This window comes from Hordeum vulgare, chromosome 5H (genome assembly GCF_904849725.1).
Source record: "Hordeum vulgare subsp. vulgare chromosome 5H, MorexV3_pseudomolecules_assembly, whole genome shotgun sequence".
In the NCBI taxonomy this organism is placed as follows: Eukaryota; Viridiplantae; Streptophyta; class Magnoliopsida; order Poales; family Poaceae; genus Hordeum; species Hordeum vulgare.
The window spans coordinates 457,599,143-457,670,827 of NC_058522.1; the positions used below are offsets into that span (position 1 = coordinate 457,599,143).

General features: G+C 44.5%; 4 protein-coding genes across 4 annotated transcripts; 1 reads left to right on the forward strand and 3 right to left on the reverse strand.

Moving 5' to 3' along the window:
- Positions 1-12,580: 12,580 nt before the first annotated feature.
- Positions 12,581-16,805, reverse strand: LOC123398556 (beta-1,3-galactosyltransferase 7-like). The gene is made up of 11 exons (XM_045093014.1): positions 16,273-16,805; positions 16,006-16,105; positions 15,549-15,607; positions 15,266-15,453; positions 14,788-14,851; positions 14,115-14,187; positions 13,811-13,931; positions 13,615-13,702; positions 13,395-13,520; positions 13,195-13,304; positions 12,581-13,105 (listed from the first exon to the last, which is right to left on the reverse strand). Exons 1-11 carry the CDS (start codon positions 16,770-16,772, stop codon positions 12,957-12,959), a joined length of 1,578 nt encoding a protein of 525 aa, XP_044948949.1. The 5' UTR covers positions 16,773-16,805; the 3' UTR covers positions 12,581-12,956.
- A 3,610-nt stretch (positions 16,806-20,415) lies between these two features.
- On the reverse strand, positions 20,416-23,776 carry LOC123398559 (transmembrane protein 50 homolog). The gene is made up of 4 exons (XM_045093017.1): positions 23,507-23,776; positions 23,310-23,409; positions 20,863-21,015; positions 20,416-20,780 (listed from the first exon to the last, which is right to left on the reverse strand). The coding sequence occupies exons 1-4, from the start codon at positions 23,640-23,642 to the stop codon at positions 20,744-20,746; spliced, it is 426 nt and encodes a 141-aa protein (XP_044948952.1). The 5' UTR covers positions 23,643-23,776; the 3' UTR covers positions 20,416-20,743.
- Positions 23,777-23,821: 45 nt separating this feature from the next.
- Positions 23,822-26,324, forward strand: LOC123398558 (transmembrane emp24 domain-containing protein p24delta3-like). Its single transcript, XM_045093016.1, has 4 exons — positions 23,822-24,155; positions 25,543-25,752; positions 25,841-25,917; positions 26,035-26,324. Exons 1-4 carry the CDS (start codon positions 23,955-23,957, stop codon positions 26,177-26,179), a joined length of 633 nt encoding a protein of 210 aa, XP_044948951.1. The 5' UTR covers positions 23,822-23,954; the 3' UTR covers positions 26,180-26,324.
- LOC123398557 (annexin D8-like) lies at positions 26,257-27,932 on the reverse strand. Its single transcript, XM_045093015.1, has 5 exons — positions 27,587-27,932; positions 27,272-27,499; positions 26,948-27,166; positions 26,792-26,881; positions 26,257-26,605 (listed from the first exon to the last, which is right to left on the reverse strand). The coding sequence occupies exons 1-5, from the start codon at positions 27,794-27,796 to the stop codon at positions 26,387-26,389; spliced, it is 966 nt and encodes a 321-aa protein (XP_044948950.1). The 5' UTR covers positions 27,797-27,932; the 3' UTR covers positions 26,257-26,386.
- Positions 27,933-71,685: the final 43,753 nt, after the last annotated feature.

Genomic DNA, 71,685 nt, shown 5'->3' on the forward strand with positions numbered 1-71,685 from the left:
TGTAAAGTTGATAATGATAGTCCCACATACTTGTGGCACTGCCGCCTTGGTCATATTGGTGTTAAGCGCATGAAGAAGCTCCATACTGATGGACTATTGGAGTCTCTTGCTTTGAATCATTTGACACATGCGAACCGTGCCTCATGGGCAAGATGACTAAGACTCCATTCTCAGGAATAATGGAGAGAGCGACCGACTTATTGGAAATAATACATACTGATGTGTGTGGTCCAATGAACGTTGAAGCTCGCGGTGGCTACCGTTATGTTCTCACTCTCACCAATGATTTGAGTAGGTGTGGGTATATCTACTTGATGAATCACAAATCTGAGACATTTGAAAAGTTCAAGGAATTTCAGAGTGAGGTTGAGAATCAACATGACAGGAAAATTAAGTGTCTACGATCTGATCATGGAGGAGAATATTTGAGTCACGAGTTTGGCACACACCTAAGGAAGTGTGGAATCGTTTCACAACTGACGCCGCCTGGCACACCGCAACGCAACGGAGTGTCTGAACGTCGTAATCGCACTTTATTAGATATGGTATGATCTATGATGTCTCTTACCGACTTACCGCTATCATTTTGGGGATACGCATTAGAAAATGCAGCATTCACTTTAAATAGGGCACTGTCTAAATCCGTTGAGACAACACCGTATGAACTATGGTTTGGCAAGAAACCTAAGCTGTCGTTTCTTAAAGTTTGGGGCTGCGATGCTTATGTGCAGAAACTTCAACCAGAGAAGCTCGAACCCAAAGCGGAGAAATGTGTATTCATAGGATACCCTAAGGAAACTATTGGGTATACCTTCTATCTTAGATCCAAAGGTAAAACCTTTGTTGCCAAGAACGGATCCTTTCTAGAGAAAGAGTTTCTCTCGAAAGAAGTAAGTGGGAGGAAAGTAGAACTTGATGAGGTAATTACACCCCCTCTCGAACCGGAGAGTAGCACAACGCGGGAAATTGTTCCTATGGCACCTACGCCAACTGAAGAGGAAGTTAATGATGATGATCATGAAGCTTCGGATCAAGTTGCCACTGAACCGCGAAGGTCCACAAGGGTACGCTCCGCACCAGAGTGGTACGGCAACCCTGTGATGGAAATCATGTTGTTAGACAACGGTGAACCTTCGAACTATGAAGAAGCAATGGCGGGCCCGGATTCCAACAAATGGCTTGAGGCTATGAAATCCGAGATAGGATCCATGTATGAGAAAAAAGTATGGACTTTGGTGGACTTGCCTGATGATCGGCGAGCCATAGAAAACAAATGGATCTTCAAGAAGAAGACTGATGCAAACAGCAATGTGACCGTTTATAAAGCTTGACTTGTCGCAAAGGGTTTTCGACAAATTCAAGGAGTTGACTACGAAGCGACTTTCTCTCCTGTAGCGAAGCTGAAGTCAGTCCGAATCATGTTAGCAATTGCCGCTTTTCATGATTATGAAATTTGGCAAATGGACGTCAAAACAGTGTTCCTTAACGGGAATCTTAAGGAAGAGTTGTATATGATGCAACCAGAAGGTTTTGTCAACCCTAAGGGTGCTAACAAAGTGTGCAAGCTCCAACGCTCCATCTATGGGCTGGTGCAAGCATACCGGAGTTGGAACATTCGCTTTAATGAGGTGATTAGAGTGTTTGGGTTCATACAGGTTTATGGAGAAGCCTGTCTGTACAAGAAAGTGAGTGGGAGCTCTGTATCTTTCCTCATACTGTATGTGGATGACATATTATTGATGGGGAATAATATAGAGATGTTGGAGAGCATAAAGGCCTATTTGAACAACAGTTTTTCGATGAAGGACCTTGGAGAAGCTGCATACATATTAGGCATCAAGATCTATAGAGATAGATCGAGACGCCTCATAGGTCTTTCGCAAAGTACATACCTTGACAAGATATTGAAGAAGTTCAATATGGAAAACTCAAAGAAGGGGTTCTTGCCAGTTTTGCAAGGTATGAGATTGAGTAAAACTTTGTCACCGACCACGGCAGCAGATAGAGAGAAGATGAGTATTGTCCCCTACGCTTCAGCTGTAGGCTCTCTAATGTATGCCATGCTGTGTACCAGACCTGATATAAACCTTGCAATAAGTTTGGTAGGGAGGTACCAAAGTGATCCCGGTATGGAACACTGGACAGCGGTCAAGAATATCCTTAAGTACCAGAAGAGGACTAAGGAGATGTTTCTCGTTTATGGAGGTGACGAAGAGCTCGTCGTAAAGGGTTACATCGATGCTAGCTTTGACACAGATCCGGATGACTCTAAGTCACAGACCAGATATGTGTATGTTTTGAATGGTGGGGCAGTGAGCTGGTGCAGCAGCAAGCAAGAAGTCGTGGCAGCATCTACATGTGAAGCGGAGTACATAGCTGCTTCATAAGCGTCTCATGAAGGAATTTGGATGAAGGAGCTCATCACCGACCTTGGAGTGGTTCCAAGCGCGTCGGGTCCAATGACACTCTTCTGTGATAACACTGGGGCCATTGCCATAGCCAAGGAGCCCAGGTTTCACCGGAAGACCAAGCACATCAAACGCCGCTACAACTCCATCCAGGACCATGTCTAGAGTGGAGTAATAGATATTTGTAAAGTACACACGGATCTGAATGTTGCAGACCCTTTGACTAAACCTCTTCCTCGAACAAAACATGATCAACACCATAATGCTATGGGTGTTCGATACATCACAATGTAACTAGATTATTGACTCTATTGCAAGTGGGAGACTGTTGGAAATATTCCCTAGAGGCAATAATAAAATGGTTATTATCATATTTCCTTGTTCATGATAATCGTCTATTGTTCATGCTATAATTGTATTAACAGGAAACAGTAATACATGTGTGAATAAATAGATCACAATGTGTCCCTAGCAAGCCTCTAGTTGGCTAGCTCGTTAATTAATAGATGATCATGGTTTCCTGATCATGGGAATTATATGTCATTGATAACGGGATCACATCATTGGGAGAATGATTTGATGGACAAGACCCAATCCTAAGCATAGCACTAGATCGTATTGTTTGTATGCTAAAGCTTTTCTAATGTCAAGTGTCTTTTCCTTCGACCGTGAGATTGTGCAACTCCCGGATACCGTAGGAGTGCTTTGGATGTATCAAACAATACAACGTAACTGGGTGACTATAAAGGTGCACTACGGGTACCTCCGAAAGTGTTTGTTGGGTTGGTACGAATCGAGATCGGGATTTGTCACTCCCTGTGACGGAGAGGTATCTCTGGGCCCACTCGGTAGAACATCATCATGAGCTCAATGTGACTAAGGAGTCAGTCACAGGATGGCGTGCTACGGAACGAGTAAAGAGACTTACCGGTAACGAGATTGAACAAGGTATAGGTATACCGACGATCGAATCTCGGACAAGTTCTATACCGACAGACAAAGGGAATTGTATACGGGATTAATTGAATCCTTGACATCGTGGTTCATTTCATGAGATCATCGTGGAACATGTGGGATCCACCATGGGTATCCAGATCCCGCTGATGGTTATTGGCCGGAGAGTGTCTCGGTCATGTCTGCATGATTCCTGAACCCGTAGGGTCTACACACTTAAGGTTCGATGACGCTAGGTTTATAGGGAATTATTATACGAGGTTACCAAAGGTTGTTCGGAGTCCCGGATGAGATCCCGGACATCACGAGGAGCTCCGGAATGGTCCGGAGGTAAAGATTGATATATAGGATGGATGGGTTTGGACGCCGAAAATGTTTCGGGCACCACCGGCAAAGTGCCGAGACCACCGAAATGGTTCCGGAGGCCCACCGGGAGGGGCCACAAGCCCCGGAGGGCTACGTGGCCAAGTGCGGGAGGGAACCAGCCCCTAGGTGGGCTGGTGTGCCCCCCACACCCAGCCCATGCACACCAAAGAGGGAGGGAGGGGAAACCCTAGGCGCTAGTGGGCCTAAGGCCCACCTAGGGGCCACCGTTACTATCACACTACTTTGCTACTGAAACTTTGCTGCAGATACTAAGTCTTTCAAGTGTGGTTGAATTGACAACTCAACTGCTAATACTCGAGAATATTCTTTGGCTTCCCCTTGTGTCGAATCAACAAATTTGGGTAGAATACTCTACCCTCGAAAACTGTTACGATCCCCTACACTTGTGGGTTATCAGAGGGCGAGGAGGAGGAAGGATAGGGTTGCACCGTCTAGGGAGGAGATGTTGTGTGCAGCCCTCCCAAAAATCTTGGTATATATAGGAGGGAGGGAGAGGGGCCGGTCATCCTAGGGTTTCCCCTAGGTGGTGAGGCAGCCCCTCAGATGGGAGGCAAGGGGCGCCAGCCAGGGCAAGGGTGCAGCAGCCCTAGGGGTGGCTTGCCACCCAAGGAAAGCCCCCAAGCCCAAGGGTTTTGGCCCACCTTGCCTCCTTGCGCCTTGGGCTGGGTGGTGGTGGCGCACCAGCCCACTTTGGGTTGGTTCCCATCCACCTTCAGGCCTAAATACCCTTTCGTGGCTGTAGGCCCTGATGTAGCACTTTATAGAGGCTAGTGTCCCGATCTTTCGGTCAGAGGATAACTATCGATTTTTTGTGGTACGACTTTGATGATCCAACTACAAACGTGCATGATGTTGCGCCTTAGCAATCGCTAAACCAACTCCAAGAGGTTATTAACCATGTCGGAGCACGATTAACCTTACCACGAAGGTCTCTTCTTGCAAGCAATCAAAGAACAAGCAAGAATATGATATTGCAATCTGAATATTGTGAATATATATGAAGTATTGATAAGGGTGGGGATCTGGAAGCGGTCTTCGCCTGGTCGTTAGACACAAACAAATTACACGAAGTTGCAATAGCTAACTTTTAACTAAACAAATCCCAAGCAAAAAGCTACTAGCTTGATCTAATTATATAGGAGCAAGGGGTAGAGGCCAAGGAGATGGGAGGACATCCCAAGGCAGCCTAAAACTAACCCTAGGTCGTACAAGGCCTATGGGCCCAAATAGAGATGGTGCAACACCTTTGGACTTGTTGTTTGACTCGGATTCTGGTGCAACGTTATATTGTTTGGTCGATATCTCCATGCTCCGGGCGAATTTAAAAGTGATTCCAATTGGGAATGAAAGCACATAAAATCTACTTTGCATCCCAAAAAGAATCACGCAATTTGGAGTCTTGATGAAAATTTTGAAGGCGGTTTGGTAAAGGTATGTCTGTGCAGTCCGAGTCTGAGTCCAGAACGTGAAAGACTTGGACTCTATCTTCTCTTGGGCTAAAAGTGACGTGAGAGAACTTCTTGAACAAAAACTAATTATTTTCTTTGACATGAGAGGACCTCTTGAATAGCATCCAACCATTTCCTCTTCCCTTGTCATCACACGTGATTCATACAAGTGTTCGGCCATTCTGCATTTAGGTGTAAAATAAAAATAGGTGAAGTAATTTTGTTCCGGATAACATAAATAAATTATTGAATGAGTTTTATTAGAAATCATATAAAATAAATACGCATATGCAATGATTGTGATAATATCAAAGGTAGTCATGTCCTCCTCATCCTCCCCTTTTTGAAAATAAAGTCGTCCTCGGCGCTGCTTAATCTGAAATTTGGCTAACAAAAGATTCAAGGTGTAAATGTTGTATATGTATATTTCATCCATTTTTACTTCCCTTGGTTTTTGCACATATGACACATGTATACATGAGTAACTTTCATATGTTATGAAATAAAAAGCCAAAATATTATCACAAGAAGTAGAAAGCATGAAAATTTTTGCAACTCAGCTTGCACATATGAGTGAAGTCCTTATTCATATCAAAAGATTGACAATGTTCATCATTAAACCATCCGAACATTGGTGAATACACTTTCATTGTTTCAAATTTACATGCTACAACATGCTTAAATAAACAAACATGCAACAAGTCATTTGACATAGAATCATCACCAAGATTAGAGGTCATATCAAAATGATTAAACACTGCCACAATTATTTTGAAAAATATTTGATGCAAATTTGATTTATTCTCTGATTCACATGGTTCTTTTTTATAAACAGTTAATTCAATCGGTTCACTCAACATTGTTGATATTGTACTTAGTTGATCACATGGCAAAGTCAAATCATGAAGATAGTCCTCCAAAATAGGTTGTGTGACCAAAGTAATGGGTAGCTCGTCACATGTTACATTGCAATTGACAAGGCAATCATCGTATTCATGTGGAGGTGGAAGATAAGTACCTTTATCATTACCTCTTATGATCAACTCAGATGATGTAGCCACTCTCGATGGTAACGTGTCACATGGTGAAGGTGATATAGCCCTCACAACAATTGATGTGGTTGTCATCGTACGCCCACTAGTTGAAGGAACAACCATATCAACTCTTGGAATAAGCACCTTGCACTCGTTCTACTTGTGGGCAACATGCCGTTTTATTTCCTGTTCAGCTTTGCAAGCAAGACGAAACAAATGATCCATAGGATAACACTTTTCATGAATTAGTATCTCCCTAATATGATGGCTTAATCCTCCCCAAAATCTATCCATAAAATCTTCTTCACTTTCTACTAATGAGGAATGCAACAAGGTTGTTTGTAAACCATCATAATATTTTGTTACGGTGTCACTACCTTGTTTTAAATGTTGTAACTTTTTAATCATGTCACGAGTATAATAAGCAGGAACGAATGTATGTCTCATGGCAAGTTTCAAATCATCCCAAGTATTAGGCATATAATCAGGGTGTAACCGATAATATCCACTCCACCAAACTGAATCATAGCCGGTGAAAGAACCAATCGCGGTCGTAACTTTCTTATGTTCAGCAAAATTATGGGAAGCAAATATATCATTTATTTCAAATTCCCATTCAATATATAAAGCAGGTCTAAAACGACCGTTAAATGATGGTATAGAAACATTAACCTAATCATGCGCATTTGGATCTCTATGCACCTCTCGTAACGGTTGTTTTGGTGGCACGTCTCCCACAATCGAAGAAGCCCATGGATTGACAACTCTGGATCCTGTCATGACTAGTAGAAAAAAACAAAATCCAAAAATATTGTTCCTATGAACTACTGGGAAGTGGTGGTGGTGGCGGTGGTGGTGGTGTGTCGCAAATCTGTCAAGTCAATCTCAAATTCTTACCAGTTCTTACCCAGCAGCAGGTGGTGATCGGCAACCTGTGTAGTCAAAACTCTCAAAGCTTGGATATAGAGATTGCCAGGTAGAGTCAAACACACGATATAGATGTATGTGGAGCTGGGAAGGCTTATATAATATATGGTAGCAAAAGATTAGTAATAATCAATTCACAGATGCAATGTTGAATAAACGCTCAACTACGGTACTGTGCAATGTTGAATAAACGCTCAACGACGGTACTGTGCTGGTCCTAGGCTAGACCGTACTAGAGACGCGAGCCTAGAACACTAACGGAGTCACATAAAAGTCCAAATAGCAGAAATAGATGATATCAAGTAGCTCTAAATAGGAAGATATAAGTGAAGATCACAATGACAGTAAACATAGTGATGATAAATGACCCCCAAGCAGGATAAACCAAAACTATCTCTAGAACTTCCCTCTTGAAAATATGATGTCAAATTTCTGATATTTTTTCTTAATAATGCTACTGACTCAAGCTTTCGAATACAAAAAGAATCACTCAATTGCGAGATCGTATGAGGACTCAAAAAATCAGAAACGGACCTGAAAAATATTGACAAACTGTGTTTTTGACGTTCGGAGGGCAAAAAGTCATATTTAGAAGCCGATTTGGAGGTGACAATAATGAACTATCTTGATGAACTATTCAGATGCGTCTCGTCGATAGCTCGAATTTGAGTACTCGCGGAGCCAAAATGGACGTCGTATGAGGAAGATACACCTGTTTTACTGAACAGTGCACAAAAGAGTTTCGATGCGAATTCACATATGGGATTGACTCTAGATAGATCCGAAAATTGTAATTTTTTTCTCTTCTCTTTTTCTTTCTCACTTTTTTACTTTTTTCTCTCTATTTTTCTCTCACTTTTTTTCTTTTTTTTTGCTCTCACTTTTTTTCTCTTCTCTCGAACAACCAATTAAAATGCAGATTGGATCAAACACAGCTGTGAATGACCTCAAGTATGATAATGACAATGAACAATTGAAGTACATGGTGAATATTGATGGATGGTGGTTGGCAACAACGGAAGGGATGACGGCGGCATGGTGGTGGTATATGGCAGCAGCGATGAGGATGGTACGGCTGCGGCATGACAACTTGTGAACAGAACTCGAAACTCTAAAAGACTAGAAGCTAAGACCAGCAACTTGACACGACGATGCAACCAATAATTCAACTATGCAAGCACTAAAAAGAAAATTGCAAAGGCTCAGACTGGCTTGGACAAAGGATGACTAGATCTAACTCTTTTTTCTGGGTTTTTCTGGGGAAATAGGTAATAAAAATAAATTTAATCTAGGGATAAATGAAAATTCTCATCGAGCAACCTGAAAATTGATACACTTTATAGACGCGAGTGTCCTGATCTTTCGGTGAGAGGATAACTATTGATTTTTGTTAGAGACGACTTTGACGACCCGACTACAAACATGCACGATGTTGCGCCTTAGCAATCGCTAAACCAACTTCAAAAGGTTATTGACCACGCCGGAGCACGATCAACCTGACCACGAAGGTCTCTTCCTGCAAGTAATCGAAGAACAAGCAAGAATATGATATTGCAATCTGAATATTGCGAATATAGATGAAGTATTGATAAGGGTGGGGATCCGAAAGCGGTCTTATTCTTGTCGTCGAACACAAATGAAGTACACGAAGTTGCAATGGCTAACTTTTAACTAAACAAATCACAAGCAAAAAAGCTACTAGCTTGATCTACTTATATAGGAGCAAGGGATGACGGCCAACGAGGTGGGAGGACATCCCAAGGCAGCCTAAAACTAATCCTAGGTCGTACAAGGCCTATGGGCCCAAATAGAGATGGTGCAACACCTTTGGACTTGTTGTTTGACTCGGATTCTGGTGCAACGTCATATTGTTTGGTCTAAATCTCCACGCTCCGGACGAATTTGGAGGTGATTCTAGTTGGGCCTGAAAGAACATAAAATCTAGTTTGCATCCCAAGAAGAATCACACAATTCGGAGTCCGGATGAAAAAGTTGAAGGCGTTTTGGTACAGGTATGTCTCTGCAGTCCGAATCTGAGTCCAGAACGTGAAAGACTTAGACTATATCTTTTCTTGGGCTAAAAGTGACATGAGGGAACTTCTTGAACAGCAACTAATTATTTCTTTTGACATGAGAGGACCTCTTGAATAGCATCCAACCATTTCCTCTTCCCTTGTCATCACACGTGATTCATACAAGTGTTCGGCCATTCTGCATTTAGGCGTAAAATAAAAACAGGTGAAGTATTTTTGTTCCGTATAACATAAATAAATTATTGAATGAGTTTTATCAAAAATCACCTCAAATAAATATGCATATGCAATAATTGTGATAATATCAAAGGTAGTCATGTCCTCATCACGCCCTTCCCGGTGGATCCCGGAACCCTTTCGGTGGTCCCGGTACATTACTGGTGTCGCCCGAAATAATTCCGTTGACCAAATCCTCACTTCCTATATATAATTCTTTACCTCCGGACCATTCCGGAACTCCTCGTGACGTCCGAGATCTCATCCGGGACTCCGATCAACCTTCGGTAACCACGTACACTATTTCCCTATAACCCTAACATCATCGAACCTTAAGTGTGTAGACCCTACGGGTTCGGGAGACATGCAGACATGACCGAGACATCTCTCCGGCCAATAACCAACAGCGGGGTCTGGATATCCATGTTGGTTCCCAAATGTTGCACGATGATCTCATCGGATGAACCACGATGCCAAGGATTCAATCAATCCCGTATGAATTCCCTTTTTCTACCAGTATGATACTTGTCCGAGATTCGATCGTCGGTATCCCTATACCTTGTTCAATCTCATTACCTACAAGTCTCTTTTACTCGTTCCTTAACACATCATCCCGTGGCTAACTCCTTAGTCACACTGAGCTCAATATGATGATGATTTACCGAGTGGGCCCAGAGATAGCTCTCCGTCACACGGAGTGACAAATCCCGGTCTCGATTCGTGAAACCCAACAGACACTTTCGGAGATACTCGTAGTGCACCTGTATAATCACCCAGTTACGTTGTGACGTTTGGTACACCCAAAGCACTCCTACGGTATCCGGGAGTTGCACAATCTCACGGTCTAAGAAAATGATATTTGACATTAGAAAAGCTTTAGCAGACGAACAACACGATCTAGTGTTATGCTTAGGATTGGGTCTTGTCCATCACATCATTCCCCAATGATGTGATCCCGTTATCAATGACATCCAATGTCCATGATCAAGAAACCATGATCATCTATTGATCAACGAGCTAGCCAACTAGAGGCTCACTGGGGACACATTGTAATCTATATATTCACACATGTATTGCGGTTTTCGGTTAATACAATTATAGCATGAACAATAGACAATTATCTTGAACTAGGAAATATAATAATAACCACTTTATTGTCGCCTCTGGGGCATATTTCCAATAATACATCCATAGGGCAGTGTGCCCCGAGCTATATGGAAACACGATCTCTGTCGGGAGATACCACAAGTAGGCCCTCGCGTGTTGTTCCACGGTCCACGCGCCGGCACCTTGCGGGCATCCGGACGGTTGTTAGCGTGCCAAATTAGTGCTATACCGGATGTTTGATTATCCATCATGCCATCGGCCTCGTTACGGATAGAGACAGGACAATCACCGATGAGGGCGACAACCCTCCCCGCCAGTTGCTCCTCTCCACTCGTCCAAGGAGACCTCGACCCTGGAGCACTAGGGCCATGATCATGCTGAAGTCCTCAAGGCTCACCGTCATCTCACCACATGGGATATCAAAACTGTGCATCTCGACCCGACAACGATAGAACAATGTTGTGAGAGCTGAGTGGCTGGGCGTCGACGGCGCACGCTTGAGTTGAAGCACAAATAACAACAGCCCGGCTCTCCTGAAGTACGGCTCAAAGCGGCAGTCGTATCGCATCTGGCAGGGTGACCCCTCATACGCAATGGTGGTAGTACCTGCGAATATTTAGATGAAAATAGTCAGTAACTTACTTTTTCAAAAGCCAAAATTGTGTTGCAAGAACTTGATCATGGTTATAACCATTCCATTCTTCATAAAACGTGCGCAATGACTCTTATCGAATGCAAGGTCAAACACGATGCACTTAGTGTCGATGTTCGGATCAAGAGTCCTCCTAAAACAATTGTCAATGCAAGTTAAATTTTTAACAAACAAATAAGTAACATATAGGATCCAAAATGAATGAAACATGTAATCCACACATCTATATGTATGCATCACATTTGTTCATCAACATTCATAAATAATCAAATTACAAGATGTGCTAGGATTAACCTATATTAAATTATTAACACATCAAACATATATCCACACATCCATTGTAACTGTATTTAGTTAAAAATGAATTGATATATGCATATCAAACTAAACAAATTCATCTTTCTAAATATATACATCCACACATATATGCACATGAATTCCTTTTAAATACAGTAATGCCACAATATGAATTACAGTTCATCCACACATTCATATATCCATCACATCCATACACACATCAATTCTAATTAAATTTAGTTACAAAAAAATAAAAATAATAAAAGATGACTAGGGTGCACCTATATCCCACACATCCAACAAATATCCATCCAATCATCAACACATCCATATATCAAAATTTCAAAAGTTCAAGATGAACTAGGGTTCACCTAGTGCCAAAAAACCCATCAAAACTAGAGCTATTTGACTAAAACTAATTGAAGGGATCGAAAGAGCTTACTTCTCTCTTCTTGGAGGCATTCCGATCCACAAGAATGCCGAAGAAACGGAGAAGATTGAAGGTGGGAGGTGAGGGGAGTGCGGAGAGGGGAGAGCCGTTGCCCCTCTCCGTTTCTCGGGCTGTAGGAGGAAGAAGGGGGCTGGCTTGGTGGGTGGGACCCACCAACCGGCCCCCTGCGGCCTTTAACTGTTCAACCCTACCGCCGATGATTGATGGTGATAGGGTATAATAGTCTACCGTCAAAGACCTCTACGGTACTTCCGCAAAAAAAAAAAGACCTCTACGGTAGGACTAAAGGCAGGGACAGTGGGCCGTCAAGGATACTGACATGGATAAATTCCCTACCCGTCAGGGGCCTCGACGGTAGGTTGTTTTACCATACCGCCATCGACCCCGGCGGTAGAAAAATGATCAGACCACGGATTGTTTTCATACCGGGGTCGTATCTTGCTTAAGTTTTTCAAAAAGATCAAAACACTGATTTTGACCCAAAAAGGCAGTCGTGATCTCATCTCCCGTGGAAGGAGGTTACGAAGATGCCAGCTTCCTTAACTCTGCCACACGCAGTACACAAAAGACAAAAGACAAAGGACGGCGCAGACGATGATCTGTTCGTTAGATACAAGGCCGGGCTTTGTTCAACTTCCAACTTCCTCAAGGATGATCACGTACTGGTACTCTGGTAGCAGACGAAATGAATCAATTAATTGAAAACAGTTATGTTTATGTACGGAGAAGATCAACATGTATACCCCCAAACAAGCCCCTGCATCCGTATATGACTATCACATCTATCTCTACAAGATACAAAAGAGAAAGAAAAAGAAAAGAATGAGGTGTGTCCGTCCGGTATTCTCCTCCTGTTTGTTCCTTCATACATTCATCACCAGATAATATGCGAAGTCATCCCTTCTCTTGTCATCATCTCCCACCCAACTGCGTTGCGGTCCGATTTCACGCTCGGGGAGCCTTCAGGCAGCTATGATCTGTACTGTTTACATCTATACCCGGACAGAACCTCTTGACTCTGAATACTTGTTAGGATCTCTCGTCAGAATGAGGCGCTCCAGATCGCGTCGTCTCCTTCGCCGCACCTCGCGTGCACGTCCTTGAGCCGCTCCACCGGGTTGCAGACCCCGCTGCACCTCCAGTCGAACGACGCGACGCAGGCATTCCCTGCCTGCGCCTTCCACTCGCAGTCTGAGATCAAAGCCGTTTCAGCAAGGAAAAATGTTAGTGCCAATCTTCAGAGATGGTGCATGGTGTGAAGAACAGCTGAAGGAACTGACCTGGTGGCGTTCCACAGCACATGTCCCTATCGTCGATGTGCTCCACGTCTAGCCCGATGAACCATGCTCCCAGCGATACGTCTTCGTTCGCAAATTTGTGCAGCAGAGGCCTGGGTGATACGCCGAAAGCAGGTATCAGCAGCAACTCATCATACGCAAATATATTGCCTGAATGAGCATCGTCTGTTTTCTAGACTTACTTGTTGACTGAGATGTAGGTGGCGAGGTCCTTTGAGATGGCGTATATTTGCCCGGTCGCATGGCGGAAGTACTTGTTCCCGTCTTCTCCGAACTTCCAGAACTCGGGCTCGTGGTATTTCGAACTTCTGAACAAGTTCGGTGATATTCAGAACTTGTAAAATAGGATGCATTGATACGTCGACTGTACTACTAGCTAGATGGTGTTTTCAGAAGGTTTACTTGTCGGAAAGAACCGGTCCAGACTTCATACAGCCAATGTAGACACGGGGTTTCAATTTCTGCCGCCCGAGGGTTGTGAGGAGCATTCCTGTACCACATACATCAGTTAGTTCTCTCCAGTATGATTGGGATTAAATTCAAAAACAAAATGATTGGGATTTCATAAGTATATTTATATGTATGTATAACATTATACCTAGGTTGACATGGACATCATCATCCACCTTGACATAAAAATCAGCATCCCATGAGGCCACAGCAGTGGAGAAGAATGTCTTCGTCTTTGCAGATAGCTTGTGGTAACCTTCAACATGGTCCTACACGCACGTATGGATGTCAGAATAAATAAATAAACCATCTAGAATTGTATCAGAATTAGCTTCAGTGTTGAACCGTTGACACCTCAAATCAATGATGTCAAAGAAGATTTGGTAGATGGTGGTTTTAACAGAAAGGGGGGAGAAACGATGCAATTCATTGTTTGGAGAGTAACACCATACCAGCCTAAGAAAGTCATGATGAATAGCATCTTCCACGTCTATAGCCTGATCAAGGGCACTGTTCGATGCCGGACTGTAAAGCATAAACAGATGTTACTGCATTTAAATCCATGCCACTAAGTGGTAAGACTTATGGAAATATATATAACACCCTCAGCCAAGGATTCCTAAAACTAAAAAAAAGGCTGTCCAGTATGGGCTCTTGTATGTGTGCACCTTATATTTCCTGTAAGAAATATACGTTTTACCAAGTTAAATAGTTGTGGGTGAGTATACTGCTTCTTTACCAAGTTATGACATACTCCCTCCGTAAAGAAACGCTCTTATATTTCTTTATGGAGGGGGTACATCATTGTGGATGAGCATACTGCTTCTTTACCAAGTTAAATGGTTCTGAAAAGATAGTAATACAATGTACTGAAGGTTGAGTGAAATCTGTTTTTTTGGAATTTGAGCAAGTGAGTAACTACAGAAATCTCTGAAAATCAAAACAGAACAAGAAACTGAGGCTTTATGGAATCCTTTTCTTGGCTAAAATATGTAAGCTTTCCATGGAGATGTTTACAATATATCTGTTGTATGTTACGGTTTTTCTTTCACGGAAGCTCATCTTATGATTTGTTCAACAAACAAGTTATAAAATACTTAAGCTTAGTGTCAGTAATAACCCTACCTATGCCCAATCATGAATCGGATGACGACTCCCTTTTCCTCTTCCAACTTCTTGAGTTTCTCGCCTGATAAATAACAACGAGACATATGTGGTGAAATAACTGTCAGCCAACTAAATGATCCACCCCACCCCAATCTAAATAGATCAACTCTTAGCAGAAAGTACACAGGCAACAAACAAAATGTATGACCTGAGGCAGCTATGATGATAAATAAACTATATGATTATTCAAGTTGCTATAATGATAAATAATCATATTTAATTGATTCTATTTGCTATGATGATGGATGATCCTATTTGATCCCTTGATTCTGTACTTGCACATTTGTCTGTAATTTCCTTGCTAGCTGCACACCATCACCCTAGTTGATTAAATACAGATCCCCCTGCATCGGTCCTGACTAAGAACAAGAAATCAAGCAGGCAACAGCTAGGCCAAAACAAGGGAAGCAATCAGGTAGCATTGCAAAGTATGAACCTTGAGGCATCCAGGTCTCCCTGACAGAATCCCGTCGCTTCTTGCTACTGAAGGCGGTGTTGATCCCGATCACCACAAAAGCCTTCTTCCTGTCCTGCATCACGCCATCCGCACTCTCAAGCAGCTCATGCTTGCTGCGCCGCGCTGCCAGCTCCATCTGTAGCGTGGCGATCGACTTGTCTAAATATCTAGACACAAAGTGATATAATCCCTATTAGTCCCCTAATAAAATATAAAAATGCAGAGAGTTTCAGAACAATTTTCAGGACTGATGTCAACTTACTGTATGGCCTCATGAGTCTTCGCGACTTCCCCCATCACGTCCCTGTCGTCAGATGGTTTCTGAAATAAATAAATAAAGGTGTCCACAGAATTACATATCAAAGGGGAAACTGAAGAAGATCAGGGTTTTCCTATCTAAATGTCCATTTTAATTCTGCAACTATTTCCTGTAAAAAAACTGATTTATTCATCTTATGCTGATAAACCTTTTTGTTCTTTTTTCCTGAAATAAATCAGGTGCCAAAAACAGACGGTCCCTATCAAAGTACCAACGGGTGTTTACAGTCGTTTCTGCATTGATAAAATAAATGATGCCAAAGTTTACAAACATGTAGTAGTATTAATACTTTTTTAAATGCAACCAAGCATAAGTTTCATCAACATAACAAGAGTAAGTAAATAGAAGAGCAGCAGGGGTAGTAATAAGGTTCATTGGTTAGTCAGCCGCCCTCGCGTACCGTCTTGGCAACAAAGTCTTCAGAAACGACCTGCAGCTCCTCTTCCTGCCGCCGCCGCTGCGCCACCACCGGGCTCTTCAGGTCCGGCATCGCTCCGAACCTGCGCCAGACCGTCGGGACAGAACAGAGCGGCGCCGTCAGCTACAGGCCTACAGAGCAACCGGCGAGCGGACGCATGCATCCAAGAAAGCGGCGAGCGCAAGGAGGACTCCGCCAGGAATCCGATCAAGTAAAAAGAAAAAACAATCTAGGGGGAGAGGGGCTGACCGGTCGGTGAAGAGCATGCCGAGGCCGAAGCTGCAGGCGCAGAGGAGCAGTATCGTCCTCGACAGCACCGGCCTCCTCTCCCCGGCGGCGGCGCCGCCGCTCTTGGCCTTCATCTTCTGTGCGTGGTACGTGATGTTATCGGCTGGAGCTGGCTGGTCCGGGGAACGCGTGGTGCGCTGCCTGTGCTTGTGCTGTGGCAGGAGCGAGGAGCCGAGGCCGGGCTTTATGAAGGTCCGAAGTAACCGAAGCCGCGGGGAGGGAAACACAAAGACGGAGAAGAAGACTAGTTTATTAACGGGTTCAGAAAGGAAAATGCTGCGTTCACAATGCTGGGCTGTGAACGGGGAGGGGTCAGAGGGCGGCGGCTGTTTTCCTTTTTTCTCAGAGACAGTGACAACGGGGAGGCGATTCTTACGTTCGTTTTTTTTTGCGGGGTTATTCTTACGTTCGTTTTGTTGGGGGGTAATCGGCGCCATCAACACCTGCAGCGCCGCAACCATCGAGTCAATTAATTCCGTGGACCGATAGGCATCTTTGGTTGCACCTGAAGTAAAAAATAACATGGATTTCCAGTACTTTCTTCATCACGGTTTTACAAGGCATGTTTGTAAAATCTCTAGGACCAAGGTAGACACCGATTAGTTGTGAGATGTGGCAGATATAAATGCTAATGCGCCTAACCAACTGAGAAAATACTAGTACTCCCTTTTTTTTTAGTCTGCATATAAGATTTGGTCAAAGTCAAGATATACAAAGTTTGACCAAATATATATATCAAAAGATATCAATATCTATAATACTAAATCTATATGCTATGAAAATTAATATTTATGGTGCATCTACTAATATTGATTCAATATTATAAATATTGATATTTTATTCTATAAATTTAGTCAAAGTTTATAAAGTTTGACTTTGACCAAATCTTATATGCGGACTAAAAAGAAACGGAGGGAGTACTAATGTTATCCGTAATGGAAGTATCATAACTAGTATCATGCATGCCAACTAATCAACTTTGATGAGGTGACATAGAATTAAATAAAGAAAGAGAGGGTTGAGTATCATATTATGATAATGTATCATATGAAATGATGTACTACTATGTGTCTTGCATGACAATGAACTACCCTATGATAGTAATATATGATACCATGCATTATGGATGTGGTATCATACACTAGTATCATATGCATGATACTAGTATATGATACTACCTATTACAACCATCCTAATGCGTGAGCAGCAAATTGGGAAGACGCATGCATGAGCAGTACTAGTATATGGTACTACCCATTACAACCATCCTAATGCGTGAGCAGCAAATTGGGAAGACGCATGCATGAGCAGTACTAGTACTAATTAATAAAAGTAATTTTTTTCGTGCCTTAAACCTTGTCTATTTTAAAAACCCATGTAAGTTTAATTGCTTTCGTGCCTTAAACCTTGTCTATTTTGAAAACGCAGTAATAGTACTAATTAATAATAGTAATTGATTTCGTGCCTTAAACCTTGTCTTCTAAACCGTGACGAAGGGAGTAGAAACTGAGTACGTCATTATTGTCATGGACAAAGGAAATGTTTTCAAGAGGTTAATTAGATCTCTTAGTGCAACTCCAGCTGAATTATACGAGTGTAGGAAAAATTTAGAAGGACTCGTTCATACGTGTTTTTTTATTGCGAATTATAAGTATTTATTCCATTGAAGTAAGTACATTTTAAATAAATAAATAAAATGAATGGATTAGAATTCTTTTAAATAAAGCAATTTAAAATGAATGAGGGCCTTCGAAAACGAGTCAAAATCGCCAACTTCAATACAGTATTTTGCAATTGCCCCGTGCCAGCCAGCCACCATAGCAAAAGATAGGCGTAAAACTAAACGCACGAATCGCCGGCGCGGTCGACCGGTCGTGTCGTGCGGCCATCCGTCCGTCCAGGAGGGGGCACGCCGCGTTGGCACCGAGGGCGTCACGTCGATGGCGGCCGCCCGCCGGACTTGCAGGGCGGTCCGTATCACGTTCGAGTTTGTGGGGTTGGGTGGGGTGGGGTGGGGTGGGGGGCACGCGACCACGCGAGGCCGTGTGGCGCCCGGCCGGTGCTCGTCCCCCGAGTCAACGCGGCATCCAGTTGCCAGTGCGTCCCCGCACATCACCACCACGGCCAGTCGCCGGCGACGGCGACGGCAAAGCGCCGTGCGTTTACTCGTCAAGCTAAAGCCTACACTTTCTTCTCTTTTTTTTCTCTCACCGCCTGGACTGCTCGTCATTGGCGTACGTTGTGCCAGGAAAAAGGATAGGACAGTTTGAGTTTGGGATCGCTGCTGACAGAGCCTTTCCACGTCGTTTTCGGGCGCTCTTTGCCGGAGACGCAAGTCGTGAAGCACAGACGGATGATCGGCGCTTCCAAGAGGCGACGTCGACGTGTACCGTCACGGTTCGGTTACTAACTTATTACTATATGCTCTGCGCTTTGGGGAAAGCGGTGAAGCTGGTCCGGTCCCACCGGCGGCTGCATGCCAGCAAAAGCAACGAGATGCCACGGCGCCGGTCCGATCGGTCTGATGGAGACGACGTCAACGGTGCCCTCGCCTCTCTTCTCGGCATATTTTAGGGCTTCACGTCGGACGTCGGAGAGGAGTGCACCGGGCGTCACGTCGCGGGCGCAGGGGCGGGGGTTGTGCAGGCGTTACGAGTTCGTGGAGGGGGGAGGAGGATGCGGCAGTCGCGCGATTGCGTATACGCGAGGGAGCACGTCGGCCGTGTGGCGCCCGTCACGCCGTCTGTCTATCTGGTCCCTGTCAGCGCGCCCCACAGGGCCGGTCGCCGGCGACGCCCACGCGACGGCGCGTTTGCTAGGCCATTCAGTCAAAGCATGCACGATCTCCGTTGTTAACGGGGAAAAAAAAAAGAGGGCCGAAAAATCCACAGCTACATACGGCGGATTGCTCGTGATGGCACTTACTCGTGGTGGCTTTTGCCCGGTAGTTTCGACTCCTCTTTCCTGGAGACGGGGAGTTGGTTAAGGAAGAAACAAATGCGGTTGGCAGTACCAAAGCGAACGCCATGTCCCGGTCCCAGAATCATGAGCTTTGGGGAAAGCGACCAAGCTGGATCCGATCACCAGGGCTGCAGCCTGCAGCACACGAGACGCCACGGACGGAACGGATCACCGAGCGAGGATGGAGCGGTCGATGCAGACGACACGTGGGTCCTCTCGCCTTCTCATTCTCCGCTATCCTCGGCATATTTTAGGCGGGGCCAGGGGTCAGCCGGCCGCGCGATCCCCAAGAGCTGCACGCGCAGCGCCGAGCCGTGGTCTGGTCTCCCTCGTCCGGCAGGCAGGGTGGGCGGCAGACAGGCCCCACGCAATCTAAGCAAATCTAATCTAAGCAAGGTGCCAGGCTAACTGGTCCGCAAGATCTACGGCTGTCCAAGGAGTCCGAAATGCAAATTTGTGAGAGAGTAGATTCATGAGAGACTCAGGCCTCTTTGGTTAGTAGAGTACGGTCTTTGTAGGAATTGTATAGGATATAGGATTTTCAAAGATTTTTTTCTTCCTGTGGAGCCTTCGGTTTATAGGAATTTATAGACCCTCTTTGTTCTAGACTCGATGAAAAGAAATTACTGCATACCCTTTGCATGAAATGACATATCTTCCCTTATAGAAACAAAGATGCATGTCAATGTCATCTCATTCATATGATTTTTCTATTCCTGTGATATCCCTATCCTATGAACCAAAGAAGGTTTAGAAGCCAACAGAGAAGAAAAAAAAACTTGATGAACTCACCCCAATCGACTGACAAATTTTGTTTACTGCTGTCCAATGAGTCCGAAATGCAAATCCACGAAAGAGTAGCACACACCACCTCACACTGACGTCACACGATCTTAAGTCCGTCTTCTACTCTATGAGCGAGAAGCCCATAGTAGAAAGAAAAGGGGAAAACTGGTGCACTCATCCCAATCGACTGACAAAATTTGTTTACGGGCACCAAAAGAATCAGCGTGCAACCGCATCTGGATTTAAGGGGCGACGCGATGCAATCCCCAACAAAGAACCCAGTGCGACATTAAGCTGGTCTACTGGCTTGCGATCACCAAGATAGAATCTGCTGGCAACCGCCCATCAGTCAGCTGCTTTAATGGAGTCAACTCATTTTTCATACTATGGAGGTTTGACAATAATAACGATTTGCTGCAGGCAGCTCGTGATCCAATCTCCAATCCTAGCCTCTCGAACCACGAAGCACCACAGGCTCACAACAAATTAGGATAAAAACATACGTAGTACTGATGCTACGGATCCATTTCAGGGAAGCAGTCAGCTATGCACACACAGACACCCAGTAATCCCGCCCTGGAATGAACATATTTTTTACACAGGACCACACACGGGCAGCAGAGTAGACATCTTCGCGAGAATTTTTACCAGCCATCCTAGTCCGCTCACAGCATTTTGACCCTTCCTAGTCCTCGGTGTGGCACGTCCAGTATGTCAACCCACTGCAGAGACGATGCGACGTCAGGACATGCATACCGGCCAAGTGAATCAAGGAGGGAGATAGAAACCAAGTTGCTGATGTACCTTATCAACACAAAAACGCATTGCAGAACGCCAGCAACACCAGTCCACACAGAAGGGCCCTTGTCTGTCAAGGCATCTTGCACCAGCAAACCCACTGATCCAGCTAGGCAGACGAAAGAGACAACATAGGCGACGAAAAGCCAAAGCTTCACCCTGCATATTAACAAACCCATGTCAGAATAATACAATGTACTCCCTCCTTCCTGTACAGTTTACTACTCCCTCCGTCCCATAATGTAAGACGTCCCATAATGTAGTAACAGCACTCAATGGGCTAGGGTGGCGCTGATTTCGCTTTACAAACCCCAGGGGAACCCCGACTACAGGCCTTCATCCTCGGTACATGCATACTGATTGGTTGCTAAGATCTAAAGTCGAGCGGGAAACAGCCCAGATCATACATTGAAGTCCCTAAGCAATCACTTGGTGGAAAAGTGGTGGAGCACCATTGGTCTACTATACTATTACGGAAGTCACAAAGAGGGAGAATGAATGTGACAATGCAGCTACATAGTACAATGGTAGCAACTATAATGTTCTTTTGGTCAAAAGCTTGAGATAGCATCTCTACAACGAGTTTGAGATTCTGCACAACATAAACCAATAGATGATCCATAAAATGAAAACCCTTAACCCTGCACTTGAACCTAAATAAGTAAATCTTCAACATTCCAGGTTTACCGAGACTGCCTACATTTTAGGACTCATCTTGTTGCAAGATAACCGTGTGGCTTCATCTGCTAAAGCCTAGGATCCCACTTAGTGATTGTATTTCCACTTTGGTTGACAGTGTAATGTTCCTACTTGCTTTGGTCCTCTAGAGGATCAACTCCATGTCGTAAATATCTGTACTTATATATCATACCACAGTAGGAGCTTCTACTACTGCTTTTGAGTTTTTCTGCTTAAAAAAGCGTGTGGCTTCTTTCAAATTTCTTGAAGCAGTTTTAGCTAATCCTGGCATTGGCTTTATTATGGCTTGAATGAACCTTAAAATATTTGCAGAATGTGCAGCACATCAGTTGAGGCAAATTAAACACATTCCTTTGTCCCCAATATATAATAAAATACTCCCTCTGTTCACAAATATAAGATGTTCAAACTTTTTTCTAAATCGGATATAATAGACACATTTGAGTGTGTTTGCTCATTCATTTCAGTCCATATTAAAATATCCAGAACTTCTTATACTGTTTGTGAACGGAGTGAGTATTATACAAAGAGATTGGTTTTAACATATCGAAAACCAAGAGCCATACAAATAACTCTGATCTTGGTCAGGTTGCTACTATATGTTTGGAATAAATTATTCTGATCTTTCCCTATGAAAATTTACAAACATAACTACATAGAAACTAACCACAATAAAATCAAAATGTGACACACGAGTCTAAAATTTCAGAAAAACGGGCTTCACAACAATTGGCATGCAGATTTAATAAGCCAAATCTGGCAGAGCTATAGTCAAAGAGTGAAGTAGACACTTGACGTCCGAACTTTCCACATCTACCAACAAATTTTTTGTATCCACGTACTCGTATGATATATAGAAGAAAATAGGTGAAACTGCTCTTTTTTTCGGTCACGCAGTCACTCAGCAGAAAGTTGAACAGCAGAAATTAATATATACAACTATAATTCAGAAATAAATCCAAATAGCATATAAGTTATAGCTAGTTATTTTTAACCAACAAGAGTTTCATTTTGAACCCCACTGCGATGATATCACATTGGCACATGGATTCTCATGGAAAAATTTCGTCTTGAAAGGCAAGCCACAGTAACAGAAACCCGTAACGGAATATGTAGGTGTTTGACACATGTTAAACTAAATGTCAAGGAAAACAGGAATATGATAGAAACAGAGTAACATACAATGAAGATTGAGGAGCAGTGCTAATAGGCAAATAATGAGGACCGTTAGCAATAGAGAAACCGACGCTACCCTCATGAGATATATTAACTGTTTTAGCGGTTAGAACTATCAATCAAAAGAGTGGTCACACTGTTGACTTACAGACTTAGTTGTACAAGCACATAATGACCACCCAAAGAAGCCTTAATATGACTTGTCCAAACCATTTAAACTCATTATCAGATTATAGTCAGCCCTTAACAATACGTTCAGGCCTCAGATGACTTAGGAACCTAATCCAATACATCATATTTTTTCTCTTTTGGCACAAGAATAGCCGAGGTATGTAATCAGTTTGGTTTCATCCAGAATCAATTGGTCAACTAAAATAAACGCATCATAAGTTCAGCACGTGAAATTATAATTGCAAACATAACTACTTCTTCAGCCGTGCGGTTGACGTGTATATATTCAGGGTTCAATCCAATCATCTAGAATTCAACAACCTATTCGTTGGTTAATACGCAGTAGTAACTTGAATTCGCTGATCAATTCGATAAACTGTTGCCAAATAAAGCAACAACAATCTGACCTCCACTCGGAATCATCCCCATAGGACGAGTAGTAGTCGTTCCCGATGGCATCCTTGTCGACGCAATTGAACATGAGCGCGGCCAGCGACGCGAAGATCCCTGCAAATCCCCCCACGGAAACCCATCAATTCCCGGCCTCGGAGCCGCAGCACGAACCACCAAAGCATGGGGAAGCGGTAGGGAGGGATCTGGTTACCGGGCAGGTAGTGGATGAAGGAGACCTGGACGGCGCTGCAGACGACGGCGTCGACCCAGAACCACCATCCGGCGCCGAAGAGCGCGCCGGCGACGCCCGGCCCGATGATCGCCCACAGCATCGCCAGGTTCTCCATGGCCGCGGTGCAGCAAACCCTCGCCTCCACCAACTCCGCGGAATCCCCTCGCTTCGTTGCTCGCCTTTTCTTTTCGGACGATTTCCTCTCCTCTTTTCGCACCGAGAGAAGGGGTTGGATAGGATGTTGGGCTTTGACCCGGAGTCTGTTGTGTTCTTCAGGACGATTAATTAGGCTGGCCCTGATGGGGCCTCACTTGTTAATGGGCCTAATGGGCCGACCAGGGACGGAGCCACTTGGTGGTGCGATCTCTCTGGTGGGAGAGGAGGAAGGACGTTGGGAGGGGAGTGTGACCGGCACGAAGAGGCGACAATGGCGCGAGGTGGTGCGTGGGCAACGACGGCGGCGGCGGTGCTGTGGTGGATGGCGGCGGGGGCCGGGGCGGTGTGGCTGGAGATCGCGCCGTCGGGGACCAAGTGCGTGGCGGAGGAGATCCGGTCCAACGTCGTCGTCATCGGCGACTACTCCGTCCTCTACGAGCACCAGCAGGTCCATCCCACCGTCTCCGTCAAGGTAATCCCCATTTATGTATGTACATTTACATACTCCGCCCGAACGATCGGCGCATAAATGGAACGTGAGAGGTTATAAAACGGAAGGATTTAAGGTTCAACACCGTGAAATAAATGATGAGGGTTTGTCGCGTAAGGATGAACGAAGCATCCATCGCATTTATTTGGAAACATGGCAGGGCTGCTGCCACTTTCGTTGATACCTTCAATTTACAGCTGCTGGATTGGGTTCACATTCTAGTAGTAGTACATTCGATGGGAAAAGGGAAAAGGCAATGCATTTACAGAGATTGGGTTTGATGTGTTACCGGTGAGGATCCTTTGCAAAGTTGCAGAATGCATATGTCATGGAGAATTGTTAATTAAGTCGCGGGAAAGTAGAAACGGTTGGTCAAGTCCTCAGAAAACTGTGCCAAGTCTTTGGTGGACATTACCATTTGGAAAGTCATTGATTCATTCGGATATCTCTACATTGATCTGAGGTTCAAGCGCTGGTTGTGCTGAAAACATCGGTTCTTTTATTCATTTTCAAAGATACTTCATGTGACTATTCCACATTGTGCGTGTACCCATAAAAGGCGCACGCTAGAAAACGTTTTGCTAGTGAAAATATGTAAGGAATTTTTTTAACGTTCTGTATGATCTACAGTTTACCAAACGTGCGTTTTTTGCTCTCAACCAGGGCTCATTATCATCCCTCAACATAGAATTCACTGACATAAATACATGATGGGGCACAACGATGATTCAATTTGTCCTGGTACTTTGTCCATTTTTCTGCACATAGACCTTGAATTATATTTTCTGTTTCAAAATTATCTTTGTTTGATTTTAGTTTTCACCTTGTATCCATGAAAGTTGGACTTGATAGTTCAAAATTTTCCTTTTCTTGCCTGTTCCATATCAAAAAGTGGTTGGGTTCAGCACTTTGAATTCCCACCACTAAGCTAGAGCTCAGTTCCCAAGCATGTGGCATATCATACCTTACAATCACACGCTTTTGACGTTTTAGTGCTTTACCGAAGGAAACAGAAGATCATAAACAGAGAGAAGAACTAGTAAGGACTTATGAATTGGGAGGCATTGGAATTATGATCCACCTTCTACTGTTCTATTAGCTGCAACTTTAGTTCGATAGTTGCATCACATTGTATTATTGCATACCTTATATTCCTATAGTTATGCAACGTGTGTGTGCGTGTGCGTGCCCGCGTGTGAGGGCAGTAGAGTTCCAGAAATTTTCCTGTTACTAGGCTTCCTTCCACGTTTTAAAATTTCCATTCAGCTTTAACGGTATATTTATTTCTCCTTGTAATTTCTTGGAACTGACTACATTTTCTGTTTTCTTAACTCGTTTGTATCCTTTTTTATGTACATTATTCTTGCAGATCACATCCCCTTTTGGGGATACCATACACAAGAAAGATAAGGTTACGGTGGACCAGTTTGCATTTACCACATCAGAAGCAGGAAATTACTTAGCTTGCTTTACGGTTGACGGTGATAACAAGGGTTTGGTGGTGAAACTAAATCTTGACTGGAGAATCGGTATCGCAGCAAAAGATTGGGATGCTGTTGCTAAAAAGGAAAAGATTGAGGTGAAGTACATGAAATTATGATGGTATGCCCATCATTTTGCAATTTCGTTGTTTTGGTCGTTTGGATGACACTGACTTTCCTGAATAGGGAGTTGCACTAGAGTTGTTTAAGCTTGATGAATCTGTCCAAACAATCTATGATAATCTGCTCATGCTGAGGAACAAGTAAGTCAATGCACTTCTAGGATCGATACCTTAAGGAAAATTTGTTCTATTTGGTGAAATTGTTTCGTCAATTTTGTTGATACCACAAGGTGTAAATATTCATTTTTCTTAATGCAGAGAAGCCGACATGAGAGATGTCAGTGAGCAGACGAATACTAGGATCTTATGGCTGAGCATGATGTCGCTCGGTGTTTGCATTTGTGCTTCAATTTTGCAGCTGGTGCATCTAAAACAGTACTTCCGAAAGAAGAAGCTCATCTGAGATTATATACTCCTCTGCAGCATAAGTACATTACATGTTCTATTTATAGTAGATGAAATATAATAAATTAGCCACAATGGATTTAAGCAATTATGTATTAGAAGAATGATAGCATGTTGTCACCTAATCCCAAGTTCAGATAAGATGGTACTGCTACTCTTCATGTTCAACACGCTACTGTTACAAAACAAAATTCAAGTACCAATTTTATGATGCCACTGGGCACTGCCCCCCTTGCCATATCCAAAGAAAGTCTCTGTAATCACTCTGTGGTAAGCTTTCATGGATGAAATCTTCTAAGTTCTTTCCGAAGTTACTCTTGAACGCTAACTTGATCTCGTTCACACCGACGTCATCGCTGCCCAAGATAGCCCTCGCAACCAACCTTTTATTGGTTTCTGGGCGTTGCATACTTCTCTGCAGTAACTGACAGGGCCAAGAACAGAAGAATGAGTCAGGGACTAGCGGTGTACTAGTACAAATTCAGGTACAGAAGTACTCCCTCCGTCTCAAAATAAGTGTCTTGAGCTTAGTACAATTTTGTACTAGAGCTAGTACAAAGTTAAGACGGTTATTTTGGGACGGAGGGAGTACTTGCTTTCTATTTTTCACCTTGCAGTAATAATTGGAAGGACTGTGGATGCACTTGACAACAACTTTCAGAGACTCTACAAAATCACCAGCCGAATTCTTCTTCAGTGCCTGCATACACACACATTCATGATTGGCCAAGATTCACATTCAGAGACTGCCATTGCGTTTGCTTACTTTGGTGAAGTCATGCCCATATATGTGCTTGTAACTGCAGAGCGCCAGCCTGAGCTGTGGGATGCTCCTCTTGCTGAACATCTCGAGAATAGCGGCCTCGTCGACCGACCCCGTGGCGCCGTTCTTGGCGTCGTACAATCGCCTGGCGTCGCATTTCGCGATGTGCCTGCTGGGTTCATCGTGGTGCGACTTGTGGGAGGTTGCCAGAGCTACCAACAGCTGCTCGAACCACGAAACGAAAACCCTGACTTTGCTAAGTACTCGTAGAAACAGAGGGGAAAATGACTGAAACTAGAACGAGAAGCAGGAGGTGGACAGACATACTCTCTGATAAGGGTGCGAGGGGTCGGTGACCATGTCCTGCTCCAGGTTCTTCTTGAACCTAGCCAGGTACGCCTGCTTGGTGAAGAAGAGCTGGTCCTGCTTCCGCCGCGTGAAGATCTCGACAAGGGCGCGGTAATCGGCCGCCGCGCCGCTCTCGATGGCGTCCCTCGCCATGATCGCGTCTCGCTCCGCCAGATCAAGCATCCACAGGTAGAGCAGATTGCAGAGCTGGAGAGGGAGGTTCATGCTGAGACTGAAAGAGTACGTTGAGACACTCTGCCTACCTATCATGTCCTTTGTTTATCTTATCATTACCTCATTGTCCTGATTGGCCGTGAGGGTTTTATGAAGCCTGCCGACGGGGTCCTCGCCGAACATTGTGCGGTAAGTTGCCTTGATCTGCTGCCTCTCCGGCGCGCTCCGGTGAGCCAGGTAGCGGATCAGACGGCGGGGCTCATCGCACGCGCCATGGATCTCTCTGCACTCGCTTTCGAACCCTGCGGTGGCAGGAGAACGGGAGGCCATGTTCAGCACTTCAGCGCCGTGCCGAGGCTTTCGGTGTGTGAACTACGGCCTGTGCAGAGATGCATAAGAGAGGGAGGGAGGGAGGGAGAGAGAGAGAGAGAGAGCCATGTTGTTCTTGGTTTCCTTTTAATGAAGGAAGGGAGGAAGGAGAAAGGAAGAAAGTTATCTCGAATTGGCCAGAAAACGAAGCAATGGAAAGGAAAGAGGAGGGAAGTATGTGTCCTAGTCAGCACTGGTTTTGAGTGCAGGGGCAGGATTTTCAGTGATCATGGGGATATTGACTTTAAGGCCTTTTTAGCTTCTACTATATGGAATGTGAATTATTATTAGATCAGTGACCTTGAGGTCATATCCTATGATGGCCGAGTGGTAAGCATTCCTGAAGGAAGGAAGAAGAAAGGAAGAAAGTTATCTGAATTTGGTGAAAAAAATATAAGCAATGAAAAGGAAACAGCAGGCAAATGTGTTGCCCTACTCATCAGCATCGTGGTTTTGAGTGCTGTGAGAGTTTTCAGCGCTTACGGGGACCTTGACTTTTTATGTTCCTTTCAGGGAGTGTTTGTTTTCTGGGACTTTTTGATGTAAGGACTAAAAAAAGTCTCTTTTAATTCCATGTGAAACAAACACGAGGGACTTTCAGGGATTAAAAAGGAGTATTTGGGACTAAAGAAAGAAGTCCCTATGAGATGGTCTTTTTAAGATTTTTTTGACACTTTTTTCAACAATGCCCCTACTTTTAGCATGTCATTTAATAACTTCTACTAGGGGTAACATGGTCTTTTTGCATGTCATTTAATGATCTCTAGTCCTTGTTTAGTCCATGGAAACAAACGGATAGAGACTAGGGACTTTTTAGTTATGACTAAAATAAGTCCTGGGACTTCTGAAACAAACAGGGCCTTAGCTTCTACTTCTAGTGAATGCAGATAATTAAAAGAACTCAGTCTGGGGAAAAGACCATGTTACATTCTACAAATTCAAATAAAAGGAAAATCGCAGAAATACATTGCAGGATGAAGTATGGATGCACAAATTTTCGTTGCAACATTTCCGTGGCGGTGGTGAAGAAATATCCCAAGTGTACGTACATTTTCCCATATTTACAACACATAGACAGACCTCTTTTTCTCCTTGGACAATTGCAGCTTCATTCCTCTTTACTTTAGTGGGTTCATACTTCATCCAACAATCTGCATTTGCGAAACGGAAGCCGACATTTTACACATGACATCGTGCCACCGGTTGCACATATATTGACCTCAAACGTCTCATATTCGTTCACAGAGGGATTATGTTGTTATTCTTGGGCCGAGTTGAAAGGAAACTGAGTTGATGACCAAGTACGCAGCAAGTTCAGAAAGTAAAGGGATCGTGATAGGGATAGCCAAGTGCGCAGCAGTGCAGCCTCTACTACAGGATGTGGTCATGTGGAGTGGAGGGAGCAAAGGGGCAAGCCAGTTAAGTGGTTGACAGCAGAAAAGATCCTACGTGCCAAACGGAGCAAGACGTAGCAGACGCCGTAAAGTTGGCTTGGCGCACAAAGGTTTCTCGGAGAAAGAAAGAAAGGCGCTCTTCATTTCGGTTTCTGAAAGGAAGAAAGGACTGCTTTTGCGGCCGAGCCGACTGCCCATTTGGTTCGTGGGAACCCGGACCCGGTGGACGCTGACTCGGAACCCCTCAGCTGCCTTTCGCTCTTGGTCGAATTTCCATGTCCTCATCACGGAACTGGGACGTGCAACCTCTTTCCAGCTCCAAGTCGGTGCGCCACGTTTGGCTTTTTGTTTCTTCGGAAAGCATGACTTTTCATTTTATTTATTTTAAAACCATCAGATCTATTATAAAAAGTTCATAGAAAATATAAAATATCTCAAACACAATAATAAATATTACAACGTGATTCCGAGACCATTGAACGACCATTACTGCCGCCGACGCGCCGCTATGGCCCTCCAGTATCGGAGTTGGCTTGACCTTGTCGATGACCGAAAAGTCTCCATGCACGTGCCCCTAAGCACCTTCCTAAGCCGCAGACCTTGCATAGATTAAAAAATATCTAAAATCAAATCTCGTCATATTACGAGGAAACTTAACCTCATCGTCCCAATGAAACGACATGAATCTACGTCATTGGTGCTACGTCCATACAAAACAAACCTGAGAAGGATCATGCAACATCAGTTCTTGGACAAGTTTATACCTGCAAATATCGAGCACTACGACAGGACCACGGATCGTACGGTAATGGATCAAGAGCTTCCTTCTCGCAGTCCACATAGCAGGAGGAGACAACATCCACGCTATCAAATACATGTCGTTAAAACTGAAAGGCTCGGCCCGACATTGGCTAAATAGACTTGATCGACATATGGGATGGCGTTGAGGACGAGTTTAGGGCCAACTTCGAGGGCACTTACTGAGGCCCCCGGACACTGATGACTTGGCTCGTGATACATCTTCAACGTATCTATATTTTTTAATTTTTTCATGTTATTATATTATCATTCTTAAATGTTTTAGGATCATTTTATAGCAATTTTATGTTATTTTTTGGGACTAACCTATTGACATAGTGTCTAGTGACAGTTGTTGTTTTTTTCCTTTATAGAAAATTAATATCAGATGAAGTCCAAATGTCACGAAATTTACGGAGATTTTTTGGACCAAAAGAAAACTTGGGATCCAAGGATGAGCAGCAGACGAGGCCCAGACGGCCCACTAGACATCAGGGCGCGCCCTGGGCCCCCTCGCGCGGCCTGGTGTCTAGTGGGGCCCTCATGCGCCTCCTCCACCGCCTCTGAACTCTGTAAATACCCCAATATTCAGAAAACCCTAGGGGAGTTGACGAAAAATTGTTTCGGCCGCCGCAAGTTTCAGAAGCCATGAAATCCAATCTACGGTCCGTTCCCGAGAGGAACACGATCACGGAGGGGTTCACCATCCTCATTGGTGCTCCTCCTATGATGCATGAGTAGTTCATATCATACCTACGGGTCCGTAGGTAGTAGCTAGATGGCTTTCTCTCTCGTTATGTTTCTCAATACAATGGTCTCTTGAAGATCCATATGATGTAACTCTTTCTTTTGTGGTGTTTGTTGAAATCCGATGAATTGTGAGTTTATGATTAGATATATGAAAACATTTTTTCCGGAAAGGAGGCAAAGCCCCGGCCTCTGCATCAAGCAATGCATGCAGCCATATATTAAAATCAAAAGCAAGTATCAGCAAAGTACATGAAAGGTCTAGCAAAAAGTGAATAAAAAGATACAAGGCGTCTGTCGCGCCCAAATCGGAGATGACAATAGACCTAGATGACTAAACACCTATCCTATTAATATGTCGCCATCCAAACCGGTTGAAGATACCCCGTGCTACCATCTCCCAATGGACACACACAGTAACCATAGGCTCCCTAGCTTCCACAAGAGTGAGTAATGACCACGTGCGGATCAGTGTGGTAGCCCTGAAGATAACCTGCAAATAGTGAATATCGCGTTGTCTGTTAAACACTAAGTCATTTCAGCAATTCCATACAGCCCACAATAGTGCACATGATCCCACACGAATAAGTTTAGTAGTTTGAACATCAACCCCCTGTAACCACATCCCAAATAACATGTCGATACTATTAGGAGGACTGATGTTGAAAGCAATGTGAAGCGAGCGCCATACCAGTTTAGCCATAGGACAATCTAGAAAGAGGTGCTTAATATTTTTTTTATTTGGACAGAAGCTGCATCTAGGATTACCATTCCAATTTCGCTTGGCTAGATTACCTTCGTTAGGATAACCCCTTTGTGAACAAACCACATGAAGACCTTAATTCTAAGGGGAACTTTGATCTTCCATATATGCACTGATTTTGGAATAGGTGTTGAATCTATGAGATGCATGTACATAGATTTGACCGTAAAGACTCCATTCATGGTCAGATTCCATTAAACACGACCGGGTCTGTCAGAAAGGTTAACGTCCATCAATCTTTTGACAAGATGCAGCCAGCTAATCCATCTGTCGCCAATTAAGGATCTACAAAATTGAATATTTAGAGGTGCCTGGCATAATATTGACGCAACGAACGCTTGTCGATGTTGTGCAATATGGTACAGCTGCAGATATTGAATAGCTAAAGGCATCTCCCCTAGCCAAGTATCTTTCCAGAATCGAGTCGATTCACCATCTCCTATGATGAACCTAGTTCTGTTGAAGAAAGCATTTTTAATCCGCATCAAACCCTTCCAGAAAGGAGAGTCAGTTGGTCGTGCTGTAACCTGAGATAAGGTTTTATTTTGTAAGTACTTGTTCGTCAGAATCTGTATCCACATACCTTCTATTTCCATAGATAGTCTAAACAGCCATTTACTGAGTAGACATCTATTTTTGGTCTCTAAATTTTCGATTCCTAAACCCCCTTGTTCTTTAGGTCTACAAATAACGTCCCATCTAGTAAGCCTATACTTAGTCCTGACCTCATCGCTTTGCGAGAAATATCGAGATCTATAGAAATCCAACCTTTTTCGCACCCCGACAGGTACTTCGAAAGAGGATAAGAGAAACATAGGCATGCTTGTTAATGCGGAATTAACAAGTACCAACCGTCCTCCACAGGATAGAAGCTTGCCTTTCCAGCAACTTAATTTCTTTTCAAATCGATCCTCGATGCATTTCCATTCCTTATTTGATAGTTTACGGTAATGAATAGGAATCCCTAAATACGTGAAAGGTAAATCCCCACTTTCGCAACCGAACAATTGATTATAAGTGTGATGTTCGTTTTTGGCCTTACCAAAACAAAACAATTCATTTTTATTGAAATTAATCTTCAGCCCAGATAGCTGCTCCAATAAGCAAACGATGAGTTTCAAATTTCTAGCTTTTTTCACATCATGCTCCATAAAAATAATCGTGTCATCTGCATATTGTAGAATAGAGACACCCCCGTCGACAATATGCGGGATTAGTCCCCCTACCAGGTCCTTCTCGTTGGCTCGGTTAATCATAAGAGCCAACATATCAGCAACAATGTTGAATAAAATAGGAGACATTGGGTCCCCTTGTCTGAGACCCTTCAGTGTCTGGAAGAAATGACCCACGTCATCATTTACTTTAATAACGACACTTCCTTTTTTTATAAAACAGTCGGCATGCTTTCGCCAAAGCTCGTCAAACCCCTTCATGCATAGGGTTTGCTGCATAAAGGACCATTTAACTTTATCGTACGCCTTCTCAAAATCCACTTTGAAGATAACACCGTCAAGTTTCTTCGGATGAATTTCATGTAAGTTTCATGCAAGACAACGACCCCTTCTAGGATATTCCGTCCGGGCATAAAAGTTGTTTGCGTAGATTGCACCACCGAATGAGCCATCTTAGTTAGCCTGTCCATTCCCACCTTTGTGAAAATTTTGAAACTAACATTTAGCAAACAAATTGGACGAAATTGTTCAATACGTGTCGCCCCCTCTTTCTTTGGTTGCAGCGTTATGGTACCAAAACTCAAATGAAAGAGTTGTAGGTGACCATCATACACATCATGAAACATTGCCATGAGATCATTCTTGATAATATGCCAACATTTCTTGTAAAACTCAGCCGGAAACCCATCTCGCCCGGGAGCTTTACCGTTCTTCATTCCCCAATCGCATCCAACACCACTTTCTCCGTAAAAGGAGCGGATAAAAACTCATTGTCAGCCTCTCCAACTTGAGGAATATCCGCTACTTGATGCTCATCCATAGTCACAAAGCTATGATCAGGAGCACCCAATAACTGTTTATAATAGATAGAGATATACAATTTGAGATTCTCATGACCTCCTATTGTACCCTCATCTTGCTTGAGCTGCAGGATTCTCTTTTTCCTATGTTTTCCATTTGCAATCAAGTGGAAATAATTAGTGTTATTATCCCCATGAACGATTGCCGTACTTTTGCTCTAATGGCCCATTTCATTTCCTCCTCTCTAAGGAGTACTCGAAGTCGTTGTTTAGCCTCATCCTTCAAAGACCGCTCGTTCACTGATACGTCTCCATCGTATCTACTTTTCCAAACTCTTTTGCCCTTGTTTTGGACTCTAATTTGCATGATTTGAATGGAACTAACCTGGACTGACGTTGTTTTCAACAGAATTGTCTTGGTGTTATTTTTGTGCAGAAATCAAAGTTCTCCAAACGTCCTGAAAATTTACGGGGAGCAGTTTTGGAAAATAAGAAAAATATCTATGCCAAGTTCCACCTCAGGGGGTGGGCCAGTGGGCCACAAGCCCTGGCTCCGCCACCACCCCCCTGGTGGCGGTGGGCAGGCTTGTGGGGCCTACACGGCTCTACCGCCCCCAATTCCAGCTCTATAAGATCCCTTTCGTCCCAGAAAAAATAAAAAGAGAAGTTTTCGTCGCGTTTTCGATACGGAGGCCCCGCCACCACCTGTTCTTCATCTGGAGGGCAGATCTGGAGTCCGTCTTGGGCTCCGGAGAGGGGAAATCGCCGCCATCGTCATCATCAACCTTCTTCCCTCTCCAATTCCATGAAGCTCTTCGTCGTTCGTGAGTAATCTATTCGTAGGCTCGCTGGACGGTGACGAGTAGGATGAGATCTATCATGTAATCGAGTTAGTTTTGATGGGGATTGATCCCTAGTATCCACTATGTTCTGAGATTGATGTTGCTACTACTTTGCCATGCTTAATGATTTTCGCTAGGGCCCGAGTGCCATGATTTCAGATCTGAAATTATTATGTTGTCACCAATATATGTGTGTTTTAGATCCGATCTTGCAAGTTGTAGTTACCTACTATGTGTTATGATCCGGCAACCCCGGAGTGACAATAACCGGAACCACTCCCGGTGATGACCATAGTTTGAGGAGTTCATGTGTTCACCAAGTGCTAATGCGTTGGTCCGGTTCTTTATTAAAAGGAGAACCTTAATATCCCGTAGTTTCCTTTTGGACCCCGCTGCCACGGGAGGGATGGACAATAGATGGCATGCAAGTTCTTTTCCCTAAGCACGTATGACGACACACGGAATGCATGCCTACATCACATTGACGAACGGGAGCTAGCCACATATCTCTCCGTGTTATAGCTGTTGCATGATGAAGATCATCCAAACAAATCACCGACCCATTGCCTACGAGTTTGTCCTACTTCTGTTACTTGTCTTGCTCTGCCGCTGCTACTACTGTTGTTACTGCTGTTACTTGTTTTGCTCTGCTGCTGCTGCTACTGTTGCTATTACTGTCGCTTGCTACTGTTGCTACTTGCTACTGCTGTCACTACTGATGTTCCTTGCCGCTGCTATTGCTCGTTACACTGGTGCTACGTGCTATAATCTTGATTCGCTGATTGTTGACGGGAACTGACAATTTCCGTCAACGAGGCAACTTGGCACCATTGATACAATCGTTAGGAATGGTCTGCCGTCAAGAGATCGTTTCTGACACCGTTGTTATCATACTACTTTGCTACTAATACTTGAGAGTATCCTCTCATCTCCTATAGGCGAATCAAGAAATTTGGGTCGAATACTCTACCCTCGAAAACTGCTGCGAACCCACGCGCTGGTGGACCATCAACAACATTCTTCTAGTTTCGTTGCCGGGGAGTGCTAGCAGCATTCTTCTGGTGCTGTTGCAGGGGAAGGTTTGTTGTCATCAGCATTCGTCTAGCCATCGCCAGAGATTGCAATCAACAATTTTCTGGGCCCGTTGCCGGGGAGGTATTGCTATATTCTCTGAGTTACTTGGGATTTATATCTGCTGATCACTATGAAGAATCTGAAGGATCCGAAGACCAAAGTCTTGCCCTCAACTACGAGGGGAGGTAAGGAATTGCCATCTAGCTCTGCACTTGATTCACCTTCAGTTATGAGTAAGTTTGCGACATCACCTCCTGCTAGAAATCTTGATATGTCGCATGTGCTTGATGATGCTTGTGATACTACTGCTAGAGATGCTATGCTTGATACTATGCCTGATACTGCTAGAGATGCTATGCTTGATACTGCTTTGCCTGATGATGCTAGAGATGCTATTTTGCCTGATGATGATATGCTTGATACTGCTAGAGATGCTACTTTGCATGATGTTCCACTAGGGGTATTCCTTGATGCTCATATTGCTAGAGTTACTGCCAATGCTCGTGATGCTTCTGAAACTGCCGATACTATTGAGATAGAACCTGCTTTTGCTCCTGCTAGATCTAGCTCTCCTAGATATGAATTGCCTGATATACCTGAGGGTTACGTTATTGAGGGAGAGATAGCTGGGGATTTTCTTGCGTGTAAGGATGCCTATGACGCTGAGAAATTACTTCTCAAGTGGAAGGAAAAATCTCGGGAAGCCAGGATGAAAAATGACCCGAAGTTTGCCACTTCGCCTATCTTTGTCATCGATAAGGATTATGAATTCTCTGTCGACCCTGAGATAATCTCTCTAGTCGAATATGATCCTTTTCACGGTTATGAGTCTGAGACGGTCATAGCCCATCTTGCCAAACTATCAGAAATAGCCAACCTTTTCACTAATGAGGAGAAGATCCGCCACTACCATATTCTCTCTAAAGGATGACGCTAAAGTCTGGTTCATCTCTCTTGCTCCTGGATATGTGCGTAGTCCCTAGGAGATGGTCTATTACTTTTGTGAGAAATATTTCCCTGCCCATAAGAAGCAAGCTGCCTTACAGGAAATATACAACTTTGCTCAACTCCAAGAAGAGAGTCTTCCACAAGCTTGGGGGAGGCTCGTCCAGCTACAAAATGCTTTGCCTGATCACCCTCTTAAGAAGAACGAGATACTTGATATCCTCTATAACGGACTTACCGATGCCTCTAGAGACCACCTAGATAGTTGTGCCGGTTGTGTTTTTAGGGAATGAACTGTAGAACAAGCTGAGACCCTACTAAATAACCTCTTGGTCAAGGATAATGCTTGGACTATTCCTGAACCACCTCCTAAGCCAACTCCTATGAAAAGAGGTATTCTATTCCTCAGTCTCGAAGATATGCAAGAAGCCAAGAAATCTATGCAAGAGGAAGGCATTAGATCTGAAGATGTGAAAAATCTACCACCTATCGAAGAGATCCATGGTCTCGATAACCTGATACAGGTAGTGCAAGTGAATTCTTTGCGTAGGTTTGATGAGAGTGATATTCCTTTTGATAAACCTGCTAGCTTATGCTTTGATGAATTTGACAACTTTGTTGCCAAACAACAGAGTTTCAATGATTATGTTAGCAGACATTTGGAACAAAGTACTCGTATGCTTAGCCATTTAAGTGCTTGTGTAGACAGAAATGTCAATGATCTGAAGCTTCTGAGTAAACATGCCTCTATGATTACTACTCAGGTAGAACAAGTACTTAAAGCTTAGAATGACATGCTCAATGAATTAAATGACAACTCTGTCAGAGTCATTACTACAGGAGGCAAAATGACTCAGGAACCTTTGTATCCTGAAGGTCATCCTAAGAGAATTGATCAAGATTCTCAAGGAATCAATGCTGATATACCTAGTCATCCTAAGGAGAAGAAGAAGGATGATAGAAACCTGCACGCCAGTTCACCAAATACTGTCACACCTGAAGAACCTAATGATATTTCTGCGTCTGATGCAGAAACACAATCTGGTGATGAACATGAACCTGGTGATATGGACAGTGATGTTCATAATAATGCTCAATCTAGCAATGATGAGGATGTGGAGATTGAACCTACGGTTAATCCTGATAATCCACAACCTAAGAGATACGGAAAGAATGACTTCACTGCTAGGAAGCATGGTAAAGAAAGAGAGCCATGGGTTCAGAGACCTATGCGCTTTCCTCCTAAGCCATCCAAGAAAAAGGATGATGAGGATTTTGAGTGCTTCGTTGAGATGATAAGACCCATCTTTCTGCAGATGCGGTTAACTGATATGCTCAAGATGTCTCCGTATGCCAAGTACATGAAAGATATCGTGACTAATAAACGGAAGATACCAGATCTTGAGATCTCCACCATGCTTGCCAATTATACTTTCAAAGGTGGAACTCCTAAGAAACTTGATGATCCCGGAGTGCCCACTATACCTTGCTCCATTAAAGGAAACTACGTAAGAACTGCCTTATGTGACCTTGGAGCCGGTGTTAGTGTTATGCCGCTCTCTCTTTATCATAGACTTGAATTGGATAAGTTGACACCCACTGAAATTTCTCTGCAAATGGCTGACAAATCAACTGCTTTCCCTATAGGCATTTGCGAGGATGTGCCTGTTGTGGTTGCTAACACCACTATCTTAACAGACTTTGTTATCTTAGATATTCCTGAGGACGATGCCATGGCTGTCATCCTCGGAAGACCCCTTTTAAACACTGCAGGGGCTGTTATAGATTGCAACAAAGGCAATGCCACTTTCCATGTCAACGGTAATGAGCACACAGTGCACTTTCCGAAGAAACGATATCCAGTACATTGCATCAATGCTATCGAAAAGACTTCATCGATTCTCATTGGGAGCTTTGAATGCCCTATTCCTCGTGTCAAGATGAAGTATGATTTGCTTGTTGGGGAGATACATATCCCCATTGAGGTGACTTAGTGGCTATTCGAAAATTCTCCGTTCTCTCTTGCGATTCGAGAAAGTTTTGTCATAAGGACTTGATCAATACCATTGAGGGATTTCTTTCGATGACCATGAAATGGATGAATCAAAGAGTCACATACCTCTGTTTTGAGTTTTCCTTTTATGTTGCTTAGAAGAAAAATGATAGAATTAGTTTAGTTTTTCCCTGTTTTCTGTTTTAGTGTCCCGGAGAAAAATACCTCAAAAATAAAAGTTCTCCGATGGTCCTGAAAATTTAGTATGATTTTTCTGGAATTTTTGAAAATTTCTAGGCCTAAGAGCTGGTCAGGGGGCCTGACCAGTGGGCCACAAGCCCCCCCCACCACCACCTACCCCCCTGGTGGCGGGGTGCAAGCTTGTGGGGCCCACAGGCACCCCTCCACTCATTCCATATCCTAGCCTCTTCTTCCACCTCTAGAAAAAATTGTTTCACAGCTCAAACCCGTGTTCTTGCTCATTTGGCTGTGATTTTCAATCTCCTTGCTCAAAGCACCATTCTCCGAACTGTTTTGGGGAAATTACTCCTTGGTAAGTGACTCCTCCATTGGTCCAATTAATTTTTGCTCTAGTGCTTTATTCTTCGCGTATTCTTGCTACCTTGGTGACCCTGTTCTTGAGCTATAAATGTTGATTTTAGTTGGTCCCAAGTAGTTTTAGCGCGGGATACGGTAGGCACTAGTAGGAGTAGTTGCTACAAGGTGTGGTGGGTCTCTATTCACTTTTTCTCTTGAACTTCAAAAATTTCAGCAAAAGGAAATTATGTTCAGGAGGAAGTTTCATGGTGGTTCCTCAAGTAAGAAGGGTCCTCGTCTCTCCTTTCGGGAGCCCGGGCCTTTTCAACTAAGGGACGCACCGGTACAACCATGTGAATGGCCTTCCGATGAGTTCATGATCGAAGTAGGTTTCAAAGATGAGTTTGATGCACTTGTCCGCAATGCCGGGTTAGAAGAATTCCTCTCAGATAAATGTGAACAGTATGCTATGCTCACTGCCTCTTTCGTGCATAGATTTAAATTCTCAGTTGGCCGTGACTCATCCATACTGTTTGATCTGAACGATAAATCATATACTGTGGATCTGGAGGATTTCAATAGGATTTGCAAGATACCCGATGGGGGTAGTGTTAATGATCCTCCTAAGTCCCCGGTCAGAGACTTTGTCTCCAGTATAACTGTTGGAGAAACCAGAGATATCACGCAAGCCACCATAGGAAGCATCCATTTCCCTGCCTTGCACTACCTTGCCCTCTTCATAGGTAGGTGCATTAACGGCAAGGGTGCACATTGTCACCTATGCGCTTTCGACCTTAGTATCCTTAAGAGCGCAGTAATAGGTGACAGGAGCTTCAATATGGGAGCTATAATAGCAAGGAGGCTGAATAAAAATGTCAGTGAGGGGGATTTCTTTGGTGGAGTTTATGCTACACGCTTAGCAAATTTTCTTGGGGTATCCATCCATCCAGAAGACCCTCCTCTCCGTACAGCCTACCTTGATCGTGTCGCTCTAACACGCTACCAGTTCCTTGAGAGAGATCATGGATCCCTCCTATACCGCTTGATATTTAACCGACAACGTGTTTTCCATATTACCCTTCCTGCTCCTGCTTTCTTTGACTTTCAGGTAAAACGAAGATACTACATAACCATAGGAGAGGCAGAGGAGTATGAGAGGGAGGCGACGGCTGCTCGACTTCGTGAGGCAGCTATTCAGGCAGTGGCTGCAGCACTCCCGTATAACACCCATTATGACTTTGAGTTTCGCCAGGATCATCCATGGGAGTAGACCAAGCTAGGCCAAAAGCCTAAGCTTGGGGGAGTACGTGTTCTCACCGACTTTACATTCATGCTTATGCTTTCACTTTGTTAGTCGGTGTTTACACTTTGCCACTGTATTATCCATGCTAGTTTCTTTTCATTTTCTTGTTTTCTTGTTTTGTGTCCTTTTGAGAAAACCCAAAAAGATTTTTCTTTCTTCTTTTGCTTGTTGGGAGCTTTCCCGTGTAAATAGTTTTCTTTTTCTTTGTGTCAAGGTAGAAGATATTGGTTACAATGTTTATTGGTTCTTGAATGCTTACCTGTTTAACTTTCAAAGAGCCATATTATTTTGTCTTCTCCTTTGTGTTTGCCTGCAGATTCAGCTTAGTCCAATGCGCTTATTATCGTTTTCATCGTTCGATCGTGCAAATGAAAGGCAACAATGATGATATATGATGAAGTGACTAAGACTCAAAAGCTGGTATGAACTCTATCTATTTTGTTTTTGTAAATATGACTAGCTTGTCGACCCAGATTTAGCTTTGTTGTGAGAGAACCATGTTTGCAATGACAACTTAGAGATCATAGTTTCTGATGCCATGCTTATTTAGCTGAGAGCTTATAATGGTTTGTCTTGAATGCCAACATAGATTTTGAGATGACTATGATGTAGTATGATAGGATGGTATTCTCCTTTGAATGTTTCAAGTGGCTTGACTTCGCGCATGTTCATGCATGCAGTTGAAACAAAATCAACATAGCCTCTATGATGTTCGTGTTCATGGTGATTTATATCCTGTTCATGCTTGCATTTAATGTTAGTCAAACTCATTGCATCTTGATGACTGTTGTCGCTCTCTAGTTGGTCGCTTCCCAGTCTTTTGCTAGCCTTCACTTGTACTAAGCGGAATACTGCTTGTGCATCCACTTCCATAAACCCAAAAGTTTTTCCATGAGAGTCCACCATACCTACCTATTTACGGTATCTACCTGCCGTTCCAAGTAAATTTGCATGTGCCATTCTCTAAACCTTCAAGAAATAATCTGTTTTGCATGCCCGAACCGCTCATGTGGTGACAGAGGGCTATTGGTATCTTCCATGCTAGGAGTGTTATCCTCGACATGTGTTTATTCACAGTCATTCACGAGAAAGGGGCCGGTAATTGGAATGCACAGTTCCACGCTTAAATCGAAAACATAACTGTAAAACAAGACTCCCCCCGGATTGATGTTAGTATGGACGGTACCCGAGGATGCGGCTAGCCGTGGAGTGTGATTGATTAGTGGTGGGGGAGTTAAAACTTTACTTTTCTGTTTGGGAACCGCCTATAGCATGAGTAGCATGGAAGATATTGAGAACTCTTGGTCATTGCGTTGACAATGAAAGCATGCCAACCAAAATTATTACCTCTGTTTTCAAAGCTTGAGCTCTGGCACCTCTGCAAATCAATGCTTCCCTCTGCGAAGGGCCTGTCTATTTATTTTCCTGTCGAGTCATCCTCCTCTTATATAAGCACCAATTAGAGAGCACCTCTGTCATTTTTATGCTTTGCTTTTGATTGATATTGAGTATGACTATGACTAGATCTTCGTTGCTATGAATTATAATGTTTAGTCAGCCCTTGATCTTTGAAAGTGTTGTGCATTTATGTTTTGCGGTCTCAGAAAGAGCTAGCGAGATACCACCTATTCATATTACTTCATGCTTGTTTCGATTGAAGTGTTGGTATTTGAAACTCATTATTATTTGCTCGTTAGCTGATTATGCCATTGATATTAGTTTACCGTGAGACCTTTGTGTCATTTGCTTATGTGGTTAACTTGTGATCTTGCTGAAATTCTGGTTAAGAGTTAGACATAGTTGCAACAACAAGATCAAACTGAGTTTGTCAAAGTTTTTCTTTCTCTCTCAGTTTGTCAACTGAGTTGCTTGAGGACAAGCAAGGTTTTAAGCTTGGGGGAGTTGATACGTCTCCATCGTATCTACTTTTCCAAATTCTTTTGCCCTTGTTTTGGACTCTAATTTGCATGATTTGAATGGAACTAACCTAGGCTGACGCTGTTTTCAGCAGAATTGCCTTGGTGTTATTTTTGTGCAGAAATCAAAGTTCTCCAAACGTCCTGAAAATTTACGGGGAGCAGTTTTGGAAAATAAGAAAAAAATCTGCGCCAAGTTCCACCTGAGGGGGTGGGCCAGTGGGCCACTAGCCCTGGCTCCGCCACCACCCCCCTGGTGGTGGTGAGTAGGCTTGTGGGGCCCACACGGCTCTGCCGCCCGAAATTCCAGCTCTATAAGATCCTTTCGTCCCAGAAAAAATAAAAAGAGAAGTTTTCATCGCGTTTTCGATATGGAGGCGCCGCCACCACCTGTTCTTCATCTGGAGGGCAGATCTGGAGTCCGTCTTGGGCTCCGGAGAGGGGAAATCGCCGCCATCGTCATCATCAACCTTCTTCCCTCTCCAACTCCATGAAGCTCTTCGTCGTTCGTGAGTAATCTATTCGTAGGCTCGCTGGGCGGTGACGAGTAGGATGAGATCTATCATGTAATCGAGTTAGTTTTGATGGGGATTGATCCCTAGTATCCACTATGTTCTGAGATTGATGTTGCTACTACTTTGCCATGCTTAATGCTTGTCACTAGGGCCCGAGTGCCATTATTTCAGATCTGAAATTATTATGTTGTCACCAATATATGTGTGTTTTAGATCCGATCTTGCAAGTTGTAGTTACCTACTATGTGTTATGATCCGGCAATCCCAGAGTGACAATAACCGGAACCACTCCCGGTGATGACCATACTTTGAGGAGTTCATGTGTTCACCAAGTGCTAATGCGTTGGTCCGGTTCTTTATTAAAAGGAGAACCTTAATATCCCGTAGTTTCCTTTTGGACCCCGCTGCCATGGGAGGATGGACAATAGATGTCATGCAAGTTCTTTTCCCTAAGCACGTATGATGACACACGGGATGCATGCCTACATCACATTGACGAACGGGAGCTAGCCACATATCTCTCCGTGTTATAGCTGTTGCATGATGAATATCATCCAAACAAATCACCAACCCATTGCCTACGAGTTTGTCCTACTGCTGTTACTTGTCTTGCCCTGCTGCTGCTGCTACTACTGTTGCTACTGTTGTTACTTGTGTTTGCTCTCCTGCTGCTGCTACTGTTGCTTTTACTATCGCTTGCTACTGTTGCTTTTACTGTCGCTTGCTACTGTTGCTACTTGCTATTGTTGTCACTACTGTTGTTCCTTGCCGCTGCTATTTCTCGTTACACTGCTGCTACCTGCTACAATCTTGATTCGCTGATCATTGACGGGAACTGCCAATTTCCGTCAACGAGGCAACTTGGCGCCATTGATAGAATCGTTAGGAATAGTCTGCTGTCAACAGATCGTTTCTGACACTGTTGTTATCATACTACTTTGCTACTGATACTTTTGTTGCAGATACTAATCTTTCAGGTGTGGTTGAATCTGACATATTCAGCTACTAATACTTGAGAGTATCCTCTCACCTCCTATAGGTGAATCAACAAATTTGGGTCGAATACTCTACCCTCGAAAACTGCTGCGAACCCACACGCTGGTGGGCCATCAACAACATTCTTCTAGTTTTGTTGCCGGGGAGTGCTAGCAGCATTCTTCTGGTGCCGTTGCAGGGGAAGGTTTGTTGTCATCAGCATTCGTCTAGCCATCGCCAGAGATTGCAATCATTCACATCCAAAATATTGGTCTCAGCCTTACGGTTGAGATCATCTATAAGTTTGACAAGCCTATCCTGCTCATCCTTATAAATCCGAGATACGTTCTTAGCCCAACCACGAAGGTATTGTCTAAGATGACGAATTTTATTTTGCCATCGATCAACGTTGGATGTCCCACCCAACTCCTTGTTCCACTCCCTAGCAATCATATCTAGGAATCCCTCCCATGAGAACCAGCTTGACTCAAAGGAGAATCCATTTTTGTTACCCATATGGTTTGCATTGCCAGAGTCCAACAAAAGTGGCGTGTGGTTAGAGATCGCTCTTTGAAGCGCACGCACTGTTACTAGTGGGAACTTTTGTTCCCATTCAATACTAGTCAGAACCCGGTCCAACTTTTCAAAAGTTTGGTTATGTAGGGAATTAGCCCATGTGAATTTCCTACCAGAGAGTTCTATCTCCCTTAGGTCCAGGCTCTCCATAATAGTATTAAACATAAATGGCCATCTGCCATCAAAATTATCGTTGCTCTTTTCGTTGGCCCGCCTAATAATATTGAAATCATCCCCTACCAAAAGTGGCAATTTCTCATCGCAAATCCGAACCAGATCAGCGAGAAATTCAGGTTTAAGCTCCGGCTGAGCAGCACCATACACAGCTATGAGAGCCCATTGAAATCCATCCCCTTTGGATGTAATCCTGAATTTAACCGCATAATCTCCCAATACCACTTCTCTAACTTGAAGGGTGTCACATTGGACTCCAAGTAAAATCGCACCGGATCTTTGTCTTGGAGGGAGACAGTGCCAGTCAAAATCAACACCCGCTGATAAAGAACTTAAAAATGTGAAGTAAAATTATCCCGCCCTGTCTCCATAAGTGCGATAAAATCAAGTTGATGCTCTAAAGTCGCCTCCGCTAGAAATCTTGTTTTAGCCAAGTCACGAAGACCTATGCTATTCCAAAAAATGCCTCTCATCTTTCATCATAAAAAAATTTAACAGTCTTAAATCTAGCACTCCTACGAACCGCCGAAACCGGGTATACTTTCCGTTTCCAAGGCCGTTTTGGTTTCTCACCCATTCCCTGGTCCAAATAACTAGGTACTCATGAGTCAACAGCAAGAGATTGCTCATCATCAATACTCTGATCTAGACTATTATCCTCTCCTTCCTCCAGATCAGCCATCGGGGACAAATTCTCACATAGAGAATTCAGGCCCCCAAGATCATTAATTTCAGATTCTTCCATTGGTTTCATGGCGGCTAAATTCCGAATAATATCAAGAGCCCTATCTACCTCTAAGTCTAGAAGGTCATTAATAGATTTTGAAATTTCTCTACCCGCGTTACCCAAAGATACCCCAACAGAAGCATCATTATCTATAATTTCATGCGAAGAAAAATGAAGAATGGAATTGTCTTTGTTAAAAGACATCCCTGTCGTATTTTTCGCATCCCTCATTTTTGCAGCACGCATTGCACACCCCAACTGCAAGTCATCCGCATCTGGTTGGTCCTGAATACGCTGACTGCACCTCCTCTCCTGTGTCATCGGATTTGGTATTCCGCCAAAAGCTATGACTTCATCAGCCGAGAATTGTGCAATATCGTGCTCGCTACTCCCATCAATAAGTATCTCTATCACCGGCGTCACTACCGGGACTGAATCCTCCGCTATAGCTAGCGGAAGTGTCTGGGAGATACACAATCTCTATCGATCATGCGTCGCCCGTGAGCCTTCGTTCCTTGCCTCTGTAAGGTGGAGCCGGCTCGAGCACCGCGCAGATGGGCTGCTGATAACCCACAAGTATAGGGGATCACAACAGTTTTCGAGGGTAGAGTATTCAACCCAAATTTATTGATTCGACACAAGGGGAAGCCAAATAATATTCTCAAGTATTAGCAGTTGAGTTGTCAATTCAACCACACCTGAAAGATTTAGTATGTGCAGCAAAGTATCAGTAGCAAGGTAGTGTGATAGCAACAGTAGCAACAGTGACCAATAGCAGCAAAGTGATAACAGTAGCAGCAAAGTAACAACAGTAGCAACAGAGTAACAGTAGCAGCACTGACAGCAATAGCAGCAAAATAACGTAGCAATGACCAGTAGGGAAAACTCGTAGGCATTGGATCGGTGATGGATGATTATGTCGTATGGTATTCATCATGCAACAGTTATAACACGAAGAGATATGTAACTAGCTCTAGTTCGTCAATGTAATGTAGGCATGTATTCCGTATGTAGTCATACGTGCTTAGGGAAAATAATTTGCATGACATATATTGTCCATCCCTCCCATGGCAGCGGGGTCCTAATGGAAACTACGGGATATTAAGGTTCTCCTTTTAATAAAGAACCGGACCAACGCATAGTAGGTGACTACAACTTGCAAGATAGGATCAAGAACACACATATATTGGCAACAACATAATAGGTTCAGATCTGAAATCATGGCACTCGGTCCCTAGTGACAAGCAATAAGCATGGCAAAGTAGTAGCAACATCAATCTCATAACATAGTGGATACTAGGGATCAATCCCCGTCAAAACTAACTCGATTACATGATAGATCTCATCCAAACCATCACCGTCCAGCAAGCCTACGATGAGATTACTCACGAACGGTGAAGAGCATCATGGAATTGGCGATGAAGGAAGGTTGGTGATGACGATGGAGACGATCTCCCCTCTCCGAAGCCTAGAACGGACTCCAGATCTGCCCTCCAGAGGAAGAACAGGAGGTGGCGGCGCCTCCGTATTGTAAAACGCGATGAACTCTTCTCCTTGATTTTTTTTCCGGGCGAAAGGGACTAAATAGAGCTCAGATTGGAGGCGGTGGAGCAACGTGGGCCCCACAAGCCTGCCAGGCGCGACCAGGGGGCGCGCCTGGTGGACTTGTGGGCTCTCAGCTCCACCCCTCCGGTTGATTCTTGCACCAGTATTTTTTTTATACTCCACAAAAAATCCCCGTAAATTTCCAGGTCATTCCGAGAACTTTTATTTCTGCGCAAAAACAACACCATGGCAATTCTGCTGAAAACAACGTTAGTGTGGGTTAGTTCCATTCAAATCATGCAAATTAGAGTCCAAAACAAGGGCAAAAGAGTTTGGAAAGGTAGTCCAAAACACTTCAATCAAAACAATCATGAAGCAGTATGAACAGATGGTATCTCGCTAGCTCTCTCTGAGACCGCAAAACTGTTGGAAATATTCCCTAGAGGCAATAATAAATTAGTTATTATTATATTCTTTGTTCATGATAATCGTTTATTATCCATGCTATAATTGTATTGATTGGAAACACAATACTTGTGTGGATACATAGACAAAACACTGTCCCTAGTAAGCCTCTAGTTGACTAGCTCGTTGATCAAAGATGGCCAAGGTTTCCTGGCCATAGGCAAGTGTTGTTACTTGATAACGGGATCACATCATTAGGAGAATCATGTGATGGACTAGACCCAAACTAATAGACGTAGCATGTTGATCGTGTCATTTTGTTGCTACTGTTTTCTGCGTGTCAAGTATTTGTTCCTATGACCATGAGATCATATAACTCACTAACACCGGAGGAATGCTTTGTGTGTATCAAACGTCGCAACGTAACTGGGTGACTATAAAGATGCTCTACAGGTATCTCCGAAGGTGTTAGTTGAGTTAGTATGGATCGAGACTGGGATTTGTCACTCCGTGTGACGGAGAGGTATCTCGGGGCCCACTCGGTAATACAACATCACACACAAGCCTTGCACGCAATGTGACTTAGTGTTAGTTGCGGGATCTTGTATTACGGAACGAGTAAAGAGACTTGCCGGTAAACGAGATTGAAATAGGTATGCGGATACTGACGATCGAATCTCGGGCAAGTAACATACCGAAGGACAAAGGGAATGACATACGGGATTATATGAATCCTTGGCACTGAGGTTCAAACGATAAGATCTTCGTAGAATATGTAGGATCCAATATGGGCATCCAGGTCCCGCTATTGGATATTGACCGAGGAGTCACTCGGGTCATGTCTACATAGTTCTCGAACCCGCAGGGTCTGCACACTTAAGGTTCGACGATGTTTTATGTGTATTTGAGTTATATGGTTGGTTACCGAATGTTGTTCGGAGTCCCGGATGGGATCACGAACGTCACGAGGGTTTCCGGAATGGTCCGGAGACGAAGATTGATATATAGGATGACCTCATTTGGTTACCGGAAAGTTTCCGGGCATTACCGGAAAAGTTTTGGACTCATCGGTAGTGTACCGGGAGTACCGGGAGGAGTGACGGGGACCATCAAGAGGGGTGTCACGCCCCAAGGGGTCTCATGGGCTATGGTAAGAGATAAACCAGCCCCTAGTGGGCTGGAATAAGTTCCCACTAAGGCCCATAAGGTTTGAGAAGGGAAAAACACAAGGTGGAAAGAGTTTCCAAGTGGGAAGGTGGAATCCTACTCCAAGTAGGATTGGAGTAGGACTCCTCCACCTCAAATTTCGGCCAAACCTTGAGGGTTTGAGGCTGCCTCCTCCCCTCCATCCCTCCTATATATACTGAGGTATTAGGGCTGATTTGAGACAACTTTTGCCACGGCAGCCCGACCACATACCTCCACAGTTTTACCTCTAGATCGCGTTTCTGCGGAGCTCGGGCGGAGCCCTGCTGAGACAAGATCATCACCAACCTCCGGAGCGCCGTCACGCTGCCGGAGAACTCTTCTACCTCTCCGTCTCTCTTGCTGGATCAAGAAGGCCGAGATCATCGTCGAGCTGTACGTGTGCTGAACGCGGAGGTGCCGTCCGTTCGGCACTAGATCGTGGGACTGATCGCGGGACGGTTCGTGGGACGGATCGAGGGACGTGAGGACGTTCCACTACATCAACCGCGTTCACTAACGCTTCTGCTGTACGGTCTACAAGGGTACGTAGATCACACATCCCCTCTCGTAGATGGACATCACCATGATAGGTGTTCGTGCGCGTAGGAAAATTTTCGTTTCTCATGCGACGTTCCCCAACAGTGGCATCATGAGCTAGGTTCATGCGTAGATGTCTTCTCGAGTAGAACACAAAAGTTTTTTGTGGGCGGTGATGTGCGTTTTGCTGCCCTCCTTAGTCTTTTCTTGATTCCGCGGTATTGTTGGATTGAAGCGGCTTGGACCGACATTACTCGTACGCTTACGAGAGACTGGTTTCATCGTTACAAGTAACCCCGTTGCTCAAAGATGACTGGCAAGTGTCGGTTTCTCCAACTTTAGTTGAATCGGATTTGACTGAGGAGGTCCTTGGATGAGGTTAAATAGCAACTCATATATCTCCGTTGTGGTGTTTGCGTAAGTAAGATGCGATCCTACTAGATACCCATGGTCACCACGTAAAACATGCAACAACAAAATTAGAGCATGTCTAACTTGTTTTTGCAGGGTATGCTTGTGATGTGATATGGCCAATGATGTGATGTGATATATTGGGTGTATGAGATGATCATGTTGTAATAGAAATATCGACTTGCACGTCGATGGTACGGCAACCGGCAGGAGCCATAGGGTTGTCTTTATACTAACGTGTGTGCTTGCAGATGTGTTTACTTTTTTGCTAGGATGTAGCTTTAGTAGTAATAGCATGAGTAGCACGACAACCCCGATGGCAACACGTTGATGGAGATCATGGTGTGGCGCCGGTGACAAGAAGATCGTGCCGGTGCTTTGGCGATGGAGATCAAGAAGCACGTGATGATGGCCATATCATGTCACTTATGAATTGCATGTGATGTTAATCCTTTTATGCACCTTATTTTGCTTAGAACGACGGTAGAGTTATGAGGTGATCTCTCACTAAAAATTTCAAGACGAAATTGTGTTCTCCCCGACTGTGCACCATTGCTACAGTTCGTCGTTTCGAGACACCACGTGATGATCGGGTGTGATAGACTCAACGTTCACATACAACGGGTGCAAAACAGTTGCGCACGCGGAACACTCGGGTTAAGCTTGACGAGCCTAGCATGTGCAGACATGGCCTCGGAACACATGAGACCGAAAGGTCGAGCATGAATCGTATAGTTGATATGATTAGCATAGAGATGCTTACCACTGAAACTATTCTCGACTCACGTGATGATCGGACTTGAGATAGTGGATTTGGATCATGTACCACTCAAATGACTAGAGATATGTACTTTTTGAGTGGGAGTTCTTAAGTAATATGATTAATTGAACTAATTGTCATGAACATAGTCTAATGGTCTTTGCGAATTACGATGTAGCTTGCGCTATAGCTCTACTGTTTTTATATGTTCCTAGAGAAAATTTAGTTGAAAATTGATAGTAGCAAACTTTGCAGACTGAGTCTGTAAAACCGAGGATTGTCCTCGTTGCTACGCAGAAGGCTTATGTCCTTAATGCACCACTCGGTGTGCTGCACCTCGAGCGTCGTCTGTGGATGCTATGAACATCCGATATACACGTTTCTGATGACTACACAATAGTTCAGTGCAAAATACTTATTGGCTTAGAAGCAAGGCGCCGAAAACGTTGTAAAACATCACGGAACATAAGTGATGTTCTAAAGAGATGAAATTGTGATTTCATGCTTGTGCCCTTGTTAAGAGGTACGAGACCTCCAACAAGATTCTTTGTCCACAAAGTAAAGGAGAAAAGCTCAATCGTTGAGCGTGTGCTCAGATTGTCTAAGTACGACAATCACTTGAATCAAGTGGGAGTTAATCTTCCAGATGAGATAGTGATGGTTCTCCAAAGTCACTGCCACCAAGCTGTGAGAGCTTCGTGATGAACTATAACATATCAAGGATAGATACAATGATCCTTGAGCGATTCGCGATGTTTGACACTCCGAAAGTAGAAATCAAGAAGGAGCGTCAATAGTTGATGGTTTGTAAAACCACTAAGTTTCAAGAAAGGCAAGGGCTAGAAGGGATACTTCGTGAAACGGCAAAACAGTTGCTGCACTAATGAAGAGACCCAAGATTAAACCCAAACCCGATACTAAGTGCTTATGTAATGAGGGGAACAATCACTGAGGCGGAGCAACTCTAGATACTTGGTAGATAAGAAGGCTGGCGAAAGTCGAAAGACGTGTATTTGATATACATGATGTTGATGTGTACTTTACTAGTACTCCAAGTAGCACGAGGGTATTGGATACCGGTTCGGTTGCTAAGTGATTAGTAACACAAAATGAAAGCTGCGGCATAAACGGAGACTAGCTAAAGGCGAGGTGACGATACGTGTTGGAAGTGTTTCCAAGGTTGATATGATCAAACGTCGCACGCTCCCTCTACCATCGGGATTGGTGTCAAACCTAAATAATTGTTATTGGTGCTTGCGTTAAGCATGAACATGATTGGATCGTGTTTATTGCAATACGATTATTCATTTAAAGAGAATAATGGTTACTCTATTTTCTTGAATAATCACCTTCAATGAATCTCGATCGTAGTGTTACACATGTTCATGATATTGGTGCCAAAAAACACGAGGTAATGATGATAGTACCACTTACTTGTGGCACTGCCGCTTGAGTCATGTTGGTGTAAATTGCATGAAGAGGCTCCATGTTGATGGATCTTTGTACTCACTTGTTTTTCGAATCACTAGTGACATGCAAATCATACCACATGAGCAATGCCTTGTTTTCATTGAGATGAAACAAGATAGTAACTTGTTGGAAGTGATACATTCTGATGTATGCAGGCCAATGGGTGCTGAGGCACGCAGTGGATATCATTATGTTCTTACTTCACTGACGATTTGAGTAGATACAAGAGTATTTACTTAATGAATCACAAGTCTGAAATATTGAAAAGTTCAATTCTGTTTCGGAGTGAAGTTCGTCGTAACAAGAGGATAAACTGTCTACGATATGATCATAGAAATGAATATCTGAGTTACGAGTTTTGGTACGCAGTTAAGACAATGTGGAAATTGTTTCACAGTTCATGCCACCTGGAACATCATAGTGTGATGATGTGTCTGAACGTCATAGCCACGCACTATTTGGAATGGTGCATACTATGATGTCTCTTATCGAATTACCACTATCGTTTATGGGTTATGCATTAGAGACAACCGCACTCACTTTAAATAGGGCACCGCGTATTTCCGTTGAGATGACACAATATAGACTGAGGTTTAGAGAAATCTAAACTGTCGTTTCTTGAAAGTTTGGGGCTTCGACACTTATGTGAAAAAGTTTCAGTCTGATAAGCTCGAACCCAAAGCGGATAAATGCATCTTCATAGGATATCCAAAACAGTTGGGTACATCTCCTATCTCAGATCCGAAAGCAAAGTGTTTGTTTCTAGAAATGGATCCTTTCTAGAGGAAAGGTTTCTCTCGAAAGAATTGAGTGGGAGGGTAGTAGAACTTGATGAGGTTATTGAACCATCACTTCAACCAGTGTGTAGCAGGGCGCAGGAAGTTGTTCCTGTGGCGCCTACACCAATTGAAGTGGAAGCTGATGATGGTGATCATCAAGCATCGGATCAAGTTACTACAAGCCTCGTAGGTTGACAAGGTCGCATACTACTACAGAGTGGTACGGTAACCCTGTCTTGGAGGTCATGTTGTTGAGCAACAGTGAACCTACGAGTTATGGAGAAAGCGATGGTGGGCCCAGATTCCGACAAATGGCTGGAAGCCATGAAATCCGAGAGAGGATCCATGTATGAAAACAAAGTGTAGACTTTGAAAGAACTACTTGATGGTCATAAGACTATTGAGTAAAGATGGATCTTTAAAAGAAGGCAGACGATGATGGTGATAAGTCACTATTAAGAAAAGCTCGACTTGTCGCAAAGATGTTTTCGACAAGATCAAACAGTTGACTATGATGAGACTTTCTCACTCGTAGCGATGCTAAAGGTCTGTTAGAATTATGTTAGTTGTTGATGCATTATTTATGAAATATTGCACGTAGGATGTCAAAACATTGTTTTCTTGACGGTTTCCTTGAGCAAACATTGTATGTGATACAACCAGAAGGTTTTGTCGATCCTAAAGATACTAGCAAGTATGCAAGCTCCAGTGATCCTTCAATGGACTGGTGCAAGCATCTCGGAGTTGGAATATACACTTTGATGAGATGATAAAGATTTTGGGTTTGTACAAGGTTTATGAGAAACTTGTATTTCCAAAGAAGTGAGTGGGAGCACTATAGAATTTCTGATAAGTATATGTGGTTGACATATTGTGGATCAGAAGTAATGTAGAATTTCTGTAAAACATACAAGGTTGTTTGAAAGGAGTTTTCAAAGGAATACCTGGATTGAGCTACTTGAACGTTGAGCATCAAAGATCTATGTAGATAGACCGAAAGCGCTTAATGGAAGTTTCAACAAGATGCATGCCTTGACAAGTTTTTGAAGGAGTTCAAAATAGATCAGCAAAGAAGGAGTTCTTGGTTGCGTTGTGAGGTGTGAATTTGAGTAAGACTCAAAACCCGACCCCGGCAGAATAAAGAGAATAGACGAAGGTCGTCTTCTATGCCTTAGCAGTAGAATCTAAAGTATGCCATGCTGTGTACCGCACCTGATGTGTAACTTGACTCAAAGTATGTTGAGAGGTACAGAGAGTGATCCATGATTGAATCACTAGCAGCGGTCAAAATTTATCCTTAGTAACTAATGGACTAAGGAATTTTTCTCGATTATGGAGGTGGTTAAAGAGTTCGTCGTAAAGGGTTACGTCGATGCAAGCTTTGACACTAATCCGAATAACTATGAGTAGTGAAACGGATTCGTATAGTAGAGTAGATATTTGGAGCATTTCCGAATAGCACGTAGTAGCAGCATCTATAAGATGACATAAATATTTGTAAAGAACGCACGGATCTGAAAGTTTCAGAATCGTTGACTAAAACCTCTCTCACGAGCAAGACGTGATCAGACCCCATAACTATATGGGTGTTGGATTCGTTGGAATCACATGGTGATGTGAACTAGATTATTGACTCTAGTGCAAGTGGGAGACTGTTGGAAATATGCCCTAGAGGCAATAATAAATTAGTTATTATTATATTTCTTTGTTCATGATAATCGTTTATTATCCATGCTATAATTGTATTGATTGGAAACACAATACTTGTGTGGATACATAGACAAAACACTGTCCCTAGTAAGCCTCTAGTTGACTAGCTCGTTGATCAAAGATGGCCAAGGTTTCCTGGCCATAGGCAAGTGTTGTTACTTGATAACGGGATCACATCATTAGGAGAATCATGTGATGGACTAGACCCAAACTAATAGACGTAGCATGTTGATCGTGTCATTTTGTTGCTACTGTTTTCTGCGTGTCAAGTATTTGTTCCTATGACCATGAGATCATATAACTCACTAACACCGGAGGAATGCTTTGTGTGTATCAAACGTCGCAACGTAACTGGGTGACTATAAAGATGCTCTACAGGTATCTCCGAAGGTGTTAGTTGAGTTAGTATGGATCGAGACTGGGATTTGTCACTCCGTGTGACGGAGAGGTATCTCAGGGCCCACTCGGTAATACAACATCACACACAAGCCTTGCACGCAATGTGACTTAGTGTAAGTTGGGGGATCTTGTATTACGGAACGAGTAAAGAGACTTGCCGGTAAACGAGATTGAAATAGGTATGCGGATACTGACGATCGAATCTCGGGCAAGTAACATACCGAAGGACAAAGGGAATGACATACGGGATTATATGAATCCTTGGCACTAAGGTTCAAACGATAAGATCTTCGTAGAATATGTAGGATCCAATATGGGCATCCAGGTCCCGCTATTGGATATTGACCGAGGAGTCACTCGGGTCATGTCTACATAGTTCTCGAACCCGCAGGGTCTGCACACTTAAGGTTCGACGATGTTTTATGCGTATTTGAGTTATATGGTTGGTTACCGAATGTTGTTCGGAGTCCCGGATGGGATCACGGACGTCACGAGGGTTTCCGGAATGGTCCGTAGACGAAGATTGATATATAGGATGACCTCATTTGGTTACCGGAAAGTTTCCGGGCATTACCGGAAAAGTTTCGGACTCATCGGTAGTGTACCGGGAGTGCCGGGAGGGGTGACGGGGACCATCAAGAGGGGTGTCACGCCCCAAGGGGTCTCATGGGCTATGGGAAGAGATAAACCAGCCCCTAGTGGGCTGGAATAAGTTCCCACTAAGGCCCATAAGGTTTGAGAAGGGAAAAACACAAGGTGGAAAGAGTTTCCAAGTGGGAAGGTGGAATCCTACTCCAAGTAGGATTGGAGTAGGACTCCTCCACCTCAAATTTCGGCCAAACCTTGAGGGTTTGAGGCTGCCTCCTCCCCTCCCTCCCTCCTATATATACTGAGGTATTAGGGCTGATTTGAGACAACTTTTGCCACGGCAGCCCGACCACATACCTCCACAATTTTACCTCTAGATCGCGTTTCTGCGGAGCTCGGGCGGAGCCCTGCTGAGACAAGATCATCACCAACCTCCGGAGCGCCGTCACGCTGCCGGAGAACTCTTCTACCTCTCCGTCTCTCTTGCTGGATCAAGAAGGCCTAGATCATCGTCGAGCTGTACGTGTGCTGAACGCGGAGGTGCCGTCCGTTCGGCACTAGATCGTGGGACTGATCGCGGGACGGTTCGTGGGGCGGATCGAGGGACGTGAGGATGTTCCACTACATCAACCGCGTTCACTAACGCTTCTGCTGTACGGTCTACAAGGGTACGTAGATCACACATCCCCTCTCGTAGATGGACATCACCATGATAGGTCTTTGTGCGCGTAGGAAAATTTTCGTTTCCCATGCGACGTTCCCCAACAAAAACATAAATGCACAACACCTTCAAAGACCAAGGGCTGACTAAACATTGTAATTCATGGCAAAGAAGATCCAGTCACAGTCATACTCAATCACACTTAAAAGCAAAGCATAAAAATGACATAGGTGCTCTGTAATTGGTGCTTTATAAGAAGAGGATGACTCAATAGGAACATAAATAGATAGGCCCTTCGCAGCGGGAAGCATTGATTTGCACAGGTCGAGAGCTCAAGCTTTGAAAACAGAGATAATAATTTTGGGTGTCATGCTTTCATTGTCAACGCAATGACCAAGAGTTTTCACCATCTTCCACGCTACACATGCTATAGGCGGTTCCCAAACAGAAAAGTAAAGTTTTGACTCCCCCACCACCGATCAATCACACTCCACGACTAGCCGAATACTCGGGTGCCGTCCATACCAACATCAATCCAGGGGGAGTTTTGTTTGCAATTATCTTTTCGATTTGAGCATGGAACTGGGCATTCCAATTACCGGCCCCTTTCTCGTGAATGATAGTGAATAAACACATATCGAGGATAACACGCCTAGCATGGAAGATACTGATAGCCCCCTGATACGTCCATTTTGCATCATGCTTTCATGTTGATATTTATTGCTTTTTGGGCTGTTATATTACTTGTGGTACCATATTTATGCCTTTTCTCTCTTATTTTGCAAGGTTTATTTGAAGAGGGAGAATTCAGGCAGCTCGAATTCTAGACTTGAAAAGGAGCAAATCCTAGTCCACTATTCAGCACATCTCCAAATGCCTTGAAAATTAACGTGGATTTTTTCTGGATTATATAAAAAATACTGGGCGAAAGAACTCCCGGAGGGGGGCCACCAGGGCTCCACAAGACCCCACTCCGCCACAACCCCCCTAGTGGCGCACGGCAAGCTTGTGGGCTGCCTGGCGGCCCACTAGCTCCCCCCTTTTGCTATATGAAGGGTTTTGGTCTGGAAAAAATCAATCGGGAGCTTTTTCGTGGTTTCGACGCCGCCACGAGGCGGAACTTGAGCAGATCCAATCTAGAGCTCCGGCAGGACGATCCTGCCGGGGAAACTTCCCTCCCGCAGGGGGAAATCATCGCCATCGTCATCACCAACACTCCTCTCGTTGGAGGGTAGGCATCTTCATCAACATCTTCATCAGCACCATCTCCTATCCAATCCCTACTTCATCTCTTGTAACCAATCTTCGTCTCGCAACTCTGATTGGTACTTGTAAGGTTGCTAGTAGTGTTGATTAGTCTTTGTAGTTGATGCTAGTTGGATTACTTGGTGAAGAGTTTATGTTCAGATCCTTGATGCTATTCATTACACCTCTGATCATGATTATGAGTATGTTTTGTGAGTAGTTACTTTTGTTCCTGAGGACATGGGATAAGTCATGTTAATAATAGTCATGTGAATTTGATATTCGTTCAGTATTTTGATATGTTGTATGTTGTTTTCCCTCTAGTGGTGTTATGTGAACGTCGACTACATAACACTTCACCATATTTGGGCCTAGAGGAAGGCATTGGGAAGTAGTAAGTAGATGATGGGTTGCTGGAGTGACAGAAGCTTAAACCCCAGCCTATGTGTTGCTTCGTGAGGGGCTCATTTGGATCCACTAGTTTAATGCTATGGTTAGACTTTGTCTTAATTCTTATTTTGTAGTTGCGGATGCTTGCGAGAGAGGTTAATCATAAGTGGGATGCTTTTCCAAGTAAGGCAGTACCCAGCGCCGGTCCACCCACATATCAAACTATCAAAGTAACGAACGCGAATCATATCAACATGATGAAACTAGCATGACAGAAATTCTCGTGTGTCCTCGGGAGCGTTTTTCCTCCGATAAGACTTTGTTTAGGCTTGTCCCTTGCTACAAAAGGGATTGGGCCACTTGCTGCACCCTTGCTACTACTTGTTACTCTTTGCTTGCTACGTTTCACCTCGCTACACAATCACTTGTTACCGCTACTTTTAGTGCTTGCAATTATTACCTTGCTGAAATCCGTTTATCACAGCCTTCTGCTCCTCGTTGGGTTCGACACTCTTACTTATCGAAAGGACTGCAATTGATCCCCTATACTTGTGGGTCATCAAGACTCTTTTCTGGCGCCGTTGCCGGGGAGTGAAGCGCCTTTGGTAAGTGGAAATTGGTAAGGAAACATTTATATATTGTGCTGAAATTTATTGTCACTTGTCACTATGGAAACTGTTCCTTTGAGGAATTTGTTCGGGGTATCTTCACCACGAATAGAAGCACGAGGAGTTGTTGTTGGAAATATTCCCTAGAGGCAATAATAAAATGGTTATTATCATATTTCCTTGTTCATGCTATAATTGTATTAACAGGAAACAGTAATATATGTGTGAATAAATAGATCACAAAGTGTCCCTAGCAAGCCTCTAGTTGGCTAGCTCGTTAGTCAATAGATGATCATGGTTTCCTGATCATGGGCATTTGATGTCATTGATAACGGGATCACATCATTAGGAGAATGATGTGATGGACAAGACCCAATCCTAAGCATAGCACTAGATCCTATTGTTCGTATGCTGAAGCTTTTCTAATGTCAAGTATCTTTTCCTTCGACCGTGAGATTGTGCAACTCCCGGATACCTTAGGAGTGCTTTGGGTGTATCAAACGTCACAACGTAACTGGGTGACTATAAAGGTGCACTACGGGTACCTCCGAAAGTGTCTGTTGGGTTGGTACGAATCGAGATCGGGATTTGTCACTCCGTGTGACGGAGAGGTATCTCTGGGCCCACTCGGTAGAACATCATCATCAGCTCAATGTGACTAAGGAGTTAGTCACACGATGATGTGCTACGGAACGAGTAAAGAGACTTACCGGTAACGAGATTGAACAAGGTATTGGTATACCGACGATCGAATCTCGGGCAAGTTCTATACCGACAGACAAAGGGAATTGTATACGGGATTGATTAAATCTTTGACATCGTGGTTCATGAGATGAGATCATCGTGGAGCAAGTGGGAGCCACCATGGGTATCCAGACCCCGCTGATGGTTATTGGCCAGAGAGGTGTCTCGGTCATGTCTGCCTGTCTCCCGAACCCGTAGGGTCTACACACTTAAGGTTTGATGACGCTAGGGTTATAGGGAATTGTTATACGAGGTTATCGAAAGTTGTTCAGAGTCCCGGATGAGATCCCGGACATCATGAGGAGCTCCGGAATGGTCCGGAGGTGAAGATTGATATATTGGACGGATGGTTTCAGACACTGGAAGTGTTTCGGGCATCACCGATAACGTACCGGGACCACCAGAGGTGGCCCCGGGGGTCCACCGAAGGGGGAAACGACCCCGGGAGGTAAGGTGGGCCAAGTGGGCAAGGGAACCAGCCCCTAGGTGGGCTGGTGCGCCTACCCACTCAGCCCAATGCGCAGGGGAGAGAAAAGGGGGGCAAACCCTAAGCCAGGTGGGCTTAAGGCCCACCAGGGGTGCGCCACACCCCTCCTCCCCCCTTGGCCGCCGCACCAGCCCCATCTAGGGTTCCCGCCCCCCAGGAGGGGGAAACCCTCGAGGGGGCACAATGTTGGGGAATGTCGCATGGGAAACAAAAAATTTCCTACGCGCACGAAGACCTATCATGGTGATGTCCATCTACGAGAGGGGATTTCCGATCTACGTACCCTTGTAGATCGCACAGCAGAAGCGTTAAGAAACGCGGTTGATGTAGTGGAACGTCCTCACGTCCCTCGATCCGCCCCGCGAACCGTGCCACAAACCGTCCCGCGATCCGTCCCACGATCCGATCCGATCTAGTGCCGAACTGACGGCACCTCCCCGTTCAACACACGTACAGCTCGACGATGATCTTGGCCTTCTTGATCCAGCAAGAGAGATGGAGAGGTAGATGAGTTCTCCGGCAGCGTAACGGTGCTCCGGAGGTTGGTGGTGATCTAATCTCAGCAAGGCTCCGCCCGAGCTCCGCAGAAACGCGATCTAGAGGAAAAATCATGGAGGTATGTGGTCGGGCTGCCGTGGCAAAAGTTGTGTCAAATCAGCCCTAAAACCTCTGTATATATAGGTGGGAGGGGAGGGGCCTTTCCTTGAGGCTCAAGGAGCCCCAAGGGGGTCGGCCGAGCCAAGGGGGGAAGTCCTCCCCTTCCAAACCGAATCCAACTAGGTTTGGAAGGTGGAGTCCTTCTCTCCTTTCCCACCTCCCTTTTTTTCTCGTTGATTTTTTATCCTTTGGCGCATAGGGCCTTCTTGGGATGTCCCACCAGCCCATCAAGGGCTGGTGCGCCACCCCCAAGGCCTATGGGCTTCCCCGGGGTGGGTTGCCCCCCCCCCCCCGGTGAACACCCGGAACCCATTCGTCATTCCCGATAACTTTGAAAACCTTCCGGTAATCAAATGAGGTCATCCTATATATCAATCTTCGTTTCCGGACCATTCCGTAAACCCTCGTGACGTCTGTGATCTCATCCGGGACTCCGAAAAACATTCGGTAACCAACCATATAACTCAAATACGCATAAAACAACGTCGAACCTTAAGTGTGCAGACCCTGTGGGTTCGAGAACTATGTAGACATGACCCGAGTGACTCCTCGGTCAATATCCAATAGCGGGACCTGGATGCCCATATTGGATCCACATATTCTACGAAGATCTTATCGTTTGAACCTCAGTGCCAAGGATTCACATAATCCCGTATGTCATTCCCTTTGTCCTTCGGTATGTTACTTGCCCGAGATTCGATCGTCGGTATCCGCATACCTATTTCAATGTCGTTTACCGGCAAGTCTCTTTACTCATTCCGTAATACAAGATCCCGCAACTTACACTAAGTCACATTGCTTGCAAGGCTTGTGTGTGATGTTGTATTACCGAGTGGGCCCCGAGATACCTCTCCGTCACGCGGAGTGACAAATCCCAGTCTCGATCCATACTAACTCAACGAACACCTTCGGAGATACCTATAGAGCATCTTTATAGTCACCCAGTTACGTTGCGACGTTTGATACACACAAAGCATTCCTCCGGTGTCAGTGAGTTATATGATCTCATGGTCATAGGAACAAATACTTGACACGCAGAAAACAGTAGCAACAAAATGACACGATCAACATGCTACGTCTATTAGTTTGGGTCTAGTCCATCACATGATTCTCCTAATGATGTGATCCCGTTATCAAGTAACAACACTTGCCTATGGCCAGGAAACCTTGGCCATCTTTGATCAACGAGCTAGTCAACTAGAGGCTTACTAGGGACAGTGTTTTGTCTATGTATCCACACAAGTATTGTGTTTCCAATCAATACAATTATAGCATGGATAATAAACGATTATCATGAACAAAGAAATATAATAATAACTAATTATTATTGGCTGTAGGGCATATTTCCAACACGCAGCCGCTCCCTTCCCCTATATATACCGGGCACTTTTGGCCATTGGGAGATAGACTTTTCCCTCTCTCTCGGCACAGCCGTGCCCTTCTTCCTCCTCCTCTCTGTCGGTGCTTGGCGAAGCCCTGCCGGGAGACCTCGTCTCTCCATCTACACCACGCCGTCGTGCTGCTAGAGTTCTTCCCCAACCTCTCCCTCCTCCTTGATGGATCAAGGTGCGGGAGACGTCACCGGGCTGCATGTGTGTTGAACGCGGAGGTGCTGTAGTTCGACACTAGATCGGAATCCCTGCGAGTACGACTCCATCAACCGCGTTCTAGCAACGCTTCCGCTTAGCGATCTTCAAAGGTATGAAGATGCTCTTACCCCTCTATTGTTGCTGGTCTCTCCATAGGAAGATCTGAATATGCGTAGGAAAATTTTGAATTTATGCTACGTAACCCAACAGTGGCATCCGAGCCAGGTTTTCTATGCGTAGATTCTATGCACGAGTAGAACACAAAACTTGTGGGCGATGATTTGTCAATTTGCTTGCCGCTACTAGTCTTATTCTTTTCCGGCGGTATTGTGGGATGAAGCGGCCCGGACCGACTTTACACGTACGCTTACGTGAGACTGGTTCCACCGACACACATGCACACCGTGCATAAAGGTGGCTAGCAGGTGTCTGTCTCTCCTACTCTAGTCGGATTGGATTTGATGAAAAGGGTCCTTATGAAGGGTAAATAGATTTGGCATATCATCATTGTGGCTGTCATGTAGGTAAGAAGGCGTTCTTGCTAGAAACCCAAATCAGCCACGTAAAACTTGCAACAACAATTAGAGGACGTCTAACTTGTTTTTGCAGGGTTTGACATGTGATGTGATATGGCCAAAGTTGTGATGTTGCATGTATGATGTATGAGATGATCATGTTATTGTTATAGGTTTCGCGACTTGCATGTCGATGAATATGACAACCGGCAGGAGCCACAGGAGTTGTCTTAATTTATTGTATGAGATGCAACGCCATGTGCTTACTACTTTTACTTCATTGCTAACTGTTAGCTATAGTAGTAGTTGGCGTGAGGACTTCACGGAGATACGATGATGGAGATCATGGTGTCACGCCGGTGACGATGATGATCATGCGATGCCTGAAGATGGAGATCGAAAGAGCAAAGATGATAATGGCCATATCATGTCACTATATGATTGAATTGTGATGTTTATCATGTTTTACATCTTATTGCTTAGAACGACGGTAGCATAATAAGATGATCCCTCTTAAAATTTCGAGAACGTATTCCCCTAAGTGTGCACTGTTGCGAAGGTTTTTTGTCTCGAAGCACCACGTGATGATCGGGTGTGATAGATTCTAACGTTCGCATACAACGGGTGTAAGCCAGATTTACACACGCGAAACACCTAGGTTGACTCGACGAGCTTAGCATGTACAGACATGACCTCGAATACAAGAGACAGAAAGGTCGAACATGAGTCGTATGGTTGAATACGATCAGCATGAAGTTGCTCACCATGGTGACTAGTCTGTCTCACGTGATGATCGGACACGGGTTAGTCAACATGGATCATGTATCACTTAGATGACTAGAGGGATGTCGATTTAAGCGGGAGTTCATACTTAATTTGATTAAATGAACTTAATTGTCATGAACTTAGTCTAAAAGTTGTCTTTATAAATATTGTAGATGGCCAACGTCAACCTCAATTTCTACGCATTCCTAGAGAAAAACAAGCTGAAAGATGATGGTAGCAACTATGCGGACTGGGTTCGCAACTTGAAGCTCATCCTTGAAGCAGCTAAAAAGGCTTATGTCCTTGATGCGCCGCTAGGTGACCCTCCCGCTCCCGCAGCAGCCCACGACATTCTGAACGTCTGGCAAACGCGGAGTGATGACTACTCTCTGGTTAGGTGTGGCATGTTATACAGTTTAGAAACGGGGCTCCAAAGGCGTTTTAAGCAACACGGAGCATATGAGATGTTCCAGGAGCTGAAGCTAGTTTTTCAAGCTCATGCCCCTGTCGAGAGATATGAAGTCTCCGACAAGTTCTTTAGCTGTAAGATGGAGGAGAACAGTTCTGTCAGTGAGCACATACTCAAAATGTCTGGGTTACACGGTCGTCTCACTTCACTTGGAGTCGAACTTCCGGATGATACTATAATTGACAGAATCGTCCAGTCTCTCCCACCAAGCTACAAAGGCTTTGTGCTTAACTACAACATGCAAGGGATGGAGAAGACCATTCCCGAGTTGTACTCGATGCTCAAGTCTGCAGAAGTAGAAATCAAGAAAGAGCATCAAGTGTTGATGGTCAACAAGACCACTAGTTTCAAGAAAGGCAAGGGTAAGAAGAACTTCAAGAAAGACGGCAAAGCTGTTGCCGCGCCCGGTAAGCCAGATGCCGGGAAGAAGAAAAGAATGGACCCAAGCCTGAGACTGAGTGCTTCTATTGCAAGGGAAAAGGTCACTGGAAGCGGAACTGCCCCAAATACTTAGAGGACAAGAAGGCCGGCAACGTTAAAGGTATATGTGATATACATGTTATTGATGTGTACCTTACCAGTGCTCGTAGTAGCTCCCGGGTATTTGATACCGGTGTTGTTGCTCACATTTGCAACTCAAAGCGGGAACTGCGGAATAAGCGGAGACTGGCCAAGGACGAGGTGACGATGCGCGTGGGGAATGGTTCCAAAGTCGATGTGATCGCCGTCGGCACGCTACCTCTACATCTACCGACGGGATTAGTTTTAAACCTTATTAATTGTTATTTAGTACCAGCTTTGAGCATGAATATTGTATCAGGATCTTGCTTAATGCGAGACAGCTACTCATTTAAGTCAGAGAATAATGGTTGTTCTATTTATATGAGTGATATGTTTTATGGTCATGCTCCGCTGGTGAATGGTTTATTCTTAATGAATCTCGATCGTGATGTTACACATATTCATAGTGTGAGTACCAAAAGATGTAAAGTTGATAATGATAGTCCCACATACTTGTGGCACTACCGCCTTGGTCATATCGGCGTTAAGCGCATGAAGAAGCTCCATACTGATGGACTATTAGAGTCTCTTGATTTTGAATCATTTGACACATGCGAACCGTGCCTCATGGGCAAGATGACTAAGACTCCATTCTCAGTATAATGGAGAGAGCAACCGACTTATTGGAAATAATACATACTGATGTGTGTGGTCCAATGAACGTTGAAGCTCGCGGTGGCTATCGTTATGTTCTCACTCTCACCGATGATTTGAGTAGGTATGGGTATATCTACTTGATGAAGCACAAATCTGAGACCTTTGAAAAGTTCAAGGAATTTCAGAGTGAGGTCGAGAATCAACGTGACAGAAAAATCAAGTGTCTATGATCTGATCGTGGAGGAGAATATTTGAGTCACGAGTTTGGAACACACCTAAGGAAGTGTGGAATCGTTTCACAACTGACGCCGCCTGGCACACCGCAACGCAACGGAGTGTCTGAACGTCGTAATCGCACTTTATTAGATATGGTATAATCTATGATGTCTCTTACTGACTTACCGCTATCATTTTGGGGATACGCATTAGAAACTGCAGCATTCACTTTAAATAGGGCACCGTCTAAATCCGTTGAGATGACACCGTATGAACTATGGTTTAGCAAGAAACCTAAGTTGTCGTTTCTTAAAGTTTGGGGCTGCGATGCTTATGTGAAGAAACTTCAACCATCAAAGCTCGAACCCAAAGCGGAGAAATGCGTATTCATAGGATACCCTAAGGAAACTATTGGGTATACCTTCTATCTTAGATCCGAAGGTAAAACCTTTGTTGCCAAGAATGGATCCTTTCTAGAGAAAGAGTTTCTCTCGAAAGAAGTAAGTGGGAGGAAGGTAGAACTTGATGAGGTAATTACACCCCCTCTCGAACAGGATAGTAGCGCAGCGCGGGAAGTTGTTCCTGTGGCGCCTACACCAACTGAAGAGACAGTTAATGATGATGATCATGAAGCTTCAGATCAAGTTACTACTGAACCGCGAAGGTCCACAAGGGCACGCTCCGCACCAGAGTGGTACGGCAACCCTGTGGTGGAAATCATGTTGTTAGACAATGGTGAACCTTCAAACTATGAAGAAGCGATGGCGGGCCTGGATTCCAACAAATGGCTTGAGGCTATGAAATCTGAGATAGGATCCATGTATGAGAACAAAGTATGGACTTTGGTGGACTTGCCCGATGACCGGCGAGCCATAGAAAATAAATGGATCTTCAAGAAGAAGACTGATGCAAACGGTAATGTAACCGTTTACAAAGCTCGACTTGTCGCAAAGGGTTTTCGACAAATTCAAGGAGTTGACTACGAAGAGACTTTCTCTCCCGTAGCAAAGCTGAAATCAGTACGAATCATGTTAGCAATTGCCGCATTTTATGATTATGAAATTTGGCAAATGGACGTCAAAACAGCGTTCCTTAACGGGAACCTTAAGGAAGAGTTGTATATGATGCAACCAGAAGGTTTTGTTGACCCTAAGGGTGCTAACAAAGTGTGCAAGCTCCAGCGCTCCATCTATGGGCTGGTGCAAGCATCTCGGAGTTGGAACATTCGCTTTAATGAGGTGATTAAATCATTTGGGTTCATACTGGTTTACGGAGAAGCCTGTCTGTACAAGAAAGTGAGTGGGAGCTCTGTAGCTTTCCTCATACTGTATGTGGATGACATATTATTGATGGGGAATAATATAGAGATGTTGGAGAGCATAAAGGCCTATTTGAACAAAGTTTTTCAATGAAGGACCTTGGAGAAGCTGCATACATATTAGGCATCAAGATCTATAGAGATAGATCTAGACGCCTCATAGGTCTTTCGCAAAATACATACCTTGACAAGATATTGAAGAAGTTCAATATGGAAAACTCTTGCCAGTTTTGCAAGGTATGAGATTGAGTAAGACTCAGTCGCCGACCACGGCAGCAGAAAGAGAGAAGATGAGTTCTGTCCCCTACGCTTCAGCCGTGGGCTCTCTAATGTATGACATGCTGTGTACCAGACCTGATATAAACCTTGCCATAAGTTTGGTAGGGAGGTACCAAAGTAATCCCGGCATGGAACACTGGACAGCGGTCAAGAATATCCTTAAGTGCCTGAAAAGGACTAAGGAAATGTTTCTCGTTTATGGAGGTGACGAAGAGCTCGTCGTAAAGGGTTACGTCGACGCTAGCTTCGACACAGATACGGATGACTCTAAGTCACAGACCGGATACATATATGTGTTGAATGGTGGGGTAGTGAGCTGGTGCAGCAGCAAGCAAGAAGTCGTGGCAGCATCTACATGTGAAGCGGAGTACATAGCTGCTTCAGAAGCAGCTCATGAAGGAATTTGGATGAAGGAGCTCATCACCGACCTTGGAGTGGTTCCAAGCGCGCCGGGTCCAATGACACTCTTCTGTGATAACACTGGGGCCATTGCCATAGCCAAGGAGCCCAGGTTTCACCGAAAGACAAAGCACATCAAACGCCACTACAACTCCATCCAGGACCATGTCCAGAGTGGAGTGATAGATATTTGTAAAGTACACACGGATCTGAATATTGCAGACCCGTTGACTAAACCTCTTCCACGAGCAAAACATGATCAACACCATAATGCTATGGGTGTTCGATACATCACAATGTAACTAGATTATTGACTCCAGTGCAAGTGGGAGACTGTTGGAAATATGCCCTAGAGGCAATAATAAAATGGTTATTACCATATTTCCTTGTTCATGATAATCGTCTATTGTTCATGCTATAATTGTATTAACAGGAAACAGTAATACATGTGTGAATAAATAGATCACAAAGTGTCCCTAGCAAGCCTCTAGTTGGCTAGCTCGTTAGTCAATAGATGATCATGGTTTCCTGATCATGGGCATTAGATGTCATTGATAACGGTATCACATCATTAGGAGAATGATGTGATGGACAAGACCCAATCCTAAGCATAGCACTAGATCGTATTGTTCGTGTGCTGAAGCTTTTCTAATGTCAAGTATCTTTTCCTTCGACCGTGAGATTGTGCAACTCCCGGATACCTAGGAGTGCTTTGGGTGTATCAAACATCACAACGTAACTGGGTGACTATAAAGGTGCACTATGGGTACCTCCGAAAGTGTCTGTTGGGTTGGTACGAATCGAGATCGGGATTTGTCACTCCGTGTGATGGAGAGGTATCTCTGGGCCCACTTAGTAGAACATCATCATGAGCTCAATGTGACTAAGGAGTTAGTCACACGATGACGTGCTACGGAACGAGTAAAGAGACTTACCGGTAACGAGATTGAACAAGGTATTGGTATACCGACGATCGAATCTCGCGCAAGTTCTATACCGACACACAAAGGGAATTATATACGGGATTGATTGAATCTTTGACATCGTGGTTCATCCAATGAGATCATCGTGGAGCAAGTGGGAGCCACCATGGGTATCGAGACCCTGCTGATGGTTACTGGCCAGAGAGGTGTCTCGGTCATGTCTGACTGTCTCCCGAACCCGTAGGGTCTACACACTTAAGGTTCGGTGACGCTAGGGTTATAGGGAGTTGTTATACGAGGTTACCGAAAGTTGTTCGGTGTCCCGGATGAGATCTCGGACGTCACGAGGAGCTCTGGAATGGTCCGGAGGTGAAGATTGATATATAGGACGGATGGTTTCGGACACCGGAAGTGTTTCGGGCATCACCGGTAACGTACCGGGACCACCGGGACCACCAGAGGTGGCCCCAGGGGTCCACCGAAGGGGGCAACGACCCCGGGAGGTAAGATGGGCCAAGTGGGGAAGGGAACCAGCCCCTAGGTGGGCTGGTGCGCGTCCCCACTCATCCCAATGCGCAGGGGAGAGAAAAGGGGGGGGCAAACCCTAAGCCAGGTGGGCTTAAGGCCCACCAGGGGTGCTCCACACCCCTCCTCCCACCCTTGGCCGCCGCACCAGCCTCATCTAGGGCTGCCCCCCCCCCAGGAGGGGGAAACCCTCAAGGGGGCGCAGCCCCTCCCTTCCCCTATATATACCGGGCACTTTTGGCCATTGGGAGATAGACTTTTCCCTCTCTCTCGGCGCAGCCCTGCCCTTCTTCCTCCTCCTCTCTGCCGGTGCTTGGCGAAGCCCTGCCGGGAGACCTCGTCTCTCCATCGACACCACGCCGTCATGCTACTGGAGTTCTTCCCCAACCTCTCCCTCCTCCTTGCTGGATCAAGGTGCGGGAGACGTCACCGGGCTGCACGTGTGTTGAACGCGGAGGTGCCGTAGTTCGACACTAGATCGGAATCGCAGCGAGTACGACTCCATCAACCGCGTTCTAGCAACGCTTCCGCTTAGCGATCTTCAAAGGTATGAAGATGCTCTTACCCCTCTCTCATTGTTGGTATCTCCATAGGAAGATCTGAATATGCGTAGGAAAATTTTGAATTTATGCTACGTAACCCAACAGTTGCTCCTCAACCTGAGGTACCTACTGAAAATATCTTTTATGAAATTCCTTTGGGTATGCTTGAGAAACTTTTGGCTAATCCTTTCACAGGAGATGGATCTTCACATCCAGACTTGCATCTAATCTATGTAGATGAAGTTTGTGGTTTATTTAAGCTAGCAGGTTTGCCCGAGGATGAGGTAAATAATAAAGTCTTTCCTTTATCTTTGAAGGATAAGGCGTTGACATGGTATAGGCTATGTGATGATACTGGATCATGGGACTACAATCGGTTGAAATTGGAATTTCATCAAAAGTTCTATCCTATGCATTTAGTACATCGTGATCGGAACTTTATTTATAACTTTTGGCCTCGTGACAGGGAAAGCATAGCTCAAGCTTGGGGAGGCTTAAATCAATGCTATATTCATGCCCCAATCATGAGCTCTCGAGAGAAATCATGACTCAAAACTTTTATGCTTGGCTTTCTCATGAAGATCGTACCATGCTTGACACTTCTTGTGTTGGTTCTTTTATGAATAAGGATATTGATCACAAGTGGAATTTATTGGAGAGAATCAAACGCAACTCTAAAGATTGGGAGCTGGAGGAAGGTAAGGAGTCAGGTATGAATTTCCAGTTTGATTGCGTTAAATCTTTCGTTGAGACAAACACTTCTAGAGATTTTAGCGCTAAGTATGGACTTGACTCTGAGATAGTAGCTTCTCTATGTGAATCTTTTGCTGCTCATGTTGATCTTCCCAAAGATAAGTGGTTTAAATATCATCCTCCTTTAGAAAGCAACATAGCCAAAACCAATCTAGTTGAGGAGAAATTCATTGCTTTTAGTGATCCTGTTGTTCCTTGTGCTTACACTGAGAAACCACCATACCCTGCTAGGATAAAGGATTATTCTAAAGCTCCAACTGTGATACGTAGGGGTTACATTAGATCACTAGCACCCCCTGAGGAGATTAGAGTTGAACCTAGTGTTGCTATTATCAAAGATCTCTTATCCGAAGACATAGATGGGCATGTTATCAAATTCTGTGAGTGTAATGCCCCAAGTGTAGGACTTTCCGTTTTTGTAACCTTCCATGTGGGGCCACCTTGTCAGAGATTGTGATGATATCATTTTGTGCCATGATTTCATGTGTGTTCCTTAGTACTTACTTCCCTTGCATGCATGCATAACATATCATTCCTTGCCATACCTTATGATTGCATGTCATGATCATGTTGCATATGTTCTTACTAGGAGTAGTGTTGTGGTGTTGTGAGTGCATGTGATCTTGCTAGGGTTATCTGGTGGTATTGCACTATCTTGTGATGCATGTGATAATGGTGTGTGTAATGTAGGAGTGAGTGCTAGTCATTTTAAGCTCTTGCTATTTAAACTCATTTTCCCTCCTATTTTTCCATGTCAAAATTCCTTCTTCCCAAAAATGATTCTAAAATGTCTGGTGGTTAGATAAAATGTGTTTATGAGGAGGTGCAATTTTTCTGGCTTGTTCTTTAATTTTTTAGAGGTGCAAATAAACTCAAAACAGTAAATTAATTACTGTTTTGCATTTATTTCAAACAGCTCCAAATATTGCTTTCCTATTTTTCCCTATTGGGCCATAATTCCTTATGTCCAGCAGGTATTTCCTTTTTGAATTTTGTCACAGTAGCTTATATTGTGGGTTATTTTTTTCTCGGTGTGATTTTAAAACTAAATAGGAATTCCCTCCCCAGCATTTTTCTTTTTCCCTGGACAGCATGGGCCTCCTTCCTTCCTTCTGGCCCAGCTGCTCCCCCTCCAGCGCGAGCCCACGTGAGAGGCCCCTCCTTTCTTCTTTTTCCCTGACGGCGTTATTTCTCCTCCCCCGCTTTCTTCTTTCCGTCAGCGCGTGAGAGAGCGGGAGAACTGACGGCGCCGTGGGCACGGACGTTGAGGGCCCCTATATATCTGGGCGTCCGAGCCTCCCCTCGAATAGGGTTTCCTCCTGCCGCCGCCATCTCCTTCCTCCCCCTCCATCTCTTCCTTTCCTCCTCAGGTAAGCTTCCTGTAGGTAGCAGAGAGTTCAGAGAGGGAGAGTCCCCGGCGTCTACCCCGCGTGCGTCGTCGGGCGGCACGGCCGCCATGTCCGGGGGCTCGGGGTGGTTCCCCGCGTCCCATTCCCGGCGCTAGGAGCCCCGGGGAGCGACCCTCCCGTCGAGCTCGTCCTCGTCAATGGGGCGAACCGGGCGAACCGCGTCCTCTTCTTCGGTCTATGGAGGAACTTCTTCGGCGTCTTCTTCCCCGGTCCGGCACTCCTCCTCCCCGTTCGGCGCCCCCCTCTTCTCCCCAAGGTGAGGCCGCGCTTCCCCCCTTCCTTCCTCCTCCGCGGTTCGGCTCGGATCCGACGTGGTGCATGCTTTCTCTGTTCTCTAGCAGCGGCATAGGAGGATGCAGTAGCAGCGGCTTGTTCTGCAGTGCAGAGTGCGTGCGTGTGCTGCGCAGAGGGGCTCCCTCCCCTCGTGGTAGCCGCGTCAGGGCTAGGCTGGCCTCGCTGTTGGAGAGCCGCCGTAGGCTACCCCGACAGCAGCTGCGCGGCGTGGTTTTTGCCGGGCGAGTTGGAGTGCATGTGTGTTTGTAGCAGGGGCTCCTCCCCGCGTAGATGGGTGTCCAGCAGGGCGGGCTCTTCCCCTCGTCGGTTCTCAGCGTCGTGTGCAAGAGCTCGTCGCCGGCAGCGCAGCGTAGCAACGTCGGCTAGGATATCCCGTCAGTTCTCTGTCGTTGTCGTTCCCAGTAGACAGACAGAGGGTGATTTCAGATAGCTTTTTCTGTATGAGATTCCCCCTCTGTCAGATATCTCTTCGTAGCCCAGTGGTCAATCTCATGCGTGCCTGATGAGAGGTTCAGGGTTCGATCCCCCTCTCGGCCTATTTTGTTTTGCTAATTCGGTGGTGCACAGTGACCGGGAGCAGTTCACCTTGTTCCCCTCCTCCATCCTGTCGAATAGATGGCAGTGGCGTGGTGGTGTGTTGTTGTTGCTAGAACCAGAGGTTCTGGGTTCGAATCCCAGCAGCCTCTGTGTCTCATTTCTGTTTTTCTCTTTTGTGCCTATTTATTTTCTGTTCTTTTCTGTTATCCTTTTTGTGCCTTTTCATTTTCTGTTTTTCCTAACTCTGTTACAGAGGGGCTTTGTCTTGCTGTTAATGCTGCTGGTTAACACTCTCTTAGGATTAGTGGGGTTTAAATCTCTGTG

Bases quoted from the DNA above. Each gene is read 5' to 3' on its own strand.
- LOC123398559 (XM_045093017.1), bottom strand. From the start codon at position 23,642: ATGGAGAACCTGGCGATGCTGTGGGCGATCATCGGGCCGGGCGTCGCC. The intron at 21,016-23,309 runs GTCAGATTGTTG...GTTAATATGCAG, and splicing joins GGGGATGATTCCGAGTGGAG to GGTGAAGCTTTGGCTTTTCG. The intron at 20,781-20,862 runs GTACATCAGCAA...TCGTCTCTGCAG, and splicing joins TGCGTTTTTGTGTTGATAAG to TGGGTTGACATACTGGACGT.
- LOC123398556 (XM_045093014.1), bottom strand. From the start codon at position 16,772: ATGGTTGCGGCGCTGCAGGTGTTGATGGCGCCGATTACCCCCCAACAA. The intron at 14,188-14,787 runs GTAGGGTTATTA...TATGCTTTACAG, and splicing joins CGATTCATGATTGGGCATAG to TCCGGCATCGAACAGTGCCC. The intron at 13,932-14,114 runs GTATGGTGTTAC...ACGTGCGTGTAG, and splicing joins ATCATGACTTTCTTAGGCTG to GACCATGTTGAAGGTTACCA.
- LOC123398557 (XM_045093015.1), bottom strand. From the start codon at position 27,796: ATGGCCTCCCGTTCTCCTGCCACCGCAGGGTTCGAAAGCGAGTGCAGA. The intron at 27,500-27,586 runs GTAATGATAAGA...CTCCCTCTCCAG, and splicing joins CGGCCAATCAGGACAATGAG to CTCTGCAATCTGCTCTACCT. The intron at 26,882-26,947 runs GTAAGCAAACGC...GTGTGTATGCAG, and splicing joins ATGGGCATGACTTCACCAAA to GCACTGAAGAAGAATTCGGC.
- LOC123398558 (XM_045093016.1), top strand. From the start codon at position 23,955: ATGGCGCGAGGTGGTGCGTGGGCAACGACGGCGGCGGCGGTGCTGTGG. The intron at 24,156-25,542 runs GTAATCCCCATT...TTATTCTTGCAG, and splicing joins ATCCCACCGTCTCCGTCAAG to ATCACATCCCCTTTTGGGGA. The intron at 25,918-26,034 runs GTAAGTCAATGC...TTCTTAATGCAG, and splicing joins CTGCTCATGCTGAGGAACAA to AGAAGCCGACATGAGAGATG.